The following is a 72,089-nucleotide window of genomic DNA, read 5'->3' on the forward strand; positions in this document are numbered from 1 at the left end:
AATTTGGGATATGCACGGAATGTAAATGTGATCCCATGCAGCACTCCTGCGGAAATGCAACGAAGGGGGAATATTTCTGGATGTATTCGGCTTCACGCTCTGAGTCAGTGAAATGTTACCTCCAACTCCCCGCCCCGCGCCCCCCAACGTCTTATTTTCTTCTTTTTTGTGCTGCTCACCTTTGAAAGCATCTAGCTGGCTGCTTGTCAGCCTGAACATGTCGCATAATGAGGGTCAAGTGCATGTTAGATGTGCAATCAGTGGCAGAACTGATTGATTCCAACAGTGTTAATGCAGTTATCGGGTTGCACATATGATGAGCTCCTCGCGTGCCTTCTGCCTTGTACAAGATGACTGTTGACAAATGAAACAATAGCATTTCGTGCACACTAAAAACTGCTGGGTTTTTTTTTTTGTTTGTTTGTTTGTTTTTTTTTAAACTGGTGCTCCGTAAATTATGGGCTTGATTTAACACTTTAACCCCATAACTCAATAGGTTTGAGTTATGGGTTTGACTTCATATTCTGGGTTTTTACCCAGTGTTTTTCTTAACACTACCAATGATTTTTCCTGATGGCATAAACACAAAAAATAGAAAAAAAAAAATAAAATCTATAAACGCATTTCAAAGTTAAAACAGAATCTCATGAAAATTTAAAGCAGATTCTATGAATATGGCAAATTATTTTGGTCAAAGCATCAAATTTCAACACAGCTAGAAGAAGCATTGAGAAAATAATATATTGTTTTATTATAACTATAGTTATAGATTCAGTGGTGAGGTAACACAGCATCAACCCAGAATTTTGGTCACAACTCCAAAACATAGCAAACTATAAAAATGAATTTAAACAAAACAATTATTGCTAACACATTGCAAAAAAAAAAAAAAAAGCAAACATAAATACATACAGATTTTAGGCCTATCTACATAAACTTCATGGCCAGTTCTTTGATTAAAATGTGAAGGTTGAACAGAGTTAGCACTAGCCAGTGAGCAAAACATTTTTTTTTTTTTTTTTTTTTTGTGAACTGCTTATTAATTCAACACATTGACATTGTTATACATTCTATTTTTATAGTCTTAAATTGATTAACTTCTGTGGTGGAGATTCAGTGAATTCTGATTCGTTATTCGAAATGTTCGGCCGTGAAAACATGGCGAGTCTCTTCCTGGCGTCTACTGAAACCCGACAGAGTCGCAAATTTTAACCTGACGTCGATATGACCCGACTTCTGTCCCAGCAGAATAAACCCATAAAAGAGGGAAAAATAACCCAGCAGTTTTTTTTGTTGTCTCTTTTTTGTTGTTTTTTTTTCCTTTTATGTGTAATCGATTTGTTTTTCCCAGGTTACAGTATCTTGAGCTGCTTGTTGGATAGGCACCTTTAGACTCAGAACAGTGGTTCTGTTACGAACCAATAGACGCATTAATTGTAAATTAAACTGCTTTATACTTTGTGTTTTTATACAACATACCTTTTTGATATCTTCTGTATTCACTGTGATCGAATGGCACAGGGGATGCTTGTGCTCAGTGTAGTAGGCTGTAAGTGAGTTAATTGTCTTTTTCTTTGTTTTCTGTTTTGTTTTTCCTAGCAGCTACTTTGCCGTTCATGCTGTACAGTAAGCTTCAAGAGTTGTGCCAAACGCTCTCCGGTTTCATCCCGCTTCGCCAATCAGAGACAGTATGAGTGAGAATGGGCTTTCTTTTCTTTCATGTCTCGTTAATTGACCGGTTTTGATGTTGCTTATTGGGTTTTAATGTAACGCCTGATTATGCTAGTTTGAATAAAGATTTTTAATCCATCTCTCCGTTGTGTCTGTGATAGAAATGTATTGCACAAGTCATCAAAAGTGACTTCTTAAAATGCGCCGCCCTCCACTGCCCCCCCACCCCCCTCCTTCTCTCCCTTGCCATTCCTCTGAAATTCCCTCACACATGGAGTTTGACCCACTTTCTCTTTATAAAGCTCTGTACTAATTCTTCGAAATTAAAAACTATATAAAGGAGATGTAATTTCAGAAGCAGACAAATAGCTTTTTCATAATAATAGGACTCTTCCAGTCTGTTTGTTGTGAGCCACACAGGGCTTTCAGACTGCAGTCCTGCAGGCTCCCATGTCTGATAGACAGTTTATAGCACAGGCTGATGCCTTGAGTAGATTATTTATGCCATCTGACTTTTAAGCAGTAACAGTATTTGTCTAAGTATCAGTAATATTAAGATATATAACAGTGTCTTGTAAAAGTAGTCGTGTGACCCAATGATACATGAAAATGCTTTCATCCAGACATTGATGTTTCAGCTGCACTTCATTTTATGTGGGGGTGTCAGAGCAAGGGTCGCTAAATACGTATGAATGTCTCAGTTTTCAAATTCGCATTACTATAAAATGTTACGGAAAAGGTGTAATTTAAAGTTATATTCCATTTCGTGTTGGTCCAGCTTATAAAATCCCACGACAATGCATTGATATTTGATGTAATGCGACTATCTGAGCATTTTCACAAGCTTTGGAAACGGTCTGTAATATGAAGACTTTGAATGGATTCAAATGTTGTGAAAATATGACAGCGCTTGTGCTACGATCCAAAAATTTGAGATCAAATAAGAGTGTAATCCACTAAATTTCAAAATTATTAAGCAAACGTTTCGCAACCAATCTCACTACTCGGTTTCCTAAAAACTGCCACATTATTAGACCTGGAGCTCCAGAACTTGCTTGTGCGAATCCGAAGTAGGTCAGCAGAACTAAGCAGTGCACCATGGGCTACAGACGTGTGCTGAGTGTTGCTGCCATCAGTTCCTCTCCCCTGTGGGCTCCGTTTTTGTTTTGTTTTTTCTTTGGAGTGGGCAATGTCCCTGGCAGTGTTTCTCAACCAAACTGTGGAAGTGTAGAATTGTGCTTTTAATAACCTGAAGGAAGAGATGGATTGTACTTTTCTCAAAAACCTTTATGTGCTGCAAAAGATTTCTAGATATATCTCCTCACAAGCACTTTCTGCATACACTGACTGGCTGGAGGAACACAGCAGTCAGCGTCTCATTCATAACCCTTCCAGGCTTATTGGCACCTCTGGTAAAGATGCACAAAAAGGCTTGAAATAAATTTCTTTTCTTTTTTTTTTGCAAAAGCATAATATCTCACTCAAATTCGATTACAAATATATATTTAGGTCATATTTGTTTTGGTGTTCACATTAAGAAATGATTGTTTCAGGCAAAACCACGCTGAGACTTTTATTAGCCGGGACTTTTCCTTCTACTTTTAACAAAGTGGGAGCATCTGAGAGAAATCATTCATCCGCTGTCATTACTGTTGTCCCGCTTTGTAAATCTTGTCATATGTTTTCAAAGATTATCCAGTGGCCAAATCTACAAATATAAGGCTTCCTAGCAACCAAAAATAACCCTTTTTTCGTTGTGTTCCCAGATCTAAATCCCGTATTTAAACTGCGATGAGCTGAAAAGAAGAACGGATGGGAAAAGATCCATAATTTTGAAAAGCTCGATTTTCTCCTCATTTGGCAAAAGTGCAGGGTTCCAGTTGAAATCCCAAAAGGAGACAGAAGCTTTTGTTTCCTGAAATGTGTCCCAAACAACTACTTGCGGTACATAGATAACATCTAATTGTTGCTATGGAGACCAAGTTAGACCTTGACATCACACGTTGATGCAGTTGTCCAACATTTGAGAATCTCGGTCTACATCCAGCCCTCTTGGTCGGAGTTCCAGATTTTTAGACCCTTTTAATTGATGCTGTGCCTGTAGAAATGGGTCACTTTTTTGGTAAATTCATACTTTCAGCCTTTTCCTGACTTATGAGGGTCAGCACATGTCTTTTAAAGGATGCCTATGAGAAATGAGCCGCAGTCTTGTCATTATTACTGCCAAGAAATGAAAAAGGAAGTCATGGTGACTTAAAACTTTATATACACTCTGATAAATCTAAAAAAACAAATGTTTCAAAAATACTATTATAAATATTTCTTAACTTTGTATATTATTCCCAATAGATAAATGGGTTAGGGTAGGGTAATACACATTAAAACATTGTGGTATTTTAGCAATGGGATATAGTGCTAATGCAGTAGAAGATTGAATTATGTCAAAGCTTTTAATAACTTTTAACAACACCTCTACATAGTTTGCCCATTTCCTCTTCTTCTATCATAACCCAAATGCCCTGTGCATAATTTAAATACTTGCCTGAACAATAGGAGTCTAAAAGGTCAGACTTAGTGAACACTGACCATCTGCAGGAAGCTGCAGATGCAAAACCACTAAAATGCCATGTTAGTACAAAACACAATTTTCATCACGACAAGATGAGGTGGAAAGATGAGTGAGCCATTAAATTCTTAAAAGCAACACTGTTATGTGTAGTCTTCAGTCTTCATCATAAATAATTTTGCATTCTTTCTCCATCACAGAGAAAACTGCTCCTGTTTGCATGGAGATATAGACCTGCAGATCCCAGTGTATTGATCCAGTAAGTGTTTTTTTCACTACAGACTGCTGTTCTATATTGAGTACAGCGTTGCAAGTAAAAAAAAAAAACACTTCAAATGTGTAGGTGCCTAAGCATATTTTCAACCAATAGCAGTATTGTGCACAAGCATGCACGCACGTCACTTTATTTGCATCCGCAGAATTCAATGTATTTCGTCTGACGCCTTTGTGACAGAACAACGCAAAGTAGTGAGTGATAGTGAAGCGAAAGCAAAAGAATTGTTTACAACATCTTTTGACATCTGAAGATTTTGCACCCCAATTTACGCTGGTACCCTTGGATAAAATTCTGTCTGTCTGTTGCAGTTGCTTACTGGGTAAGAAGACTGACAACATAAACTGACAGAGAGGGAGGAATTAATATAGAGCAGCAGCCAAAAGCCCTATTGTAGCTGTGGAGATCAACAACTCAGGTGTGAAAGTTAGCATAACAACTAATGGTCATTTACTGCAAAATTTGGTCTTTATTGCAATGGCATGAAGAGATCGATAAGAAGCCTGGTTTACAGTGTGTCATAAACAATGTTGGAAGCGTAGCAAATATGTGGAAGAAGGTGTTTTTTTTTTTGTTTGTTTTTTTTGTCCAAATACCAAATGCTATGCGTGGTGTTGGTCATCATGAACATACCATGCACTAAGAGAAACATGGTGGCGGGTGTATCATGCAGTGGGAATTCTTTTCTTCACCAGAAACAATTATGAAGTCCCGATGCAAAAATCGAACGCGCAAAATTCAGGGTATTCCTGGAATAATTAGAGATTTTTAAAAAGACTTAAGACTGATACTTTGGTTCAATTTCCAACAGGATGATCACACCGTCATACAGCCAGAGCTACAAAAGAATAATTTCAGTTTACGACCACGGTGATTTAGTTGAAAGACTTGAAAACTGATCTTCACTGGCTGTTTTCAATCAATCTGAGAAAGCCACAGGTGCTTTGTAAAGAAGAATGAGTACTTTTTTTCTTTTTTCCAGCCGCTAATTAGCAAAGCTGATAGAGACAAACAGCAAAAACATTTGCAGCTTCAGTTTCAAGCAAGACTCGCTTCAACACATAAAAAGAATATCCCACTTTTCAAACTAAACATTACTTTTTGTTGGTCTTTTGTGAAAAATTGCAAAAAGATACAAGAGGTACAAATGTAGAATCTTATTTTTTTTAATAACTATTTTTAATCATTCGTCGTACATCATTAATATTTGAATGTAAAACCTTGCTTTATCTCTTGAATTTCATTATTACCCGGTTGAATGTGTCCGCCGATGAAAGCAGTCAGTTTTTCTTTTGGGTTCAGGAGAAAAGACAGAAAATGACAGGTTGAAGTTAAACTGATTAAAAATGATTGGGTTACTTTATAATTATGGACATATCTACACTGATTCACGGTGATGCGATTTTTCACTTCTTTGAAAATCATGATTGCATTAGGTCATGTCATGTCAGCTGGTACGCCTGCTCTGTCACTCTTGAAAGCCACGCTTGATTTAAAAAAGAAAAAAAAAATCCATGTTTGCTTTTGGAACTGCAACATCATCACTCAAAGTGTCAGAGACGCTGTGAGCGCTTGACCCATTTTCCGCGATCCTCTGGCCGAAGCCCATGCACAATGGGGTCAGGAGTCTTTTTCACCTAGAGCTTCGGTTTGCGTAACAGTCGGACGGATGAACCGAGGAGATCTCCGGCAAGTGTCTAGTGATGTGTGGCTCCAACGGCAAGTCGGAGGGGAAAAAATTGATGCTTCGCTCGTTTGAGTCTGAGATGGGGCTTTGTTAGAAAGATGAAACAGTCATAGCAATGCTGAGGGAATTGATATGAGCAGCTTGTCACTCTGATTTAGGGAGGCACGCTGGACAAGACAGGAGTACAAATCTGTTACAGCATCTGTAAAAATCTGCCATAGGAAACCGCAGATCTCCACAGACAACATCTGTCCGGTTGCCTTTATTTTACATCGGTTTGCGTTTTGATACAGATACCGATAATGACCTGTGCTTAGATAACGCGCAGCCTGCACACTTATAGGTGTCGTGGAGAAAAACAGGGGATGTCATTTCAAGTCTGACAGAGTGAGGCATGTGGCAGGGCATTTATGTGCGTGGGCTGAACCGGTTTATGTTTGCTGATTGACTTAGAGTGTTCATCACCTTCAAAGTTATGGCGCAACATGACAATGCTTGACAGGTACCAAAATTCCTAGTACATCCATCTCGTATGTGGTGGCAGTCTGAGTTGCACTTGGTGTCTAGATGGATGAAAATATACCTGGTAGCTTTGTTTCTTCATGTGTGTGTGTGTGTCTTCCAAAGAAGAAGGTAACCCCAAAAACAACATGGCATGATTTGCATAGCTCTCCAAACTCCCACATACGTGTCGCTAAGTGGGCCTATAAATAAGCAGTGTGAGAGCGTATGTAGGGGGTAGTGGAGGGGGCAGCATGTCCGATTTAGAATGTTGGTCACAGCTCACGCATTCATCAAGTTGCTGTTGCCATGGGAACACGATTCTTATGCAACAAAAGAAGAAGAAAAAGCGGTTTCCAGAAGCAGGCAGGCAAGGTGAACGAGAAACGGCACATTGGAAATGCAGCCGTGTCTGAGCAAGCACTGCTCAGTCCGTCGTCTGAAAACCGGAAGAACACGGCGCAACCTCAAACCTAGCAACGCACCTGAACTGACAGCGTATAGGGATGTGGAATATTAATTAGAGAAACAGTTGAGAGAGGCGTACTGTAGCTGTGGAGGGACAACAGCAATGGGTGCGTTCACACTGCAGCCTGAAGTGACCCAATTCCGATTTTTTGACGTAATGCGACCTGTATCCGATCTTTTCATGGGAGTGTGAACAGCACAGGTCAGATTCTATTTCGAATGTGACCCATATCTGACACGTATCCGATTCAAATTCGACCTAATGTTCAGGTCGCATTCATCCGAACTGAACGTCACTGTTTCTCAACAAATCTCACTATTCTGCGTCCTGATATGCACAAGTGGTAAAAAAAACAACAACCATGATAGATTATATGAGGATTAAGTTGTTAATATGCTGCTCCGGCCGGACAACAACTTCAAATATGTAAGCTAAGCTCCACCGCTAGCCTCCATGTTTACTTCCGCAAACACTGAGCACTTCTTCTTTTTATGGCGTTTGGCAGAACACTGAGAACGCTGACGCTATTGCGCCCTCTACTGTGCATGCGGGACACTTTCAGATCGTTTGCCCGTTTACAATGCAGAACGCATACAGGTCGCATTTACTGGCAGTGTGAACGGCCCCGGCAAAAAAAATCGGAATTGCCAAAAAATCGGAATTGGGTCACTTCAGGCTGCAGTGTGAATGCACACAATATGGCAGCTCAGGTTGGCCGGTCTATCTACAGGCGAACGATTAGCAGCACCTCGCTTTGTACATTTGACCTTTACGGAAGAGAACTAAGAAGTTTAACGTTTGCCATAAATCCGCGAAGGAGACGAAGCAAACGTGTGTCAAGGTGACGTGGTCAGATCAGACCAAAATTGAACTAACATGGAAAAACACTCACACATCCTCCTCCATGGTTTACAGCGGGTATGAGATTCTTTTTGAACATATTTTTCTCTGTTTCACACCAAACCAACACCATCAGTTTGTTGCTGAACCTATCATATTTAACACGTTCCAATAATGAAGTGTTTCAACCATGTCATAGTAATGAATTAATATAGATCAATGGTTTTCAATCCTCGGAAATCTAAACACTGTCACTTACTTTTTAGACTGAAATTGCTAAAAAAATAAATAAATAAATAAAGTACTTCCAAATTTAAAACAGTTGCCTTTTCTGTCATCTGTTTTATTTAATTTTGTATTATATTCTGATATATTCTTTACCGCATGACTCCAGTTCTATCCCGTGGTCTGATCTCTCCTCGTTCCATGTCCCAGTTGTGCAGCCGCAGCTGGCAGGCGCACTGTGCCTTCATCGCTGACAAAAGCTGCTTAAATTTGCAAGTCTGAATAAAGTGTTTGCAAACAACAAATAGTGTTCCTGCCATCCAACCGGAAGTTAGCACATTTTGAAGCTATGGAGCTTTTGTGACGGTTGTAGAGGAGAGTTTGTTGCTTTCCAGCTGCTGTCTGAAGGAGTAAATGTGTCAAAGTGATACATGTCAGAGTAGATTTAGGTAATAACCCTCTACTTCACAGCACAGAGGCAGATCAAGAACTAAAATAACGATTGAAAATCATCCAATATAAGCTCCTGGAGAAACACAGATTAAGTTGTGAAGACTGAGAGTGTAACTTGTTCTTTGTTATGTTTTGCAGAAAGAAAAGGATTGTTGTTTGCGCGAGAACTGTCACGGCTAAACGTTTCGAGCTTATTGACGGGGAGAACCACGGCTGTCTCTCATGAAATGAGCTCATCCGGTGATCTGTCCTGCTTAAGGCTATGGGGACAGCTTCGCAGTGCCAGCTGTTGTGACCGACTTTGCTTCTGAGTTCTGGATGGATTTCCCGGACCCTGGCCTCACTGTGACCTGATGCACCATCCCCTCTTAGCGAGAAATGTTCCTAATTTCAGCTGGTTTAAGCGCTTAGAGCAGACTTCGCAGCCACCGTTCCCTCATCTTGAACTGAAAGCTTGCATTTTTATGGAGCGTGGCGACACTTGGTGTGATCATTAAAATTAGAGAACATAATGAAATTGAAGTATCTTCAGTGTCTAAGTACAGAAAACAATATGTGTTTAGTATTTATCCACTAACCCACGCTGTCCATCCAGCTCTCCATCTGGACTTCTGAGGCTTGGATAGGCTCCATATTTAAATATTAACTAAAGGAATTAGTATGTGTCCCAATCTTTAACGTATTTTCTAAGATACGTGTATATTAACCAAAGACTCAGAATTCTGAATAACTGACTCTAGAGAAGTCTGCAGTTTGGATGTAAAGATTATGTAGACAATCTGATTTTTGTCAGTATTAGCTCTCTTAGTGTGGCATGTATTTAGTTCCAGCCAACACGCAAAATGATGTGTTTGGAGTCAACGCTATTAGGCCACCTTATTCTGTCCAGATCTAAATTCAATTGGGAATCTGAGGCAAGAAGAAAAATTAGGCTCACAGATGTTTTCCTTTCACTCTAACTGAGGTGGAAAAAAAATGGGCAAAATGCTTGAGGTTGAGTACAATGCTACACTATCAAGACACAAGTACTAAACTGAACGGAAGTTTTTGTTGTTGTTGTTGTTGTTGTTGTTTTATTTTTTATTTTTGACGACATCTGGAAAACTTTAAGGGGGTGTGAATACTTTCGCGATTTGCCCAACGTGAGTTCATCGCCGGGTTTCTAAATGAGGAAATTAGGACTTCATGAGATCAACCCCCCACGCCTCGTTTCCAAAAGCGGTTACGCGACCTGACAGCGTGAGGTCCGCCGCTGACAGTGATCCATGAGGAGGGAAGGTTGCGATTGTCAGGGCGATGCTGTCTTCCCCAAACGCTCGCCATGCGGTACGCCGCCTTCGCCGCAGAATAGCTGCCGGCGGAATAAACCGTCCTTACGACTCAAGCGAAGGAAGACAAAGGGACGACAAAAGGATGAGCTCAGTCCCCAAACATGTGTCTGCGTCTGCAGACGCTTCTTCTCTCGTTTCTGTAAGGAGGAAAAATAGTAATAATAATATGGGGTGGGTAGGATGCAACTATAAAAACGAATTCTAGCTGAATTTTTGAGGTTATTAACGTCACGTTTTTAATCCGGTTATTAGTGTTAATTTATAACCCAACTGGTGTCACTGGGAGCATGTGTGTGAAAGCGATTGGTGCAATCCTTCCAGTTCTTTCTCTTTCCTTCCCCCTGCCTCATTCACTCTGTTTCTCTCTTTTTCCCCTTTCATTCTATTTTTTTTTTTTGACTGGAGGTGTTGTTGGTTGTAGCTCTCAGAACCAGCAATGGAGGGATGAGAGAGGAGGGAAATGGGTGTGGATGGAAGACGAGAGCTGCACCACCGCGGAGAGGAGGAGAGAGCCGGGGTCTGAGCGCGCGCGCCAGGGTGGGCTGCGCTCCTTCCAACGTCAAGTCGGCGTCAGTTAACCAAGCCACTTCCGCCTCTGTGCTGCGTCGGACTTTATCCTCTGTACAACAGTCTGCGGTTGCACAAATTGTTAGAAATCTGTCTCTTGTTTTATCAGCGTAACCCTATTACATTTTTTTAAGTTTGAAAATAATTGTTCGCCTTTATCTCATATCACTACCCTACGATAAACAGAGTCCAAATCAAAAGTGCATCTCAGTTCATGCATCGCACATATCACCTTAGATGTTTAAACAGACTTCTCCATCTCCACTCTTCCCTCCAGCAAAATAATAATACAAAAATAAAAATAAATAAAATGAATAAATTCTAAGCCTTTTCTCTGTTTTGGGTGACTTTTTTGCATGAAAGAAGAAGCATACATCTCTAACTAATGCTGTGGTATGAAGAACCTTTTAGGAAGAATTCATTTTGGGTGAACTATGTGCAGAAAACTGCTTAACTGCGTTGTTAAGACGTGTTAGTAAACATGAATGGATATGACACTTAAGAACAGGTGGCCTTGTTTCTCTAAATTTGGGCCTGGAAACTGCCTGTATATTTTTTCAGCTGCAAAAATATATATTTTTATAACTTTAAAACAAACTGAATCATATTATTTTTCCCCCTTAGAAAAAAGTAGAAATGGGGTTTCTTGGAATATTTAACAGACGATCATGTTAAATCTCAAACTGAATAATAATAATAATAATAATAATAATAATAATAATAATAATAATAATAATAATTTTACTTTGAAATCTAACGCTTTCGTTTCCGGTTGTGCGCTTGCATGTTTCATCAATCTTGATGGTCTCACAGCTCCAGCGGCTGGGAAACACACCCGTCAGCAACGCGCATTGGAGAGAGGAGAAGGGAAAAAAAACGCATCACGGACAAAGGAAAAATATGGGTGCTCCGTGGAGCATTGATTTCAGCTGGGCAACGCGATGGATGAGCCGCTCCTGTTTCATTCACCGGGAGACCAATTAGCCCACCTTCATGAGGTGCTGGGATGCGAGATACTGCAAGCAAAAAAGGCGGAAGGGTGCGTTTAATCCGTCTGCGGATCCTGTGAGCTTACCATGGCTGTGACGGGGACATGCAACTGGACAGGGAGGAATGTGCCTTTTTATTATTTCGTGCTGTTTTCCTTATTTTGTGGCCTTGGGTTTGGACAGCTGCGGTATTCGATCACAGAAGAACTGGAAAACGGAGCTCTGGTAGGTGATCTGGCGCACGATTTGGGGCTGGATATTCGAAGGCTCTCCACCCGAAAAATCAAGTTAACCTCCAACAGCGGGAAGCGCTACGTGATTGTCAATCCCAAAAATGGGAAACTGCTCGTCAATGACAGGATCGACAGAGAGGCGCTGTGTGATTTGTCTAGCACCTGCCTCATTAATCTGGAGGTGATGGTAGAAAACCCCACAGAGGTGCACCACGTCGAGGTGGAGATTGTGGATGCAAATGACAATGCACCGCAGTTCCCCAGAGACGAGTATCAACTGGAAATAACAGAGTCTGCTATGCCAGGTTCCCGTTACCCAATTGAAAACGCTCAAGATCCAGATATTGGGTCCAATTCTGTCCGCATGTATCAGCTCAGCACAAACGAGAATTTCGCGCTGGTGTCAAACAAACCTTCAATCAACACAAAGCACATAGAGCTAGTGCTCAAAAAGCCCCTTGATCGCGAGCAGACGCCTTACCACCAGTTAATTCTAAGTGCTGTAGATGGTGGAATACCTGAAAAAACAGGGATGGCCAAAATCAACATCCGGGTCCTGGACTCAAACGACAACGTTCCGGTGTTCGACAACTCGGTGTACAAGGTGAAACTGTTAGAAAACTCCCCCAAAGATACCCTCGTGATAAAACTGAATGCGACTGACTTGGATGAAGGCACAAATGGAGAGGTTTATTACTCTTTCAGCAGCTACACTCCAGAGAGAGTCAGACAGATGTTCAGCATGGACACCAATACAGGTGAAATAAGAGTGAGGAGCAACGTCGACTATGAGGAGACCAACTCTTATGAGATGTACATCCAGGCAATGGATAAGGGCCCAGGTGCAGTTGCAGCCCACTGTAAGGTGGTTGTAGAGGTTGTGGATGTGAATGACAATGTCCCTCAGATAGTCCTGTCATCTCTCTCGAGCCCCGTGAGGGAGGACGCCCGTGCAGACACAGTAGTGGCCCTCATTAGTGTCACTGATCGAGACTCCGGCACTAACAAGCAGGTGACCTTAGAGATCCCAGCAGGCCTTCCATTCAAGATCAAGTCATTCAGAAACTACTACACCCTGGTTACCTCAGCCTTCCTGGACCGCGAGACCACTGATGCCTACAATGTCACTCTGAGTGCCACGGACGGAGGAAACCCTCCCTTATCTTCCCAGAAGACCATACAGGTGGATGTGGCAGACGTTAATGACAACCCGCCACGCTTTGAGCAGACTTCGTACACAGTATATGTGACTGAGAACAATGCCCACGGGGCCTCTTTGTGTACTGTGAAAGCTCAAGATGCAGACATCAAGGAGAACGCACGCATCACCTACACAGTGCTCAATGACAACAACCACGGCATTCCTGTCACCTCATATGTGTCTGTGAAGGCCGATACAGGGGAGGCTTATGCCCTGCGAGCCTTCGACTATGAGTCACTGAGAGAGTTTCATTTCCAGGTCAAAGCCCAGGATGGGGGCATTCCTCCGCTCAGCAGAGTTGCTACCGTCTACATCTATATAATGGATCAGAATGACCATGCTCCACTGATAGTCAGTCCTGCTGGCAATGGGACACGCTCCCTAGAGACGGTACAAAAGAATGCAGAGCCTGGTGCCTTAGTGACAAAAGTGGTGGCATATGATGCAGATGCTGGTCCGAACGCTTGGCTGGTCTACGTGCTGGAGACTGCCACTGACCTGGACCTTTTCAAAGTGCACGAGCACACCGGAGAGATCCGGACCACTCGAAGGATCCTGGAGGACAACTCCACTTCTTTTGCTCTAACAGTTGTGGTGAAAGACCACGGTGAGCCGATTCTCTCCTCTACGGCCACCATCAATGTGGCAGTCATGGAGGTGGCACCGAAAGTGGCACCTGATACCAAGAAAGTCATGCGACCTCATACCACATGGTTTCTGTCAAATGTGACTCTGTACCTTATTGTGGCTTTGAGTGCCACAACGTTTGTATTCCTGGTCACTGTGGTGGTGCTCGCCATTGTCCGCTGCCATGCCTACTGCTCACAGCCAGGTTCATGCTCCCCTTGCTGTGGGTCACAGAAGCCTCCTCCAGATGGCGGGAGCAGCAGTGTCAGTGCAGGTGGGGGAGGAGGTGCAGGGGCCCCGGGACAGCCTAATAACAACGTTGTGCTTCGAAGAGACCTCAAAGTGGAACCTCATTACATCGAGGTGCGTGGGAATGGTTCCCTGACAAAAACGTACTGCTACAAGACCTGCTTGACCGCCACCTCTGGCAGCGACACCTTCATGTTCTACAACACGGGCCGGCCTATCAGCGGCACCTGGGGTAGTGGCGCTGACCGTTTCTTCACTAGTGGAAGTGGATTTGTAAGGAGACTGAGTATGCCTGACGCCTCACTTCAGATATGCCCAGAGGTGGGTCAGTTTATATTATACTAAATGTAATTGTACATATTAGGTTTGTGTTCTGCATTTCCATGTCGCTGCTCAATGAAAACAGGAAATGTTTTGTGAGGGCAGTATGACTACATTCAATGGGTCTGTGTTCTTCACCAGTAAGATGTCATTCCTTTATGTCAAATTTGATCCTTCCCCGTAGACTTCACTGCTTTCATTCACCTCCCACTTTGTAATGTGCAGTCACACAGCCATGCCGAGCTCAGCACTCATTCTGAATTAGTGTCACTCCTGATGCTTTGCAAGGGACCAGTGTTTTTCCTGATGATTCAGAGATTTGTGCTTCAGACTTTGAGGTTGACATAAAATCTACACCTTCAGAAAAAAAACAACAATGTTTTGCCTTTTATTAGTGTCTCAACCATTTCTGAGTGTGACCGCTTGCCAGAGGGTAAAATACACAGTTATGGTGTAGTAGAGTTAAACACCCTGATCACGCTTCATAGAGTTTTACCTGATTTGTACAGACGTGGGATGTTAGAATCCATTATATTTAAAAGATTTAGCAGAGCCCTGAACAAGAGACTCCATCTGAATTGAGCTGAGTCACATCCATTCACCAGATTTCTAATAAAACTGGCTTTAGCATTTTAATTTTACCAAAATATCTGGTCCGACTGATTGTAAGATAGACATTTGTTGAAATTGCCCCAAATTTCCACTTAGCCCTTTTTCACTTCTGTAATTCTCATGTAATAAAACCAGTTAGTTGTTTATTAGATCTAAATGGGCAAGATGAACCAATAAATTCCCTTCATTGACCAACACGTAAACTACATGCCACCTATGCCAAGCATAGCAAACCAGTATTGGAATATTACCCAATAATGTCGCTGAATTGAACTGTTTTGGCAATAAAGTTTCTTCCATTCTTGGTCTCAACTGCACGGGACATCTTCTGGGATCTTCCAGCTTTCAGAACAGTTTCATCACATATTAACTCGAGTTACACATAAACCCACACACACATCAGTCTAATAAAACACATGAGCACTCAGGGACACGGCCAAACCCTTCCAGCTTTCACGTTTGAGCAAGATTAAGTAACGGTCTGTCAAAAAAGCTTGTCATTTTGGCTTTGAGTGGCAAACATGTTTAAAATATGCGTGTATGTATGCTAATGCGTGTGCATGTGTGTGGACACAAGTGCAGCCTCCTACCACATCCTGACCTGGGATGTGCATCGTAAATAATTGATGAAGCCATGGCCCAGCCTGCCTGTGCGCAGTATGAGATCAAATTAAACTCACTCTCTACCCTCCCTGTCTCTCTCTCTATCTCTCTCTTTTTCTGTGTTCTTTCCATTTTTTGCTTCTCTTCTCTTCCCCTCTTTCTCTCGATCTCTCAGCCAAAGGCCCCGAATGCTGACTGGCGATACTCTGCGTCTTTGAGAGCAGGGGTGCAGAGGTAAGCATTTTTTTTTACCCCCTCCAACTTTTTATGTTCTCTTCAGCTGTTATGTCTTTTTTGAGATTTTTATCATAGTCCCATTATTATGCAAGTGCATAGTTTGTGCAAGTGAACTTATGAATGCATTCTGAACATTGTCTCAAAAGAAGTTCAGCGATAGTGACAAGGATTCTAGTTTGTAAATGTAAAAGCAAGAAATGTATGCAGGATACAATGTTTGGTACTGAAGAACAATTGGTCTTTAGATACCAGATTGATGCATTAAAGATGATTATTACATTCCTTTATTAGGAATAAGAAGGCAGGAACCTATCTCAGAACTGGCAATTTTGAGGTAAAGTGCAAAAAATAAATGCAACAACATTTGCAGTCCTTTTAGCTTCAGGTTCTACTTCAGTGAAGGCTCACAAAGAGTAATTTGCTAAGGTACCCCTTGAACATTTTCACATGTCTCAAGGACATAGCAGACAGGTCAAGGATAAAGTTTAAAGCTTGGTTATGTTATAAAATAACATCCAAAGCTTTATCATGACATGGTTTCAAACCAAACAAAGTGGTTGCCATCAAGGCCAGGCCAGGTGAGCATACGGAAAACAACCAGCAGGAGCATGGTTACTTTTGAGGAACTTCAGTGATCCAGAGCTCAAGTGAAAGAACCGGTTAACACGGCAAGTAATTATACTTCCGCACTTTATATAAAAAGTAGCTTATTATAAAAAGCTTTATAGAAAATCTGTTTAATGTGAAACTAACAAACATGAAAGAAGAGCTGTTTCCAGTCTGCCACCAGCCAATTAGGGGACGAGGCAAACATGTCAAGGAAGAAGCTCTGGTCAGATGAAAAAAAAAAAAAAAACTTTTTGATCAACACGCAAAGTGTTGTGTGTGACAGAAAAAAGTGTGCAAACTGAAGGCACCATTGCAAAAATGTGCAAGTGGCGGCACCATAACATGGGATATTTGTTGATGAAGCGCAACAACCCAGTAGAGTTCAATACTGACATTGATCTATATGAAATACTCACTTTACTGAGCACACTTAATGGCAAAAGATAGTATCAACAATATCACTATATTATTACCACAAGCTACTTTTGAAAAAGCAACACGCAGCGTTGCATCCACAGAAGAAGTCAAAGCAGAGCCGAATGGAGAGGTAATGCAGCGAAGCCAGTAAGGAACAGAACATCAGACACATTATTAAATGATAGAGGCCCCTTGTACTTAAAACACTGACTGAATAAATCAAGTTATGAACTCAGAAATGACCTATGCGGAGCAGAGCGTGTTTGGCTCTGCTGAAGAGTACTAAATTTGGGGATAAGCTGTTGGGAATTGAAGTAGGAAATTACTCAAAGTATTTGTACAAAAGCACGGAAAATTAACTACATAGTCAAAAGCAATTCATTATCGCCAGGAGAATGTTTTTTGCCCACTTTTGTAGCCAATAGATGGAAGTAATCTTTCAGAATGTGCTTATAGTTTATTGTAAAAAAAAATAAAATAAAAATGTGGCTGTGTGTAAATAATTTCTGCAGCAGAAGGCCGCTTAGAGCTGAAGGGTCGGATCAGAGGGCTTAACCTCTCATAATTTATGAGTCAACTGGCCTAAATAATGAATAAATAAATAATAACATTGTAAAGGGAACAAAAACTATTCAGAAAGATAAAATGCATAGTTAAATCAAGCTATACATAATTTTTAAAATTTTCTATCTATCCCTGTAATTTATGGCAGTACTAAGCTGCAAAGAAAAATGAACTGAGCAAAATGCTCTGCATGGAGGTACAAAATGGAAGTCGAAAGGAACAAATTAACATTACGTAGGTAGAGGTATGAAATTGAGATATGAAAAGGTGCGAGGCCGTTGACAGCTGAAAGTTTTTTTTGTTTTTTTTTTTAGAAGAAAACATCCAAAAGGAGTTTCCTGTCTTGTCATCTCAGTCCTAAATGAGATAATAAAAGACTATCCAGGCCTGTCACATCACATTGTTTTTAATTCGCTTCCGTTCTGAACGGTGCCTCAGTATTGGGATCAGGAGTGTGGAATTCACAGTGTTCCTTTGCATCAAAACAGGCACATTTATTACATTTTAAAACCAATCGATCTTCTGAGAATGGAACGAGTTCCCCGAAATGGTCCTGTATTTATTACTTGATTGCAACCAACTAATCAGAAAGTAGGTCATGCTGTCTGTCTGAAGGAATCTCCATCAATGCAGCCAACTAACCATGATATTAAATAATATTATTATCGGGCTATTGCTGTGATATTTGGGTTACAGTTGCATGGTTTCTGTAGGAATGACACAGAGTTGAACTTCTGCAGCAAAGTTCACGTAGTTGAACTTTGCTGCAGAGTGTCTTATCTGATGATTGAGTTCCATGTTACAGTGTCACATGCATAGTAAGACAATGTCAGAGCATTATTTTCATATTGTGTTGTGTTGTGCATATTGTGTTTTCCCACAAAATTTAACTAGAAGTCAGATAAGCCTTAGTGTCTCAGTGGTATAAGTAACTGCATGGTGCCACAGCAATCTATCAATAATAGTTTATTGCTTTTGCTGATTCACCTGGTTTAACCAACCAATATGGGTTTTCTACTGTTGAAGCTAGATTCTTTTTGGACACGTTCCTGCTCAAATTGAAACAAAGGCACAGCAGCATCATTTTGCTGCTCAGCCCCCCCACCCCCCGCCCCTCCTCACTTTCAGTAACCGTTTCTGGGTACGCCTCAGAGTTTGTTTGAACCTCTGTCCTCGTCCGATGGAGAGAAAAAAGTCTGAGCAGCTCCGACTGTGGATCCAGTAACCATCTTCCTCTGCAGTGTAGCACTATATAGGTCATCAACATTCAGAGTGTCGCTCCCCCTCCCACCGCCCCTTTCAGCCTTTACGCAGGAAGCATGAAGGACAAAATGCGCTGATGATGACCTTTCTCAGATTATGAGATGCACACATGCATCAATTTCTGCTTTAAAGCCTCCCCTCCATGCATATGTGTGCATCTCTCAGGGGGCAGTTTGAACTTAGGTGAACTATGTCTTCTATTAAGTTCTCATAAGTCCTAATTACTAAATTAAATACATATTCCACACACAATAACAAGCGGAATATTAAAATTGCATTAAAACAGGACTGGATAAAGACTCCTGACTCAATTTTTTTACTCAAACTAGTTCAGCCTTAAAAAAAAAAAAAAAACATTAAAACAACCGGAGTCGAATTTTAAAATGGTTAAAGTTCCATAGCAACATGAAATTAAGAGCTTCTTCATTTGGAAATGAGGACAGCTGGAACATCAGGAACTAATGAGTCTCCCTTCCACCATCCCCACGCTTTGTGCAAAATTCTCCTAATTTCATGCTATCTGTGCTTACCGCTCGCTTGTCCCATCATCTGCTCCATCTAAGGTCGACTTAATTGGCTATTAGTGTTAATTTTTTATGGCGAGCAGGAGATCAGAACGCGGACGCTGCCATCGAGCCGCAGAAACACGACATGGATTAACATAAATCATCTCTGCAATTTGCCGCTGCCATCTCTTCAAATGACAACGCTTGTAACGTATGCAGGCGCAGACATTGGCTCGCATTAACCTTTGAACCCGACACGGGCGCGGACGTGCCACTCTGCACTCTGCATGGTTGCTCCAACGTTACTGACCAACAGTCACACCTGTCAGTATGCATCCATTCAACACTTTCATACGGTTAATTACTTTATTTGTGCATACATAGCAATGTATATACACACAATGGGTTTAGGTTTGACGTAGTAGTAGTAGCTGGAGCTACATAACTCGCTGTACTGATTGTCCATTTTAGATAAATTAATAAACACATGTACTCAACAAGAAACTCTAAGAAAAAAATTTGATTTGCACCGTTACCTGGGCGGCTTTCTGCATGGAATTCATAATCATCAACATGACGAGGAAATATTGAAATATTTCACTGTACGTGTCATAAATCTGAGAGACAAAACCCCCCCACACATTTTCATTTCTGCTTTGGGTGATGTGCCTGTAGGTACGTTGTTTTAATTTTAACATAAAGTTATTGTTGGAGTTTTACCTATGAGAACCCATTCACTTTATCAGGTTCTAAAATTATTCATCTCATGCATGCAGAAAACACCAAATAGATGGTGTTATTTATCAAACAGTAGCAAAGTCTAACAAATAGATAATCGGGGAGTTAAAAAAAAAAACAAGAAACTCTTTGCCTTTTTCCGTAAGTTATAAAAAAATCAATAGTGGCTGAGGATGCTAGCAAGTGTGACCAGTTCTGTACAAGCAGGACTTACAATAATTAACTAGTCTGAAGCACTTTACTGTACATTAACACAATGCCACGTAGAAAAGACATCACTACTGACTGAAGAGAAGTCGTTGCCCATCAACTTAGGAAGCTATTTAAGACATTTCCACCCACTGAAAGTCTGTTGTTAAACAGTGAAATTGATTCTTCAGAAGTGCAAAATGCTTTTCTATTTTTACAGCGGTAGAATTGTTAGTGCTTTGAGCCCCAAAGTCAGCCCTGATAGTAATACGATAAATTGGGGGCGGGTGGAGGACAAAACAAAACCCAAAAACACAGAATTATACAAGAATTATATTGACCAGTCACTTTGCAGGCCTCACTCAGTTGGTACATAGACTGGCCGCATATACGATAATCAATAAATGCACTTTTTATTTGATGCTGTCAAAAGAAAATGTTCAACTTCTATATTGGACAGTCTCAGTGAAAAACAAATGTTCCGAGAACAGAGTTAAAAGTTTAAGTGCTTTCGCTGGAGCTTTCGCAAACTCCCTAGCAAATCTGTTTTAGCAAGCATCAACAGCGGTTTGACTTTTATCTGCTTCTTTCCATTAGTGCACCCCGCTGTTCTTATGGAAATGTGTGGAACTGGGTGCTAATATAAGCATTAAATACTCAGAGGAAAAGCTTTCTGTAACGCAGAGCCAGAAGGGAAGAAAACCCTAAGCTGACAAAAATACAATTTCCCAGTAAATTAAAATATCATTAAAGAGCTGATTTATGTAATTCATTTGACTCAAAGACAAGTCGTGTATTATATAGTTTATTCAAACACAGCGTGAAATATTTTAAAGATTGTTTGCTGCCGAGTGATGAAAACCAGTAACTCAGTTTCTCATAAAATTTGAATATCCCAGTGAGTCCTGTTTTTCAGATTAAAAGTATCTTTTGAAAATAACAATCTTTCAGCAGGCTTAAGCATGCTTTTCGTTATGCCCAGATTTATAGATTGCTCTTTTATTCATCTTTATGTAATATTCTAATCAGAATCGTTGCGTAGAGAAAATAATCATGCTTAGAAGACGGCCTTAAAAAATCAATTTGTGGTTAATTAAGTTAGCTAATTTGTTTCACTTTGTGAGTTACTGAAACAAACAAACTGTTCAAAGTGAATCCCTGCAGTCCAGCCGCCAGGACACTGACTACAACTTGCATTCCTTGAATGAGTCGCTCCCTAGCCAGACATTTTGGAGGTGATAGTATAAATTAGGTGGGGGAAAAAAAGCTAAGGTACCAGAGTCTGGAGGAAGACTGCACAGGCATAAAATAAGAGTTTACTTCAGCTTATTACGAACTTTCCACAGTCATTGATGATTTGGGGGCGAGACATCATCTAATTGTTATGGTTCACTGTGTTTTATCAGGTTTTATCATGTCTGGAGTCTAGCATGCCGTTCTTCTTTCTGGTAAAAACCAGACCCTTGTCCTACTATTTGCTTCACATGGCGTCTGGGTTCTCGGCTGTTGCGAGAAACGATTGTTTCCTGGAGGCGTGGACTTTGGTCGAGGTTTTAAATTTTACCCTGTTGCTAACGTTTGCCTATGCTGTAAACAACCGTCCCTCACTGCGGAGGGAGAAGTGCCGATTAGAAGGACGTGGCTGTTGATGTCAATTCAATATTTGGAAGCGTGGCGAACACCAACTGAACGACTTTCTTCGCTTCCTCCGCTCCCGTTGCTTAAACTGCTGGCTGACAGAAAATCAACGTCATTAGTTCGCAGCTTCTCTTTGCGTTCGCCGATTGGCTCGGTCAAAGATCGACCAGAGACGATCCGAGTGAAACCAAGAAAGCAGATAATGCTGGAAGTGAAATTAGTTTCAAGCGGCATTACACAGGAAGGCAACGGCCAACCTAACTTGTTGCTATTGACTGGCTTTTTGGAAATGCTGATTCGGTTTCCCAGCACCCCGACTTGGCACCTGTCCACAGTGCTGAAATGACCAATATCTAGTATAATGTTCATGATGTCACTGTGCCTGACTAGACAGCATTGACCTCAACCTAAACACCATAGAGAGTATATGGCTCACACTAAAGAGGGCGATAATAGACACCAGCCTAATAAACAACCTGGACTTCCTGAACGCCACAAGCTGAGCTCTTCCATTCTGCCTTGATGCAGTAACTCATGCAAAAATGATTCCTGACCAAGAACCGAGTGGACATACTGTGCAGTGCTGCACATGAATCTTACTTTTCCCCTAGCCACACATTTATATATTTAAAGTCCTTTTTTAACCATATCATGGGATGTTCTTATTACTATTGAGTTTTCTCAATTACCTTTTGGAATACATCGTTCTGTATGTAATCTGTCTGTATAGAAAATTAATTTCATTGTCTGAATTCATTTCTGAAATAAATGTAACGCTTTTACAATATGTTCACTTACTTTAGACCCATGTAGATCAAAATCAGTGTGTTACAGAAACACACACACACACAAAAGAAAAAAAAATCAAATTTGCCAAATGATTGTTTGGATGTTTGATCTGTCTTCTAGTTCTGTCCACATGGAGGAGTCTTCGGTGATGCAGGGTGCCCAAGGGATGCTGGTGCAGAACTGGCCGACTGTATCCAGTGCTGCAGGTGAGTGGCAGCACTGCGGTAATCAGAAGGCGATGTAAAACAGGACCTGACTTGAGGTAATCTCTGCTGCAAATATGGGAGAAAAGAAAAGAACAAATATATATATATATATATTCAACATATTTCAGCAACCTGAATCCTAGATTCTAAGAGGTGTTTAGGTAAACGCATCTTTAATTTAAAATATTGCAATGCTTCATTTAGAAAAAAAAAAAAAACGAAAAACAAAAAAAAAAAAATCTTGCAGATTTAGCAGACAAATATCCAAGAAAAAAAAAATCACTAATTTGATTCAAGTAAGTAAAGAAAGCGTGAAACTTTACAAATTGGGTTTTATTAATTTCTTGGATTAATGGCCAGAGTTGCCGCGATAAGTTTTCGATCTCGAAGCCAAGCTATCAGCCTAATCAAGCATTACACACACACACGAAGGAGCGGTTCTTTTTATCTAACTCTCAGCATTTATATGGATGAGTGAACGCTCCAAAATGTCAGTCTTCTTCTTTAATAACCTTTATCTGGGGCAACACTGCAGGGAAAAACAGTAGCTCCATGAAACTTGCAACAGAAAACAATACCACGTCCTTAAACAGGAATATGTTCAGCTGTGAATTGGCTCTAATGTGGAAGATGAAACTTTGCTTTGATTTTACGGGTTATTCGACAGAATTATTGATTGGATGTCTGCATCAGCTTGAGCTCCAAGCTGATGTTGATGCATATCTTAGGTGAGATGCCAAATGCCCAAGGTGCTCATGGAGAGACGCAGATAAACAACCGCATCCTCCCTTAAAAGCAGCCGGCGGCACTGTGAGCCGCTGCTTAACAAATGCACTTATTTTCAGCTGGAAATCACTTGTTCTGAGTCGGTTGCAACATTGAAGATACATTTCGACTTTTAAGGAGCGGTGGAGGATTTTTGGAGTGAGGTTCTGCATCTTACAGTCCAGTGGAAAAAAGTATTTGGCTCCATTTTTAATTTTTTTATTTTTTTGTAAGCTCTATGATTCATATGATCAAACAAATGTTAATATCAGACAAACTGTGAAGAAAGATGAAGTGTTCAGACAAAAAAAAAAAAGCTATCCAAACCAATGTTGGAAGCCTCTTTTCCCATTTTGTTCTCTGGCCACACCCAGACCTGGTTACAGTCTGACTTGTAGAATCGTGGATTCATTCATGTTGAACCTGTCTGACAACATGAAGTATGCTAAACAAATAAATAAAATAATAATAATAATAACAACGCATCCTGTTCCAAGCTCACCATTCACCCGACTTGGTTTTATAGGAGTTATTTAGTGGAGGAAAGTACAAATGCACGTCAGTCTTCATCAGTCGGAAAGTGGAAGCGGACCGGTTGAAACGAAATATCAACGTCGTCGTCCAACAAACTTCTGACCAATCAGACGACACTTTGCACAGAGTGCTGTACCGATTTCAGCGCTTTGCATGAAATGCGCTGCGGCCTTAAGTCCGGTGGCAGCAGCTTCGCCTGTGGGATCCTTGGGAAAATAGACCGTCTGGATGCATGCGCTAACAAGCTCCCAATCTTGGTCAATAAAGTGAACTGCCGAGCTTAAGTACAACTCCGAGGTTCTGCTCGACTGCTACAAAAAAAATCACTAACTACGGTGCGCTGTGTGGCACGCTGGAGAAAGCAGGAGCCTCACGTGAGGAGACCGAACAGTTCTAGATGAATCCGCCCTGCATTCGATTGCCAGCCTGGTTTCTTTGCTGCCCGTCTTCCCTCTTTTATCTCTGCCTCTGGTGCAACAACAAGGCCAAACTGCTTTTTTTTCCCTTTTTGCAGGGAAAGACATTTGGCCCCAGAATCGACCTGCAGAGTGTTGCATCATTTGCAGAACCGTATGCCTTTGAGCTAATGACTAAGACCATCTGCTACTACTACAAGATGTTGAAAGTGGCAAAAAAAATAAAATAAATAAATGACTGGAATATGTTTTGTGAATTGTTGCGACGCTGCGCAGTGCTCCCTTCCCTTCAGCTGAGCTTCCATTCATTGATTTTCTGTCCGGCTGCAGGAACTTGAACAGGCTTGGAGATTTCAAGGTGAAGGGTAGCAAGACAGTCGGTGACAGATGACAGATATATATATATATATATATATATATATATATATATATATATATATATATATATATATATATATATATATATATATATATATATATATATATATATATATATGTTCGTTTTTTCTAAGAATAGGTGCTTTTAAGAATATGGAATATTGTGTTTAGTAGATAATATTTCAGCTTGCTTTGTTGAATTTGGCGATATTTTTAGAGCTCAGGCAATGACATACTTTTAGCAGAGGATCAGACTTTTTTTGTGTGTGTGACATTTTCGTCTTCTGTAGCGGCTACAATATCATATCTACAGTTAATCTTCTGCAATGATGAACTTGTCCAGCGTGCCGCTGTGCGCCGAAGTGCAGCGTCCCTTAAATTCATATTTTACATAAGCGATCCGTGGCTCGGATGAGGGAGACATTTGTTTCATGCCAGAGGGAGAGGCGAGCTCTTAAAAAATATCGGGGGTGAAAGAGACAGAGATCCATTAAAAGCAGTTTCGAAAGAGAAAGAGCAAAGGAGGCGTATGAGGGGGAAAAAAGAAAAAAGCGAGGTGCGGGGGGATGGAGGAAGAGAAAGGTTAAGAGGATTGTCAGGTTCCTGCAGTGGTGTTGTTGCTAGGTAACGGCATGTGACTTGTTGCCTGGCAACGCAATGTCTAACTGAGAGATTGCTGCAGCAGCCGCACCCACCATCAGTGGGGAGAGGGTGAAGGCAGTTTCCATCGCAACCGGGTGTATTTCTGGATGGAATTTTTTCGCAGACAGGAGTGGGAACAGAACGAGGAAGGAAACTCAGCCGGTGTGATATTAGGCGGAAAGAATGGGAACTTGAGACGATTCTCTGTGGAGAACCGGGGCTTATTTAGGTCTGTCTCGCCTCGGATACGTACGAAGCGCGTTCCCGTTCATGCGTGACCTCTTGAGGGGATTCACTTGAAAACGGAGCTGTGTCAAGACTGAAATTAAAGTAGCCTAATTTTTTTTTTCTTAATATGTAGGACATCAGGTTAGGCGAAATGAGGCTTCTTACATCCTCCTCCGGTGTCATGGCAACAACCCTCACAAGGAGGTGTGCTTGACCTGCTTACCAGCAGTTACACAATAATCTATTTCAGCTCATCATATGCTGAAATAGGCTTATCTCTGGAAATTTTTCGAGATGTGTCAGAGAAGCGACAGCAGCACGGATAATTGTACCAATGTGGACCATGACCTGCTCACACACACGCACGGACACAGAGGAATAGCTCTGATTATTATCAGTATCCTAATTAACAATGTCCGGGATGAGGATTTGTCATGGCAACCCGAGAAGCTCTGGGGTCCCCCAAGGTACTGCAACAATACTTGATTAGATCTGCAGTGCTGTGTAAGAATTTCGAACCACCCCTCTGTTTCTGATAGCGCACACTTCCAAGGAGCCGGACTTTCTTGGAATCTTTAGGAAGTGGTCCTATGCGAAAGTTAAGCTGGCTTTCTGAATGTCTTTGAAGGATTCTCTTAAAAATTAGATCTTCAAGAGATTTGATTTGACTTATTTAAGAAAATAAGCAATCAGTAGGACAGAGAAAACACGTGCACACATAACCAAGAGCAACAAAATTTGTTTTACCACTACGTTTCTGTTTGGAAAGGAGTAGGAAAGAGTGAAAACTTATTTACCTCAATTTAATGAAATATGTTGCTTACCGACTCAATTTTCAAAAATGTGTAATTAAAACCATATTATAATATTCATGTACCGATTGAATATACTGTGCTCAATGTACTGAGCCAACAAATAAATTATATTACAAAGACAAAATGGTCACAAACGAATTCATATCAAGACAAGAAAATCTACAGAAAACATCCAGTCTTATATATGACCTTCTTAACTTGACTATTATTATTTATTTAATTTTTTTTTATCCTGACTATTTACGTGTTGAAGCGTAGAAAAGGGCAAAAACATCAATAGGTTATCCAGTGTTGTTCCAGCACAAAGCAGCTAACTTAGCTGAACCCATTTTAAATTTCATTTCTGGCGTCTGTGTCGATGGATCAAAATTCAGCACAGAAAAGTGCCATCTGGTTATAATCTATCATGAAATATGCTCTTGATAGAGCGTCTTTGGTGACAACCTTATTTTCCAGCTTAATGGTTATCCCTTCCACCCTGGCAATCCAGCAAAATCCTACCTGGCTGATGACAAACGTTCCCCAAAGGATCGGTTTAAGGATTAATATCTTGCCTGTGCCAAGACCCACATGTGGGGGGGAAATGTCAGAATCCTGCACATAAAATGGAGTTTGCCAAACCGAAGCTTGTTTCTATATTTTATTTTTTATTTTTTTTGCCTTGAATTTTTTGTTTTTTTCCTTTTTGCTTTCCCATGTCTTATTAAATCACAGCTGCTCATGTGGCTCTGCTCACATTTACTGTCAAACCTGATCAAGACGTCTACTAATCCTTACAATAAACGAATTCATTATGGCAGGAGCATGATCTGTTTAAAAGCCAAAATTTTACTCGGGTATATTTAGAAATAAAGTGGTTTTCGTTTTCAGAATAACTTGAAATTGGTTTCAGAATAACTTGACATATTGAAGAGGAACATGCATATCGAAACCTTCATGGTACGTGGAGTTCATAAGTTCTTTTCGTGTAGTGAGACGAAGGGTTTTCGAGATAAAGAGGCGTTCGTTCTATCTTTGGGGTTTTTTGCAGAAACAGAAAACCATCCTTCGCATGTGTTATGAGGAATTTTATATAAAATAAGTACTTTTCTTTGTTAGAGAGTGCTTTTGACCTGCCACCTGTCCACTCACTGCATTTGCAAGTTTAGATAAATGTCTAAAAGAGACCCTTTGATCCTTGTGATTTCTGTGTTTTGTTTTTCACTGGTGACTCAATTATTGGAGCTGTTGAGATAAATGTGAGGGAGGCTTACTTTTAAGTTGATTACAACTCTTTGAAACCTCTACAAATAAGAATAAGATCTACAAATTAGTACCAATGAGTAGCAAAATACCGTGCCGCCAACCTTCTTTTTTGGTCTACATTTTTTAGTGTGCTACTATAATAAAAGACAAATGTGCTTGAACAGTGTTTACACATTTTCACCAAGTGTACTTTGTGGGTGACAACCTATGTATAATTGTCCACCCAAATGCACTACTCTCATTTTTATCTATTGTAAATTATATCCTCGTGTTAATGAATAATCCCCATGACACCAGAAAAGATTTAAGCCAAGAAAATCTACTCTAGTGTAACCAAAAGCTAACTGTAAATTGCATAAAACATTTATATGTTTCATCAATATTAGTAGTTTCAGAGAGGAAAATTGTTTAGTTAATTGACTATTGGGCTCCAACGTGTAAGCTTAACTATAAAAAGCATACTGCAGCTCCAGTGACAGACTTTTCACAGGTCGTAATATTTGGCACTATTACAGAGAAGTAAACGCTAATACGATACCTTCGTTCACTTGAGAGTGGGAGCTGCCAGTTGTTTTCAACTGCTTATCCTGCAGAATTATAATTTTTTTTTTTCTTTTTCTGCTCTGCATATTGTAATTCAAGATTAAGTATAACAAGCTGACTTTAGCTCATTAGTTAGTCAAGCTATCTGCTCACATAGCAAACCTGCAGTGGCCTACTATACCTTATGAACTGTAAAGTGGGAAATGTTAGCAGTTTTCAAAACCTAGCTTGCACTAACTTCAGTATTGCTTCATTATTATATGTAAGCAGCCCAACTCTACACATATCTTTTTCTTTTTAAATTCCAATTGCCTTCTGGTATTTTGCAGATCGTAATCTGATGTTTATTTTAATAATGTTTGTGGTCAGCCACAGATGTAATCTGTTCCCGCTCACCATGGATGCCATTTAAATAGGACTTCCAAACGCCGCTGTGTTTTGCTGGGTTTAATGCCCAGATTAAGTGCAGACGAACAGACCATGCTCTCAAATTTCATAATCCTCAGAAACAGACGTCATTAAGGCATTACGGCGATGAGTCTGCTTATAATGACATGAGACATGAAATGGTTGATCCATCAAATTACCTCAATCACACTGGCCAGTTAACATGCTTATTTTTACTTGTAAGTAACGGGAATTGCAAAAACACAAGACAAATGTGATTTAAAAATTAACCGGTACATATAAATTAATGTTTTTTATGTCTTCTCATTTTCTTGCAATTAATTTAATGCCTTGAAATATAAATTTGTTGTCTCTTTTTCGTCCTTGCGGTGCAGCCACAATGCTACGTCGCTGCATCAAACAATAACTCTTCCCTCTCTTAATCTGGAAACATCAATTGCTTCCATCATTGCATTTTAGGGGGCGATATAATCAATTTGCAGTGAGTTGTGGCTCAATATCTTGCCACAGGTCTCGCTGTGACGCGCCCAGCTCTTCATTGAATGGCTAAACGTGGCAGTTACGCAGGGCAATCTATTGACTTGTGCAATCGTGTCCGTATCGTCCGCTCTTTTTGTAGCCAGCGCGTGATATTCCTCCTGTTGCTGAGGCGATTTAATGCGAGGACATGCACACGGACGTAGCAGATTTTCTTTTTTTAAATAGTGTTTGTCCTGGAGGGACGGTGGCTAAAAACAATTTCAGCACTCCAGCAATGTCATAAATAGCCTACAAAGGAACAAAAAAAAAAAAAAAAAAAAAAAAAAAAGAAGCTTTTTGCAATGGCTCATGTTTGATCTAAATAAAAATCCAGACTGAAAGTAGGTCAGCGCTGAGGGAACTGGTGTGGGCCTGAGAGCACCATGTCTGCAAAACCCTCCCACCCCCATCCCTCCTGACTGCCTCGCTCTCATGAGTTCTCTCTCTTTTCATCTTATCTAATAACCCCTTTGCATTTCACTCTGACCTTTTGACTCCAACAGGTATATTTTATTATTATTATTTGTTTCCTTCAAAATAGGATTTTTTTTTTTTCTGGGCTTGCCAGCTGGGTTCGTTTCTTTTTTTGCATTAGAGGCTGTGAATCCCTGTCACTGGCCTCCTACGTGGTGGGATTATGTAGCTGGCATCATCTAAACACAAAAACCAATCATGCTGGCACATTAAAAAGCTCTCTTGGTTATTACCTTGCCTTACCTTGCTTTTGGTCATCTGGGCCAAATTGCAGTTCTAAAAATAATCACTCACTGCTGTGACTTCTAATAACAAACTGTAGTTCAAGTAGTAAAACTTAGTAAATAAATTAAACAGAGCCGATTCCAAGGCCGTCATAAACCCCCCCCCCCAAAAAAAGTGTTTTAAAATGTGTCTTTGATGTTTCATATATCACAAAATGTATCTTACAAAACTGTATTCTGGTTAACAATATTCTATTCATGCATGGTTAGTCTAAGTATCTTAAGGACAAAATGCAGTTACCAAATATAAGGCAGTATAGAGCTTTTTTTATTCATTTAAAGTAGACCTCTCAAACATAGAAACAACTAGTTGTCAGATTTAAGAAACTCAAATAGTGCAGCCCTATTTCACCAGACGAAGTTGTGTGCTGATAGCCACCACAGAGCACTTTGTTTTTAGATAGACTCGACCTAAATATGATGAGTTATTAATATTGTAAGACTGTGTGCCGTGTGATTTTGCTTCAAGCTTATAAATGGATAAAGTGTTGTTTCTATTGAGGTGAGAGGGCGCCGTGAACTCGATGAACTCTTCCAAAGAGCTGAAGTTCCAGTAAAATCTTCACACCTGGTCCAGCTTCATGAACACGATCTCAAAATACATGAACTCGTCCACTTAGGGCAAAGACTGACCGCCAGGAGGGAGCATGTACATGTGTCCGTTTTAATTTATTACTATTAGTATTTTGTTTTTAAGTACAACTTTAACTCTCAACTCTGCACCTGCTTTATTTCCTGTGATTGTGACAAAAGCACTAAGTTGTTAAAAGAAACTATGTGGTTAATTTGGGTATTTTTTTTAAGAAGCTAAAAGAATGGAATGTGGGAGGTGAGACATTTCTGCTTCTTGAGTCTGAAAGTTGAAAATGCTTCAAAATATCACACTGACAAATCAAACAGTTTTCAAGCTGGATGATTATTTGTTTTAGTTAGTTATTTTTATTTTTTTTTTTTTTTTTCTTGTTTCTTCAAGGACAAAAATCTGGTTAAAATCAGACAAATCTTAAAGAATAACTTGAATATGATGAAGATACGTCATCAGATCTTAGCTTACATTGATTTTCAACCAGCTGCCTCTGTTTTAACAATGATTATCTTGAAGTATGATTATACGTCCCAGCACAAGAAAATAGACAATATTTCATTCATGAGATTGAGAAAAAAAATTTCTACAGTATTTTGGGGGTAAACTATTAGTCCATTTTTTTTCTAGAAAATACAGGTTTCAAAAGATACCAAGTTTTAAATAATCTATTAAATAATAACTAATCAGCTATAGGTATGCAGCCATACAAACAAAAATGACGTAAGTAGCCAAGTGGTGTTAACCAGTTTGTGCAGCCTTTATTATCTGACTCGGTAATAAATCCAGACAAAAACTCAAAAACTACTTCTTGTTTCTAAAATATTGATAAAGGGTGCCAAGCTTAAAGCACTCACCTTCACATGCAGGAGCCATAAATATTACCTTTGACCATAACAGTAACTTGAAAGTGTTTTTCCCACTTTCACAAGAAATATTGTGCTGCCAGAATTTAATAAGATTATTATCTGCCCTTCCTACTAACCAAAACAGAACAGCCTCTAAGGCCTCTAAAAATAATAGCCCTAGCTCACAAGACACAGACGGAGTAAAGCAAGGATTCAGAATATACTGTAGGTGGAAGCTAACTCAGCGCACATTTCAGCTACTTCTGGGCAAACCACATTTCTCTTAATTCAGCACTCGCTAACAGTTGCTAACACAGTGTCACTGTTCAAAACACTTAGTCTTAAATCACTGGAATTTGTAGCTTGTCAAAAAGAACTTGAAAATCATAAAATATTAACTAATTACTCAGAAGGTCATTCTTTGAGACAGTTGTCACAACAACTCTCTCAAGGCTAGCTTAAAGTGTGTGTGTGTGTGGGGGGAAACAAGTTTGGTTTTCTAATTGTAGTTTATTATATGACAAATGGGATTTTATCGTTTAATTTTAGGATATGGTTTGCGTTTTTTCTGAATTTTCTGCCCATTAGCTGGACACTAAGGCATCGTATTTATTGTGGTGACATGTTTCATGAACTTTCACACACAGATGTCCAGCAGATTTCATTGATAAAACAGGCAATTCAAATGCTTACTCACATTTAACATCTTTCATTTTTATTACGTTTTTTTGTTTTGTTTGTTTGTTTGTTTGTTGTTTTTTTTTAGATGGAGAGGGCGGTGGGGAGCTCTCTCCTCCGGTGGGGGCTGGAGTCAACAGCAACAGCTGGCACTTCCGATACGGCGCTGGACAAGGCTACATCCCTCCTCAGCCTCTGAAACCTGGAGAGATTCCACCAGAGGCCTTCATCATCCCCGGATCTCCAGCCATCATCTCCATCCGCCATGACCCGGGCCCTGTGGACGACAAGGGCGACTTCATAAGCTTCGGCAAGAAGGACGAGGCCAAGAAGAAGAAGAAGAAGAAGAAAGACAAGAAGGACAAGAAGGATAAGGGGAAGGATGACAGCGGGGATGATTAGAGGAGAAGGAGGTGACCAAAAAGCAGAGCTACCCAGTTAATCTACCGTACCAGTTTCAGAGCCAGAAAAATAAACCAAATGCACAATATAACCAAGGGGTCTCCCTTGTGCCATGTTTGCATAGACCTTGTACAGTGGCCAAAGGCTCGTTTGATCGGCCTTGGCTCTCGCGTTAACCGAACAACAAATACTCCTAATCCAAAAGGCTGGACCAAATTGAAACGAAAACCAATTTATTCGTTAGCGTAGCCTTCCTGTGATTTACCATCCACTCCCCCCAAGCCGCTATCTGCTTTGTACATTTGACAACAGAAATGCGCCGTAGATGGCGCTCCATTTGTATCCGACCACTGTCAGCTGAAGCAGCTGATGTCAACGTCTCCGGCGCTCTTATTTCTTGCCAAGCCAACGTGAAGCAAAAGCCAAACGGAAACTAACAAAACGATTGAAGTTGAAGCTTTTGCCTTCAGTATTACAGAGGGCTTATAGGAATTCAGAACATGAAGTCTTTTGTAAAAAAAAAAAAGGAAAGAATAAAAAGCAAAAAGTTCTACTATTTCCTATGTATCTTTCATGAGATAAGCACCTTTGAGAGAACGAGGTGGATGAGAGTAGCTGGAGCACGCTTTGACAGAGCTGTGTCTTAATGGAACAGCACATTGGACGGGCTGAAGACCTGCATCGGGTCGCAGTAGCTGTCCCGCGAGTTTGTCCCCAGGTTAGTTTATAAGCAAGGGGCTTCATAACTCCTAGTTCATTTGGAATTAGTAAGTTATTGAAATTGATTGTACAGAGTTAGTTTTATGAGTATTTTGTCAGCAATAGCAATATGTTGCTATGGTAATTGTTGAAACAGATATATGCGACTAGACTGATGGGGAAATAGTATAATGGTTAAAAGATAACAGAACTGTTTTTGTCCATTCTCTGCCAATTATTCTTTGCTAACAATTTCCCAAAGCTGCTGTGATTTTTATCCTATTTGCTTTATTTATGTCTTTTCTTCTTTGGACTGTTAGACGTGCTTAGTCTCAAAACTCCCAGAAGTGAGCAGAGCTTGTGGGTTTACTGCCTTAAATTTATTTACAGTTAATAAAAATATTTTTTTCCCCTTTCAAGCTTATGCTAAATGAACTATAGTCTGAAAATGAATAACATCAGGGATTAATGAGTATACCTCCAACCCCTAGGTGGCAGCACAGTGCTCCCAATACATTATGGAATGAGTGGGATAGGCATCGATTGTCACTAATAAGAACCATATGCCACCCTGGTGGCATTAAGACTGAAATTTATTTCAGGTGAATTTTTTGCTAAAGGAGTTGAGCGTTTTTCACGTTTTGTTACATAAACATTTTGCCCCTGTTGTATTTTTAACAAATTTAAAAAATAGACGAGATACTTCAGAGCCAGCATTTCAAACTAATTATTTTTTTATTATTATTATTTTTGGCTTAAACACAGCATCTTAAGCTAATTGTCAAAACAATAATATTTTGGAAAAATAAACAAAATGCTGACCTTCAGCTGGTCGACGGTGAAAGATAATCTGTAGAAAATGGACAGAAACATAGAAACGCACACCTAAGGGTTTTTGCTAAATTGCTAATGCGAAAATGTGCTGTTTGCAAACAAAAAAGGGAAAAAATGCTACTTTACTGTTCGTGAGTGCAGTTGTGTGATTATGTATCATTTGCACTTGCTTTATTGCTTGCCTAATTATATAGTTGTTCCATAGGGTAACGCTGAATCAGATTGTTGTGGTATTATTGCTTGTCAAGCGGGAATTGGAAATAACTAGGGAACCTACATGCAGTCGATGTGGACGGCCTCCAAACTTTCCTCTTAAAACATGGCAAGGCTCAATATGGTCTTAATAATACACCCACTCAAACTAAAATTCAGACTCATCTTGCCTCACACATAGAAAAAAAAAACAACAAACACTGTCTACCAAACAGGACACATAAAAGAAAAACCAAGCTCAAACCAAGAACCCACACTACTTCCCGGAAGCTAAAGAACTGAAGGCCAGTGCTTAATAAAAGAGTGTATTATACGGCTCAGAAGCAGAAAGGTTGCTTGTCGCTTCATTTCCGTTCAAGCCCCGATCCCTCCGCTTCTGTCTTTGAATGTTAAGTAGTTGTTCTTCAAGTTCTGCACCACTGCCTCGACTGCTTCAGTGCTTGTAGGATTTGCTTGCCCCCGCTGCCTGTTTCCTCCCGCGACTCCTCAGATCTACACGGTTTGGCCTCTTTCGAGTCGTCCTCCTTCAGTGAACTGTGCAGTTGTAACAGCGTATAACATTTGTGTATATTCATATAGCCACACATAGCGACGCAGGAATACAACGCAACACACTCGCATTTACCGCCCCTTCCCTTCCCTTGGGTTCGGCGTCAGCTCAAAGCGAGCTTGGGCGGTCTGCTGGCGACTCTCACCTTCTGACTGTTCGTTGTTGGCAGCTCTGTTGCCTCTTGCACGGGTTCCTGAGCTTGGCATAGTGAAGACGCCTGACGGGTTAGCAGGACCTCAGATTATGCTCTTCTGGATGTGATGGAGAGGCCAAAAAGAGGAGACGGAGGGGAGCAAAACGCCTCGGTCCAGTAGCAACGGAAAGCAAAATCACTGGGCTACTTTTGTGCGAGCAAAGACGTTGGAGTTCCTCGGTAAGAGCCGATCAACTTGGGTCGACTCAAATCACTTACAAAGAGGGTGAAGCACAGTTCGTCGCTAATGGAAACGGACTAAGGTTTTGATTCAATTAGAGATGGGGCTGGGAGTTGGGGGAGGGGGTTCAAACTAACTGGGGGTGAAACTGTTTTGTTGTGCAGTCATTGGTGGTCATGTTAAAAAAAAAAAAAAAAAAAAGAAAGAAATTCTGCTATTATTCCTACTGTTGTTATTATTGCTTTATTGCTTTTTGCTGAAACAAGGTTGCCCGGAAGTGCCATGTCAAGTACCAAACTTGAACGGTGAAATGTGAACCACTGTTGGCAAGACTGTTCGAAGCAGTAGGCATCAGGACAAAAAATGATTAAAAAGCGCCGGAAAATTTCACCTCAGTGTTCCTTTCTTTAGACCATCGTATTGCCAATCACCATTGGGGTATGTACGTAGGTGCTGCTATACGGCCCGATCCCTCCCATTCTCCCCGATTCCTGCCCCCTCTGCGACTTTCTGCAGACGTACTTCTGTGCTGTCAGATCACCAAGTGGCTGTTTGCATGTTGTAAGCAAAGGAAACAGATTCTATATAGATACTATATATACATAGATATGTTTTTTTTTCTTTTCTTCTCCAATGTGTATTGGAATACATATAGATCCGATACTAGAAAATACACCCATGTTGAAAGTCTCGCATCCATCCATCCATCCATCCGAGTAAACATACATCCAATTCATAAAGTCACTCTATTGCAAACAGTAAATTGTGGAAAAACCTAAAAGAATCACATTTTTATCCCGCTGAAAACAACTTCAATCTACTAGATATACATGATGCTGTTTTGTTATATTATGAAAGGCCTTTTTTTTTTTCTTTTTTTTTGTTTTTTATGTTTTTACCCGTACGATTTTCATAGCTAAGAAAATCTATCCTTAAACTTGTGTTGAGCTTTGTAACGATCAAACAAACACCGATGTGAAATAGGACCATTTACTCATCCTGCATATCTGTCTGTTGCTCAGTAAAAAAAATAAAAAAAGTGAAAAAAGTTTTTCAAAAAAATGTATATAAAAACATAAAATGTTGCAAAAAATAACGATAAAATTGATGTATTCTCTGCTTGTGTATAGTGAATGTTCCTCAGTCGCTGGGTGCGGGAGCTGTGACTGGCTCAAACCGGTCAACTGTGTCCGTACAGATCTGTTCATGACTTTTTTGTACACCTGCTAATCATTGTTAAGGTGATAATAGTGGTTCTTATGATTTCATCAATATGGTAATGTGTTTTGTTAAGAAGTCACAAATAAAGTTTTTTTCTTACATATCTTACAAATTGTCAAGCGTTGATTTCGGTGCTGTGTTTCGACTAACACTTACAGATCATTCAAGATTCCATCTGAAGCCATAAATTCAGCACTCCAGCAAGGTTGGGCTTAGGATGGTGTAAGCCTCTGGGGTTCAGCCGGGGGGGGTTTGTTTGTACCATACCCATAGGAGTTTCGGTAACACTTTATTTGAAAGGGGGTGAATAAGACTGTCATGACACTGTCATAAACATGACATAACACCTGTCATAAACATGAATAAGCCTTCATGAATATTTATGACTGTTGTCATAAAGCGTCATTCGGTAAATTATGACACCTTTAATACAAAGTTGACATTATTCAAAATGTCTTTGTTATGACAACTTGACATTAACCAGGAAATCATTACTGTTTAAACTTTACCTTTAATAACATAAAGTTACCTAATTTTTAAAGTGCAATCAGTAATACTTTTATAACAAATTTATACCAGTAATGATTTCTTGGTTAATGTCAAGTTGTCCTAACAAAGACATTTTGAATAATGTCAACTTTGTATTAAAGGTGTCATAATTTACCGAATGACGCTTTATGACAACAGTCATAAATATTCATGAAGGCTTATTCATGTTCATGACAGGTGTTATGTCATGTTTATGACAGTGTCATGACAGTCTTATTCAACCCCCTTCAAATAAAGTGTTACTGGAGTTTCTTTGTTTTCCATATTGTCACCTTCCTAAAAAATGGCCTATGTCATTTATTATTTTTTTTTTTTTTTGCCAAAAGTGGATTTGGCAAATATCTCAACCTCTTTCTGCCCAGGCAAAATATATATATATATTTTAGGAAGGTGGCAATCTAACTACAGTTCTGTAATTATTTACACACAAAAAAAAACAATGCAAAAAATAAATTAGGCCCTTGCTAAAGTCCAGCCAAGAACACTAGAAATAGTATTTCTTCAAACATTCAACTTTAACTTTGTGTTTTGAGTAGCTAGTTCTGCTTTTATGCACAAGTGTTACTGCTGGAAAATGTAATGTACCAGAAAACTTTATCAGTAAGCCTTGGATTACCAAAGATGCAGCACTCTGAACTCAGTAGATCAGGTGACATGACAGGGGCTCAGATCATAAGGGCCACATTCTAATAAATTATCACATTGGCTGACAAATTATTTCCAGATGTCCTTAATTAATTTAAATGGGAAATAAACATACAAATAACTAATTACATACAAATTAGGTGTATCATTCATTAAGATATTAATTGCCTTACCTCAAGCAATTAATTATCTAAATTCTTAATTATTTTATGGTTCCAAGCTGCAAAGGCAGTAAATCATTAATTTGGTCAGGCTTAGCAATCAAACACACAATGTGGAGCTAATGCTGGTCTAATCAAGACCACCATTTATACTGAAGGGGAATCTTTTAACACGTTTCCAGTTTCATGTATGAATATGTTTAGGAAATAGGGATGTGAATTATATTGTGTAGATCTGATTATGTGTTTTTTTCTGTCTTAAAGAAAGTCATGAACAATACATTCAGGAAGACTAAGAGGATGATGCTGTTTCCACGATGGTTTATATATATATATATATATATATATATATATATATATATATATATATATATATATATATATATATATACCCTCCGCGGGTGGTCTCTTTCATCCTCTGAGCTCGGGTCCTCTACCAGAGGCCTGGGAGCTTGAGGGTTCTGCGCAGTATCTTGGCTGTGCCTAGAACTGCACATTTCTGGACTGAGATGTCTGATGTTGTTCCTGGGATCTGTTTGAGCCACTGCTCCAGTTTGGGGTTGACTGCCCCGAGGGCCCCGATGACCACAGGCACCACTGTGGTCTTCACCTTCCAGGCCTTCTCCAGTTCCTCTCTGAGGCCCTGGTATTTCTCCAGTTTCTCATGCTCCTTTTTCCTGATGTTGTGGTCACTTGGTATTGCTACATCCACCACAACGGCTTTCCTCTGTTCTTTATCCACCACCACAATGTCCGGTTGGTTCGCCATTACCATCTTGTCTGTCTGGATCTGGAAGTCCCACAGGATCTTAGCTCGGTCATTCTCCACCACCTTTGGGGGTGTTCCCCACTTTGACCTCGGGGCTTCCAGTCCATATTCGGCACAGATGTTCCTGTACACTATGCCCGCCACTTGGTTATGTCGTTCCATGTATACTTTCCCTGCCAGCATCTTGCACCCTGCTGTTATGTGCTGGACTGTCTCAGAGGCCTCCTTGCACAACCTACACCTTGGGTCTTGTCTGGTGTGGTAGATCTGAGCCTCTATTGCTCTGGTGTTTAGGGCCTGTTCCTGGGCGGCCAGGATGAGGGCCTCTGTGCTGTCCTTGAGTCCAGCTTTCTCCAGCCATTGGTAGGATTTCCTGATATCAGCCACTTCAGTTATTTGTCGGTGGTACATCCCATGTAGGGGCTTGTCTTCCCATGATGGTTCCTCCAGCACCTCGTCCTCTGTTCCCCATTGTCTGAGACATTTGCTGAGCACATCGTCCATTGAGGCTTTGTCCTTGATGTATTTATGGATCTTGGATGTTTCATCCTGGACAGTGGCTCTCACACTCACTAGTCCTCTGCCTCCTTCCTTACGGCTTGTGTACAGTCTCAGGGTGCTGGATTTGGGGTGGAACCCTCCATGAATGGTTAGTAGCTTCCGAGTCTTAACGTCCGTGGCCTTTATCTCTTCCATTGGCCAGCTAATTATTCCGGCAGGGTATTTGATTACTGGTAAGGCATAGCTGTTTATTGCACGGATCTTGTTCTTGCCATTGAGCTGGCTTCTCAGGACTTGCCTTATTCGTTGGAGGTATTTGGCTGTGGCTCCTTTCCTTGTGACCTCATCGAGGTTGCCATTTGCTTGTGGTATTCCCAGGTACTTGTAGCTGTGCTCTATGTCTGCTATTGTTCCTTCTGGGAGTGAGACCCCTTCTGTGCGGACGACCTTCCCTCTCTTTGTAACCATCCGGCCACACTTCTCTAGTCCGAATGACATCCCAATGTCAGTGCTGTAGATCCTGGTGGTGTGGATCAGTGAGTCGATGTCTCGCTCGCTCTTGGCGTACAGCTTGATGTCATCCATGTAGAGGAGGTGACTGATTGTGGCCCCATTCTTGAGTCGGTATCCGTAGCCAGTCTTGTTGATGATTTGGCTGAGGGGGTTCAGACCTATGCAGAACAGCAGTGGGGACAGAGCATCTCCTTGGTATATGCCACATTTGATGGACACTTGTGCAAGCGGTTTGCAGTTGGCTTCAAGGGTGGTTTTCCACAGCCCCATCGAGTTTGCAATGAAGGCTCTTAGAGTCCTGTTGATGTTGTACATCTCTAAGCATTCAATGATCCAGGTATGTGGCATTGAGTCATAGGCTTTCTTGTAATCAATCCAAGCGGTGCACAGGTTGGTGTGTCGGGTTTTGCAGTCTCGGGCGACTGTGTGGTCTACAAGGAGTTGGTGTTTGGCTCCTCTGCTATTTATGCCGATGCCCTTCTGTGCCGTGCTCATGTATTTATCCATGTGCCCGCTTATCTTAGCTGCTATGATGCCTGACATGAGCTTCCATGTTGTAGAGAGACAGGTTATCGGCCGATAGTTGGATGGGACTGAACCCTTTGAGGGATCCTTCTGGATCAGGATTGTGCGCCTTTCAGTTAGCCATTCAGGGTGAGTCCCATTCTGTAGCAGCTGGTTCAGTTGAGCTGCCAGTCGCTCATGGAGGGCAGTGAGTTTCTTTAGCCAGTAGGCATGGATCATGTCAGGTCCTGGTGCTGTCCAGTTTTTCATACCCGAGACTCTTTCTTGGACATCTGCCACAGTGATGGTTACCGGGGCTTGTTCAGGGAGGTTGCTGTGGTCCTCTCGTAGAGAGGTTCACAGCATATATATATATATATATATATATATATATATATATATATACAGCAGTTTTAATTGTGCTGTCCACAATTAAAACATGTTTGACAGCAGAAACCTAAAGAGGAAGAATCATTTTGCTTCCAATTCATTTTAAAAATGAACAGTTATAAGCTTTTACATATAATCTGGAATATCTAAAAGTATTTTTACTGACAAGATTACATTAGGATAACGCAACAACTGTGGTTGAAAAGTAGCTTTAAATGTCATAATTTGATTAATAATAAAAGTTTAGGTCTGATTTAAATAAAAATGAATAAATAAACAATTAAGAGGTCTGTATTTTGTGTCTCCAGTTACACAGCAGTTATGTCAGTTTTAGAATAATCAAGTTTATTTTAATGATTTTTTATTTATTTATTTAAAAACAGCTACTTGGATAAAGACAATATCGTCCCAATCAATATCGTCCTAATCAAATACCCTGTATAATTTCATCTCTTGTTATTTTTTTAAATAATTTTAAAGAAGAGCCAAACATATGTAAAAATAATAATAATAATTAAAAAGTAGTAAACAAGACAGAGCTTTCTGGAAAGATCCTTTGCATCTACTTTTGAAAAACGAAACTTACCATTATTGCCTAACCAGCCCCCTTCCTGAGGAATTTGGGGGAAAACAGAGCAAAAGCTCCAAGAAGTACTTTGTCTGGAGTCCAAACAAGCTCTTTACGTAACTGAAAAGAAAAAACAAAAATCCGATTTTTCTCTTCAACTCAATGCAAATCAGGATCTGCATGTAGACTACATGTTCCTCCTCCGTCTACATGTTTACTGTGTTTCTAACACGGCTTTTTATTTCAACTATATATTTCCTATTGCCTCGCTGTCATGAAAGGCCAGATTTTCACTCATACACTATAAAGTTTATGGTTGCAACGTGAACAACTGGTAAATGATTCAAGGGGTTATGCATTTTTTTTCCACAAGACATTGTATTTATTTTGTGGACATGATGGACAACAACGTATTAATAGATATCATTACATAACATTTTGCAGTAAAGATCCTGGTCACAGAATATGGAAGCACCTGAATGAAACAAAAGGAAGTGATGATAAGACCTTGCTGATGCTGCCCCTCAGTGGCTGCTTTGTTAAATTGCAGGCTTTCTATTATTATTGTAAAAACAGTTGCAGGAGAAGCTCTTGATACTTACAAATCTCATGATTTGTTCGAATTATGACTAGTCAGTTGAGGAATGTGGGCAATAATATATCATTCAATTGAAAATAATGTCAAATACCCTTTTTTCTTGTGCCATGACTGCCAAACCATTAAAGTTTCAGAGTAATGAAACTTACTCTGAAACTTTGGAGTTTCAGAGTAAGGCTATGTTCTATGTTTTGATAGAACATAGCCTCTATTAAAACATAGAGGCTAAAACCCTCTATGTTTTAGCCACTGGTAAAACATATTAAAACATTATGTCACTTTTCATACATTTGATGAACCGACTCTCAAAAGTGGAAAATTTTTCCACCAATGTGACACATGAACGATTCAACTGAAAAACTAATTTAAAAAACACTTTTCTTCATTTGTGCTTCTTTTTTTTCCACAGTCTATGACCAGCCAACATCTTGACGAAGCACAATTTTTCTAATCTACCAGACTGGTGAGGTGGTTTCCTCTCTCAGGTCCCAGCAAGGATTTCTAATAACACTTTGCACTAGACTCTGCCTGGACCTTTCTAAAACTTTCTCTTTTTTTCCCACTGTTTTTAAACCCATTCTGTTGTTCTTACAAACTCATCATGATGCTGAAAAAAAAACCAAACTAAATCCTTCTTCGTCTTCAGTTTAACCTTCAGTCTAATCAACACCTGTAGGTTTTGGATATTAAGAACTCATAATAATTCCAGCCTCCTGGATTAATAAAACAGGAATGCTGTCACAAACTGTGAAACAAAAGTTCTGTTTTGGTTCACAAAAACTCGTCACGTCGGAAAAAGTGTTGCAGCTCTTTTATGTGTTGCTTAACAAGTCACATCCCTTGTTAAGAAACATTAACAATTAAAGCCGATTCTGAATCTGGGAAACGACGGACCATGTACCGTGTCCGCTGGTGTTGGTGTGTGCAGGTGTGAACTGTTTCCAGTAACATTCCATAATTAACCTGAAAAAAAAAAATCTGCTGCTCTCAGCTCCACCTGGACCCCTCATTTGCAGCCTGTGCTGCCACTACTGCTGCAGCCACAACGCATCACTCTTCACAAGGAGCCACATGCTCTAAAAGCCAACTGAACGGAAAAGAGACAGAGTGCTGATGCCGAGGAAGAATGCTCAAGAAACACATGAATGAATAATGAACACGTGCCAGACATGGGAAACTTTTGCAGCGACAATAAAGCGGCCGTTCAAGGTGTTTTTCCGCTGATGTCATATAAATGCAACCCGCATCCCCAGCAGCTTTGGGGTTGTATTCTTCCCAGAAAGTCGGCCTCGCGATCCCCGGGGATCCGGAAATGGAATTTAAGATCAGCCTACTAAACGCGGCTCCATCAGTAAAGCTCACAGACCTATTTAACAGCACTATGAGTAAAGTGATGCGTGTGCAGTGCTGTAAACCCCCCTGCTATTTGAGTGCATTATATAAACGCTGCAGTTTCACTTGTCATAATAGCAGGTCCAGAGAACGCGGGATGAGTTTATCGCTGGCTTTCAGGTGTAAGTTCCTTTTCTCTATACAGTGAGAGCAGGCTGCTTAGCTCAAGGAAATGATTTCACACAATTTCAGGTTTAGGTTATTTATACAGCTACAAATAAAAAGTTTATTTTTTTTTCTTTATTTGTGGGATTTACAAAACGACTTACAGCTAAAGCTAACAAAATTGTTAAACCAACATATTCAGGAAGAATTCAGTTTTTGCAGGTCATTTTGATACTGGTTGCAGTGCAAACTGAAAGTGCTACATTGAGGTCCATGTTGCTGCCGTGAAAATGGAATTTATTTCTAAATATTTAATGTAGGCATTGGTTTTGATGCGTGTTAGGGACATTTCATTTTGGAATTTGCATTTTTCCCTCAAGTTTCTGAGAGAAAATTTAACATTTTTGTGTAGAGAATTCTACCATTTTCTTCTAGAATTTGTTCTTGTTTTCAAAATCAGAAAATGTTTTGACTTTTTTGGGCTCATTTTTCAGTATTGTTTACTAATGATCTAAATTTGTGTTTAATTGCTTAGATTTATTTTATTATTAGATTTATGTATACATTGCTTGCAAAAGTGTTCCTGTTGAATTTTGTAACTTTTTGTCATGCTACTACTGGCTGTATGTGATAGAACCCAGTGATTGTCTGGCAACCTGTCCAGAGTGTATTTCACCTTTTATCTAAGTTTTAACCTCCAGTCATGATCCTGCTGTTTGAGTGTGTTTTTGTGTGTGAGTCTTACTTTACTCCAAAACTGGAGGTTTGACAAGTATAGTTTTATGAAAAAATAAAAAATAAAATAAAATAATATAGGTTACATGATAAACATCCATCCATCTTCTTACGCCCTTATCCCATTGGAGTCGGGAGGGGTATCAGTGCTTGTCTCCCACAGCCAGCAAGCAAGAGGTGGCAGGCTGGACAGGTCACCAGTCTGTCACAGGGCAACACAGACAGGACAAACAACCATGCACACACACACTGGCAGAATTTGGAGAGACCAAATTAACCTGACAGCTATGTTTTTGGACTGTGGGAGGAAACCGGAGCACCTGGAGAAAACATGCAAACTCCATGCAGAAAGACCCCAGGCCGGGAATTTAACCAAGGACCTTCTTGCTGCAAGGCAACAGCTCTGTGCCACTGTGGCACTCTGCAGCCAATCCAAAGAAACAAATGGTTTTTTTTAAATAAATAAATAAAAATATGTTTAGATATGGTGCTGCAGTTGAGATAAATATTCAGAACATGTTCACATATGGAAAGTACTTAAAGATACCTCAGCAACAAACGTAACAATGTTTTATGGTGAAATCACTTTATTCTCACACATGTTGTTTCTCTCATTCTGATGGAGTGGCACAAAAAATTACACTTGTTCAGAGAAAATGTAATAAATCGACCTGTGGTTGCAGCCAAATGATGAGACTGACGTGAGAAACCGAAGACTGTTCACACCGGCGATAATGGGAAAGTGAGCCTTATCTGTATGCATGATGGAAACAAATTACCGCTGCCACACGGTGTCCAACCAATGTAACTTTTTTCCACTCCATATCTTTCAAGGTGCTACGTGTTGTTTTCCATTTATTTATTTTTTCTATTGCCACTTCCATTTTATGCTTCATTTAAATTGCATGGTAATTTACAGACGCTCCCTACTCTGCTGATGCAAGTCACTGCCTCCCTCTCCTGTCTGTTTTTCATTCTCTCTCTTTGCTCTCTCTTCGCCCAGCTGTAGACCAGGACGCACGCGTGCTGGGAAGGAGGATAGTGGCAGAAAAAAAGGGGCGAAAGAAGGAGAGAGTGAAGGAGAGGGGGGTGACAAAGGACAAGACAGAGAGTAGGACAGAGAAGGGGGCTGCAGCCCAGTGTAGCAGATTGCCATGTTCTGACAATGGGGGTTTGCATGGAGCAGCAGAATCAAAACAGGACACAGCTCAGCTGTATGTTGGATCAATAAACGGTAGATGAGTTCAGACTTCAGGCGATGGAGTGGAAACCTTATTATTAAGGAGCACTGCTCGGTCAAACCGACTGCATACTGAGTCCCGAGTTTGGAATTTCTAAGAACTGACGTTACAAGGATAAAGTCTCTCCAATCCTTGGGAACCTACAGAAACTTGGAGGAATGCAAACTTGAAGCTGGACTGCATTAACATTCAGGTAAGAGTGGGAATCAGAGTAACCATAAATTTGCAGTAAACAGTTCTTATAAAATGTCCCGTGGCTTTTTTCTTCGTCTCCTTGTTTTTTGTTGTTGTTGTTTCCTGTTTTATTTAGCTCTGCAAAGGGGGATTTAATGAAGTATTAACAGAACATGACAGTTGTCACTTATCATTAGACTGTGCAGGAAGACATAGGTCACTTGACTGAGCTCAAGCAACATTAAACACAACAATCCAAAATAATAGTCCCTCCTGGTATAGCTGACTAAATGCACTTCTTGCAGTTTTAAACATGTGTGTGTGTGTGTGTGTGTGTGTGTGTGTGTGTGTGTGTGTGTGCGCGTGTGTGTGTGTGTGCGTGTGTGTGTGTGTGTGTGTGTGTGTGTGTGTGTGCAGGAAAGTCGTCAAAGGAGAAGAAGAGGAGGGAAGGGATGTCAGAATGTGTTTGCATAAAGAATTTGTCATAAATCAACACTTGAAAGCAAAAACGCGCATACACACACTTTTAGACTGGGTGCTTTTTCATGGATAAATAAAAAGGCTGCTTTGCTGCCAAAATCCACACATTGCTTTCTTGTTGCTAAACTGTGGTACAGATAAAAAAAATGACATGAGAATACTGGCACATGGATATGATAAAAAAAAAAAAAAAAAAAAAAAAAAAAACAGTGACAAAAGACGTGAAGGGAACTGCATCCCAGAAGTCACAGTTTGAATTCTGGTCTGCATTAAATTTGTGGTGTGTGTTCATACTAATACATAATAATAGAAGTGCTGTGCCAAGAAAGTCACCGCTGACCTGGAATTGGACACTTTAGTTTGATTGACCGGCTCTGATCCATTAATCAGATACAGGAAAGGACTTAAAATGTCATCACCATAATTTGTAGTTTTCATTCCAGTAACTGTTCGTTTTCTTATGAAACTTGCTCTTGTTTTTACGTCTCATTTTATTAGCTTATTTAATTTATTTAATTTCTTAACTAACTGTCTTGTTGCTGTTTGAAAATTGTTTTTGTTTTATTAAAACAGGTCTCTTCTCTTGTAAATGATAGACCTGGATCCTTAGATCTCAACGAGACCACTTGTATAAATAAAGGTTTTTAAAAAAATAATAATAATAATCACAAAAAAAAAACTATATTTGTATGTTTTAAAAAAATATGGACATTTACTGACGCTCTCATGGTCGAAACTGTGAGACACAAGCCTGGTAATACCACTCAAAGTTTGTGAATAAAAAGCTCTCAACCGTTTTTCCGATCTGTGATAAAACCGTACATTACACAAGTGCAGCCAGGCTGCAGTGATAATATCACCATATGGTTTTATTCACTCTGAAAACCATTGTAAGAGAAAAGATAACCTCGGTAAATTCACTTATCCAGGTAAATATTCATAAAAGGTCTGAAGATTATCTAACCTATTAAAATCCATCCTCCACAATCACGTTTGTTATTTTAACATAATAGTGAATTTGTTTAAATCACAGAGCTGTGTAACAGCAACTGCTCACTCACTCTCTCTCTCTCTGTTTTAATATTTCAAGATAGGACATTGGTTTTTCTCCTAAATGTTAACTCAGTCACAGCTGCCATTTATTTTTTGAACAGTTTTCACAACTATTTTGAATTGTGAAAGAAAAATATTTTCCTACATAAAGTACGTCTACATTAGTTTGCAAAAAAAAAAAAAAAAAAAAAAAGGCTAAGAAAGATGCTGATTGATTATCTGTCTTGGTAACAGGTGAAGGATAAATGCTGTTGTTTTTAGTTTTGCTTCCTTTATTATTACCTCCTTCCCATCACCTAGATGATTTTGCTGTTCATGTAGATTTTCAGTGATGCAGGAAAAGATGGTCCCTTTGAGGATTTTCAAGAATACCATCTAATAAACATGACATTTTTTCAGTTATTTGGGATCAAGTAAGGAAACAGTAGAAACTGGTATCAGCAGTTCAAAACTTTACAAAAATCGATGACCAAATAAAAGCTAAATAAATCTCATCGGTTCATCTGGACATGAATTGTTTTCACAGCAGTCACCCCTTTTCTTTTTGATCATCATTTAAGTTATTTCCTTCCTTCCTTATTTTCTGCTATTAATGAAAAATGTTGAAAACTGGGTGCACAGTTCTTCCTGTCTTATCTCGAGTCTGCAATTGATTTCTTGACAGCTCAATCTTTTCATCGCTTCTGCTGTACTGAAGCGGGTTGTTTTTGCCTCTGCTTCAACTCTTGCGTTGTGCTAGATAATCCTGCTTGCTTGTGGATTTTCTTTGCACCACCATTTTGAGCGCCTCTCACTGTAACGCGTGTTCCTCTTTTTCTTACAGATGGACAAAATGATGCGAAAAGCGCTGTCCCTTCCTTGACTTCTCAGACCTTTTAAGTGAGCCAAATAAGGGATGGGGAGGCGAGCGGCTGACCTGACGACGCCGGTTCCGGTGTTGGGTGTCCCCGCCTCTGTAGGGGTGCGGAGCTGGAAGACAAAAGGAGGAGACAGAAGCGGAGGAGTGCTGCTGCAGACTTGGGGACAGTGCAGCATCGGCATTCAGACGTCTCCGGGGATTAGCAGACCACTTGTTCAGCTACCTGATAGCGTCTCAAACAATGTTACTCAAACATCTAACATATATACCGCCAAAGAAACCAGGGCCATATCGCTTCACGTGAAGAGTGACAACGAGAAAAGGGCTATTTTAAGGCAGAAAACTGAGGAAACCAAGATCAAAAAGGAAGTGACTTTCAAAGCACTCGGAGGTGTCGGTTCAAAGGATGTCGCCGGCTGTCAGAAGAGAAGTGGTGGGACGTACTGCTATGCCAGGGCAATTAAAACCAATCCCCTCATTGCAGGCGCCGCCAACAGCGGCAGAACCAGACTGAAGTCTTCCACCCGTTACATCAACGGGAGCGTGGTGGATTCCGAGGCAATCGGCGGGATCATCGAAGTCAAAGACGACGCGGAGCCCTCGAAGGCCGCGGCTTCTCACGGAACGGTCTCGCGCCATCTTTGCGCAGACCAGTTGAAAAAGGCGTGCAACCAGTGTGGCGGGAAGCAGTCTGTAATATCCAGAGGCGCCATCCCGGGGGAGACCGCTTCCGAGGCTCTCTTCGGGGAGAAGGCATCAAAGCCAGCCCTCGCATCTCTGTTTACAGCCACACATTTAAAACTTCCTCATACACTGAAACAAAACCAGCTAAACTCTCAGAGCAGCGGAGTAAAGAACACACAGATTGCAAGCAACCCAAACTTGTATTATATTAATGAAGAGATAACATATCGACGAACACCTCACCCTGCATGTCCGGTGCATTCCAGAGTTGGTCCAGGAACTCTGTATCGCACACACGCTTCAAGCGACGTGACATCCATCCAACCGGAAGCCATTCTCCACACTAAAACTGTTACAGTTGCTAAAGCCAGAATTGAAAGCAGGCAGGCGAGTTCCGCAACAAACTGTTTCGCAAAACCCAACCAGGACAATAAAATCTCCCTCCTTTCAAGTTTTTACTCGACGCCTCAAATGGCCACGGCAACCAAAACCTTTCAAGCTTCCCCTCAGCGCCTCAAGACATCGCCTCACCACTACCTACAAGATAATATTACTCAAAATGTATGTGTCTCTGTGCACGCCGTGCCCGAGTGTCCACCTTTATCTTTGTACACTGTAGCCATGGGAAGTCAAAGAACATCCAGTCCAGTTGCACAGGCAACTTTTAATCTGGAGAGGATGTGTCCGCATAATAATGCCAGTCAGGCGCCAGAAGCCTTGCACTCAACACACAAAGCACAAATTCTTGAATCAGACCTTTCTTCATATCTCACAATGGTAAGCTCCCCATCTGATTTAGATACATGCCAGGAAAAGCCCCCGTCAAGAGCTGCCGACGTATCGCCAGCTAAAATATCTCTTATGGACAACCCAGCTCAATTCCCTGCTTCTGCTAATCCGCCTCAGAAACCTACGCCCCATTCGCTCCTAAGTGCCGCCGTCTCTTTGAATTATAAAGTCAATCCAGATCAAATTTCATGTAGAGGCACCACAGACAACGCCGTGGCTCCGCAAATCCACTCGGTTCAGCCTAACTCCTCAGACTCTGAAACTGCGCCGCATATTTCCGCGTCCTCTGCACGCACAATATCTGGCGCGTCCAAGTCCCCGGAAGCAAAAAGTGAGTCACGCGCAGTTCTCCCGAGCTCCGCTGCTGGTCGTTGCACGTTATACAAAAATACGACCGTCAAAACTGAGGTGAGACAAGTCACATCCCTGAACGGTTCTCTGGCGTCTCTGGGCGGAGAAAGACGAGATGACCTTGCCTCATCCGGTGCGCGTTTGCTTCAGTTGACAGACGCAACCGAGGTGCTAAGGAACGGCGACGCACACGACAAAAACCAAGCTCACCACACACAAGCACCAGACATCAGCAGTCAAAACAGTAATAAACCTCGCGTTTGGGGCGTCGTTACCAACCAGCAGAGCGACTCCGCAGCAACTCCTCTCGTCAAGTCACCAAATATGTTGGGAACCGCCGAGGGAGGAAGTGAAACTAAAAGCCATCACACTAATCCAACTATCGGCCCCGCTGTGGAATTACAATGTAATAAAAACAAGTGTATCGACCGTGCTGTCAATGAATTAGTGGTGCACAAGTCTGAAGAGCATAAAAATTCACGGGTCACTAACCCTCAGAATTGCTTTTCCCCAATTAAGTCAAGCACCTTTCTTCCGCAGGGTTGTCTGGACAGAGAAAAACAAAGACTTAAAAATTATAAAGGATGCGTTCGAGCAGACCATGAGGGACACAGCGCAACAAACCCACTGGGTCAGGCAGCCAGGCGCCCCGATTTGAATGCACAACAGTTTGCCTTGGGTGCAGCAGCCAGCCGTGCAAATAGTGCGTTTGAATCCAATTCGGATGGGCAGAAGCATCTCGGTTATTCATCGCCCCCGGTCGAGACGCAAACTAACTGTGAGCGCAATATCTCGCAAACAAACACAGAGGTGAAACACATCACCCAGTCTGCCGCCGACTGCCAAAATTCCAATTTCGATATTACATTACGGAGGCAAACACACACAAGCCCAGAACGTTCTGTCAGCGTGCCAGCATCGTTCACCGGCAAAGGAGGGCTCTCGGCACACACAGGCCCTGACCGGGAGTTCGACCTACAGCCGCCTGCAATGCTCGCTAAATCAAGTTTCACCCTCCCGTCCAGAGAGGTGGAGGGAATAAGCAGAGCAGATTTAAAGTTTAGCCCCGCTGCTCCTCAGTCGGGCCCCGAGGGCACTGGGCTGTCTCACTCCCACCCGTCCGACGCGGCGCTGCTGTTGCCACCTTCCCCGCAGTGCTGCAGGTCTGCAGGCCTGGAGCAGAGGCTCAAGACTGTGGAGGCCAGCCTGGCGGCCAACAAGGACAGGATCACCACCCTGCTTAACATCATTCAGGACCTGGAGACATGCAACGCTCCCAACAGCCTGTAAGTCTGTGTGGCAGCTGGGTAAATAACTTGTCCAACATGTATATAGCACAACAGAATCACTCTGTGACTCATGTTAAGTTCCCAATCAATGAGGAATAGTTAATAAATATTCAGGTAATGTTGTCTCTTATATTTAGATTAGTTGGTTCAGAAGGCTAAAACTAACAGCTAGACCAGGCTTACCTTGACAACTTCAAGTTCAAAAGTGTTATATTCATTTACATCAGTTATTTTAAGAAACTTAAAGAAGCTGTTGATTATTCACACAGAAAATTAACGGTTGGAGGCAGTCTCATCGTCTTCCTCTGTGAAACTGACCAGGCTAAGTTTTTTAATTCGCCTTGTTATTTTTTTCCACTTTTAAGTTTTGCTGTAGGTATTTTGTTCATTTTCATAAAAATCTTTTCACATTGATCCTGGGAATTATTGCCTTTTTTTTTTTTCTTTTTTTTTTTTTTTTACAATGCATTGGAATAACAGCTGTGGGCTTGAGTTGAACTGGACAAACCCAATTGAATTCATTTATTCCAAAGAAAGGTTATTGGTGAAGCATCACCTTCTGCATCTATTCCCTGTGTGATTTCGAATAAATTACTATAAATTGTTACCAAAACTGTAATCTGTGCTTTGTCATTGCAAAAAAAAAAAAAAAAAAAAAAATGACATAAGAGATCACATAAATGTGTTTCAGAGGTGACAATTGCATAATAATAAGTCATGGTTATTAGTGCAATGATGTGGGGCTGCAACATCATTAAAAGCCTGCAAACAGGTCAGCGACTGTGTGTGTGTGTGTGTGTGTGGGGGTGTGTGTGTGTGTGTGTGTGTGTGGGGGTGTGTGTGTGTGTGTGTGTGTGTGTGTGTGTGTGCGTGTGTGTGTGCGTGTGTGTGCATGTGTGTGTGTGTGTGTGTGCATGTGTGACAGAAACCTATTTGGGCAATTCAAGGGGCCACGTCTCACAGAGATTTATTTTAGCCACCCGGCTCTTCTGGGAAGAATAAGGGGAATTAAAACGCCCTTCTGGCACAGTGTCTCTGTCAGTCACTCTCACTGGCTGCCGTGCGTTAATAAGTTGTGACTGCCTCTAAGGTCATCTTTCAGAATAACAGACTCCTAATAAGAGACGGGCGTCTAACAAAACACACGCCAGGCAGCAGCCCGAACGGATTCAGAAGGAGAGGATATAAGCGCAAAGATGATTGAGCTGTTTATCCGAGAAGATGAGCGCCGTGGAAGTAATTTGCTTTTGTTTCGTTTCAGTCGGCGATGTCATAAAACTGGACTGGACCTGAGAAACTGCTCGACCTGCCAGAAGACTGCTTGTATTGTGTACAGGTGAGCCAATAGCGAAATCTTTGATCTGACATGTTTATTTATTTGTTGTTGTTTGTTTTTTTTACTTACAGGTGACACAGACTCCTCTGGTGTGTGATGAATTTTGTGAATTTGTGCCGCTTCTTGGTGTTTCGTTTGCTCAAGTAGAGACGACGTCGAAAAGGAAGACATGGGCTTTGACCATCTATCCAAACACTTTGGATAGATCTTTTTCTTTTTTTGTACTTCCCATATCTGTGCCTTGTCTTGGTTTGCACTCATTTACAGAACTGTTGCGTCATGCGTAGGCAGCAGAAAAGGTAAAACTTCAACAATTTGCCCCAGTGATATTGGGAAGCAGGAAGGAGGTTAAGTGAGGTTCTTAAATCTAAAAGTATTCTCCTCCTCGTTCCGACAGTAACAGCTGTCTTCAAATATTCAAAACCTGTCCCTTGATCTACTTACTTTCAAAACTGCTTGTGTTTTAGAGAGATAGAGATGTTGAAGTGCTAAATGCTGCATGTTGGCGTCTGGCCCTAAGAGGCCGAGGCAGACATGAGCATATTCACATAAGACGTGTCTTTAGAAGAATATGGGTGCCAGGCTGGAAAATGTGCTCATGTCCAAAGTAATTCTGAAATCTGATAAGGAAAGGCGTTGCACATACAGACTACCGTCACACAATGCAACTTGTCCGTAGAAGCTCTTAAGTAACAAATGGCATGAAGAAGTTTTAACCTCCATACAAGTGATCTGGAAATCCTTAACTCAAGTTTGAGTTTGTCCAAACGAAACCTTTAATATGTTTAATTAACAACTTCTTTATTTTTGCCATGTCTCCATCCAGTGTTGAGTACGACTTCAGGCAGCAGGAGCGACACTTCTTGGAGGTTCTGAATCACTCACCGGGTGACAGCAGCAGTTTCCCTGCACATCTGGCGGATCCTTTAAACCTCGGCCTCCTCCGAAACGCCATCTTTAGGAACCTCACAAAGACAAAGTTGAAGAGCAAAAAGCTGTGCAGGACTCTGCTCAAGTGGATTCCAAGAAAAAAATCGTCAGCCGTAGATCTCTGCGCTGCCAGCATGTGACCAGCATGCAAGATTCCACCCTGAACTAAAGTTTGGAATAATCGTAATAAAAACTAACCACAAAACTGGCAGCTACCCATTACTAAGAGACAGTAGGTGATTGGGTTATCCTTCAATCAACCAGTACTATGGTACCTCTGGCTATTAGATATGGTAACATAGCTTTTTTTTTTTCTAGAAGTTTTCTTAACAAGACAAGTTTAAAGGTAAAACAGAAAAAAAAAACAAAAAAAACAAAGTGGAATTTAGCAGAATTCTAAAAATATTTGTTCTAAAAGCTGCTGCACTGGACTATTCAGAGCATTTATACAAGTTTTCATATTACCTTAATATGTTCAAATTCAAATTCTGTTATATTGCAGCAACAAACGTCAGAGCGTAATATTTGGATTTTATGTGACAAAGCAACGTAAAGGTCAGAGTTATATAAAAAGAAACTTAAAAGAAAAATTGAACCCAAAAAAGTGCATTTGTGTCCAAGCCATTACTCTCATAACCCACAATAAAATCTCCAGCAGCAAAACTTCAGAAATCAGACTTAAAATGCATGTAATTTAATCTCAGTAGGAATTAACTGTTACGAGACAAAACGGCTTACGAATAACGTTGAAAACATGTTGAAAGCTTGGCTGCGTAAATGAGGTCATCACTCTAAATAATGTTTCCACTCATTTCACCAAACCCTTTCAATTGTCACTGCAGTAAAACGGCGGTTCAAAAAGTCTTGACTTGGACGCACCAAACAGAAATGGGTATTGCACTTCCCAGATTTTTTTATAATTTTTTATTTCATTTCCGTCTATCACATAAAAAGCAAATAAAAACAAAACATATTAACATTTCCTTCTAGTTGTACCTTTGCAACATGGAAAGTAAACTTGATGGGTATTATACCCAGCATGAGTGGTCCACAGCCTGACAACTTTTATATGTCAGAGCAGGAGGCGGCCTGTCCTCGAAGATGTGTGGTTGGGTATTTTTTTTTTCTCAATGTATCCCTGGTTGATGCATGCTGTCAGCACATACAACTGAAACCAGAAGCTCAGATAAACAAAATTTAAAAAAAAAAAAAGAATAGAAAACACCATTTCTCACCATCTGAAGTTAAGTCAGAAAAAATATTATCTTTCTTTTGCTCAGTTAGAATTACAAAAATTATTCAGATTTGTTTATTGACACATTGAGACAAGGAGAGGAACAATATGTCAGAGATGTAAGTTTTAATGTATGCAAAAGAAATCAGAAATTCAGAGAGATTTCCTAAGTACTTGGTAGTGTTGCCTTTGAATTGTATGACTTTGGTCAAGTGTTTTGGGGATGCTTCCCACGAGCTTCTCGTAAAAGTTTGCTGGAAGTCTGACCGATTCCTCCTGACGGAACTGGTGGAACTGGGATAGTAGACTGGTTTTCTCACGCAGCGAAAACAGTCCCACGGGGTGATGCTTGAAACTGCATCTGTAAATTATACTGAAGACATTAATAAATAAATCTCTGAGATATTCTCTCATTCTTGTGGTATATAACAAGTATAAATCATTTTTGTAATTCTATCTGATCTTTACCAAGAGAAGTTTGGTCTGATTTAACTTTAGACAGTGGGGAAGGGGGAATGGCGCGGGGGGGGGGGAGTTATATCTGTTTTTATTCAGTGTTTTGGTTTCAACTGTAAAATTAGTGTTTTGCGATTCATTTTGAGCCTAATTTTAGCTACTTTTCAAAAATGGTATAAGGATTTCTTTGTTTTGCTTTTCATTGTTAATATTTAAAAAAGCCTGGTTGTATTTGAAGACTAACCCCAATCCCAAATTTCTATATCTAATTTTCTATATAAGACTGTTTGTTCTCTTTGCACTGTTGAGATTAATACATCTGACTGAAAGTTGACCTATTATCTCGTTCCCCTTAGAATAAACGTCAGGAACACAAGCTTCGTTTCACTGACTGCTGATTTCTCCCCGGTGTTGTGCGATTCCTAATAAAGATTCAGCACGTTTGACCATTTTCGCGGATGCAAAATGGCCACACGGGGCCCAGAAAGATAGAGAGATCTCCATTATGTCTCTGTCAATCGTGCAACGGTCTCAAAATCCCCAAACAATCTGAAGTTCATAAAGGGTTTCGGAGGAAAACAACGACGCGACAAAGGCTGCAGTGAAGCATGAGCCACAGACTGGTTGGTGATGAGCGCGGGAACATGCTCCTGAAGAGCAGCATGGACAAAGACTCGCTGACATTATATTCCAGCTAAAGCGGCAGGACGAGTGAAATTAGTGTGAAACCTTGGAAGAAACAAAGGAGAGCAACAATGCTGGTATTAGCTCCTGAAGTCAGAAAGCAGGCGTTGCCCCTGTCCTTTAATAAAAAGATGCCAGAGAAGAATTATAACAGTGAAAATTAGTCCCTAAATCAATGGAACAAGAGGGAGATATGGGCTCACAGCGATCGTACAAAATCTTCAGCAGGCATTTTGTTTGCTACAAGGCACAATAAAAGAAAACGTAAGAGATTGATAACCTCCACTAAAGTATCTCAAAGACTAAGAAATGAATCAGTCTCACGCAAAACGATTCGCTCTTATCTACTGAAAACACACATTCTACTCGCTAATTCAAAGTTCAGAGGGAATCTGAGTAAGAAATTAAATTCTAAGCATTTAAGCTAAAAGAAAAGGGTTAAGTTTTTACAGTTTGAGGTATAATTTTGGGTTAATCCAGCTCGATACTCAGGTAAAGGAAAAAAAACAACTTTGCATGATAAAAACAGATGAATACTGGGGCACATGCGTTCCCACATCCAGAACCCTAGAAGAGAGGATCTTAATCAGATTAAATCTGAATGAGATCAGCGGCGCGACCTTAAAACAGGCTGCTGGTGTTCCCTCCAGCGCGGCTGAATTCAAACAAATTCTGCAAAGACGAGTGGGCCAGAATCCCTCCGGAGTGTTTTAAAAAGCCCGTCGCCACTTATCACAAATACTTTATGGCAGTTGTTGCTGCTATCAAGTAATCAAGTTGCTGACAAGTTCAATGGAGGAGCTGACTTCATTTTGCAGCAGGACTTGGCATCTGCTCACACAGCCAGAAGTGCCAATACCCGATGCAATGGAAATGGTGTCACCTAATTGGTCGGCCAGCAAGCTACACCCAGCTGAGAGTGCGTGGAGTGAATCGGAAGACTAATTTTATGAAATATGTTCAGTTTTGAGAACTGAAAACTGAAAAACTGGGCAGGCTTGATACTCAAACAAAAACCGTGCCGAAAAAAAAAAAATCTAACTTCTGTAAATCAAAGGATAATAAAGCCAATATATTGTATTTCATTACTTTAAAAAAAATCACAGAAGACAAAAACATTAAGAAAATGATTAAGAAAATATCCCTGTAAACAACAATGTATTTAGTTAATTATTAGAGATTAGTGGGTAACACTTTATTTGAAGGGGTGTGCATAAGACTGACATGACGCTGTCATAAACATGGCATAACATCCTGTCATGAACATGAAGAAGTCTTTATGAATGTTTATGGCAGTTGTCATGAACTGTCATTCAGTAAATAATGACACTTTTAATGCAAAGTTGCTCTAAAAGTTGCATTGAAAGTCCGTTAAAAATGCCAACTTTGCATTAAGTTATCATAATTAAATAAGTTGTTGTTGTGGTTTTTTGCGCTGTGGTTAATAATTATCTAACCCTAACCCTACTTACTGAATGACACTTCATGACAACTGTCATAAACATTCATAAGGACTTCTTTATGTTTATGACAGGTGTTATGTCATGTTTATGACAGTGTCATGTCAGTCCTATGCACACCCCTTCAAATAAAGTGTTACCGATTAGTGAGATAAGCTCTTCACCTATAAGTTACATATATATAAGAGAGAGAGAGAGATATTTTGGTTACAATCACTACAAAAGTGAGATGGTGGAGACGTTTTTCCCTTAAGGTGAATCTGCCGGCCAGAGCTGCAGACAGATACTGGAAAGAATGATCTGATCAATAACAGCATGTGCTGTACTGCGGGGAATAATTAGGAAGCAATGAGACATAAGAAAATCAGTGTGCTTGGAGGTGCATATAAGCAGCCTAGTCAGAGCTCCACAAATAAATTATCACTAAGAGAGCTGCATCTTTCATGGCGTTGGGACTGTTAGCTGCATTTAATAGTAATTTCTCCATTTGTTTTTCTGTTCTTGTTAGCATTGCATCATGTTACTGTCTTCGTAATTCCCCTGCAAACGTTGTTTTCTCTATTTGTGTGTGTGCGTGTGTGTGTGTGTGTGTGGGTGTGTGTGTGTGTGTGTGTGTGTGTGTGTGTGTGTGTGTGTGTGTGTAGGTATGTGTCTGTGTGTGTGTGTGTGTGCAATCCTCTTCAATCCTTTATTTTTACTTATTTGCTGCTTGTAGCTAAAATTATTTATCTCACAACCAGATGTAGTTTGCTCATTAAAAAAAGTCAGCAAACGGTTTTGATTCTGGTCACAATATCTGTGAACCTAATTTTGAAATAACCTGCATCTGCAATACTGCTGCAGCTCTCCACTTAAAAAGATTAGATTTTTCCCATCTCCAAAAAGAAAGTGCTACATTAAAGTCAACCATTTTTTATTTTAAAAATTGTGAAAATGACACCTTTTTAATAATGTTTTGTTAATTAATTCACTTTTTTTTAATGAAGCTTGAGATAAGGTCAACAATTATACCCTTAATTTTAAGTTTCGATTTCATAAAACCTTGGAAGAACAGGCCCAACATGGTGGCTGCAGCATCTGGTCTGAGTTGATGAAATATGAATGGAGCAAAAATACTTTGGAAGAACAAAAATATGTTGACCGTCGCAAGAGACAAAGATGAAAAAGTTACACGTGCATCATCTTCTAGGACTGCAAACCCGAACATAGAGTTGTGCCAAAATGGTTTACATCAAAGCATATTCATGTGTTAAAAAAAAAAAAGAAAAGAAAAAAGGATACAGTCAAAGTCCAGACCGAGATCAAATCGGGAATCTGTGATAAGACTTGAAAATTAAGTTTCACAGATGCTATCCATCTAATCATCAGGCTCCGGAAACCATCAGGGCCCTCCTGAGCGCAAGTCGTTTTCAAAGGATGAATGGGTGTAAATTTCCTGACCCAGATGTGCAAACCACTTAGAGACGTAACCCATAATGCTCGCAGCTAAATGTGGCTTTACTAATGGAAAGTATTGACTCGGGGTGCTGACGCGTGACAGAGTCTTCAGATTCATATTTATGAAAATTAACATTTTGCCTCATCTTCAGAATGTACGACTTTGCATTGGTCTATCGTGAAAAAGCACAACACTTTATACTTGTGAAACGAGTCTGAAAAAGTGAAAAAGTGAAGGGAGACAAAAGACAACAGGTTGCTGGAGTGAGCTCAGACTGGCCCCCTGCCAGGGACAAAAGAAACTAAGGAGACTTTCATATCCACCATGCAAACCACTGCGGATGTTTGAAGAGGATTCTACAACAAGCAGTGGATGACATAACAAATAAAGATCACCATTAGGAAAAAGGCAAAAAGCCTTTGGGAGTTAAAGCAGGGTGCTGAAATGGAGTTGGATAAGAGAAAAAAACTGAAAGAACTCAATAGGAAAACTAAATCATCTTAAGAAATGGAGGAAAAAATTGTACTACTTTAATAAAGTCTTGGTACTCTACACTCCTTTACTGTGTAGAGTACACAGTAAAGGAGTGTACTCCTTTACTGTTCACCAATGAACACTGGTGAAATTATAGTCGTTCAGATATCTTTTTGTGGCAAATCTATCAGTGTTCATTGATAAAGCGCTACACAAATACAGGCCACTTAACATTTCACGTCAAGTTTGACAACCATCTATTTCAGGTAGTTTTTATAATCTACTAATGCTCTACTGAAGGGAAATCTGAGTGAGGTTCACATTTCATTCTGCTGGATTGTAGCCAGATTGTAAATAGAACAATAGAGCAAAATGCAAAACGAAGAAACAGAAATAGGGGATAAAAGGATACAGTTGTTTTTTTTTTTTTTAAGATGACATTAAAATGAAAACAAGGCAGCCGATCAAACGTTTAAGACCATAACCCTGCCCCCAAAAAAATCCCAATAGATAAAAATATGTTGTCAAAGAAAGGCCTCATGGGTAACCCCACTGCTCAAGGCGTGCTTGGTGCCACTGGTTCCAGTTGGAAGGTGGCTCCATGTGGAGAACATGGAATCACAAAATCCTTGGTGTTGGACCTCAAACCAGTTTTGCCATCCATCCATCCATCCATCCATACATGTTTTCAATGGGACTTGGTAAGGACGGACTTCACAGGACGGTCGTGAGAAGAAGTCTCTTGGCAGATGGGAACTGTGAACTGCTTCGGCATGTCATTGCCGCTTAAAAAAAAGCAGCAGCCAGATGCAGTTTGACACCTCAGCACAACCTGGAGCTCCATCATTCAAATGAGGTGGAACCAAGCGTCCTAAATCAGGATGGGCCACATCGACTATGCAGCAATGAAAACATCTCCGCTGGGATCGACTCGTCGAGCTCCAGCTCTCCTTTTTTCTCGTCAGAAAATAAACATCTCCTCCGTCCGTCAGTGTTGCTTGTGTAACGCTGCTTTGCGAAGTCCAAACGGGTACATTTGTATCATAGCAGAAGGTGCAGCCCTTGTAGAGACCTTCTAGTCTGCTATTATACTGAAAAGTCTTCGTCAGTATAGGGCCACAGCTTGGGTCAAGGATCTGCCTTTGTGTTTAAAGACAGCCAGCTGAAAACCTGAGCTAAAAGCAAAGAGAAAATGTTTTGAGCCTCGAAATGTTCCGATATTTAAAATGACTTTCACTCTGCCCCACCTCGGCAGTGATGACTCATTGTGAGAGGCCTTGAATGTGCAGCTCATTAATCCTGCCTCGTAAAAAGACAGATAGTCTTCCCGTCTTTGGCATCATGGTGAAGCGAGAGTTATAAATTTAAGCTATTGATCAGCAGATGAAGAGCTTGTTTGAGTTTGAATGCATTTTTTAAAATAATTTGCTCACTCATTTTGGTCTCTTGGGGCTGCACAGTGGCACAGTTGGTTCTTGCAGCAAGAAGGTTCTGGGTTCGATTCCCGGCCCCGGTCTTTCTGCATGGAGTTTGCATGTTCTCCCTGTGCATGTGTGGGTTTTCTCCGGGTACTCCGGTTTCCTCCCACAGTCCAAAAACATGTCAGGTTAATTGGCCTCTCCAAATTGCCCCTAGGTGTGAGTGTGTGTATGCATGGTTTGTCTCTGTGTTGCCCTGCGACAGACTGGCGACCTGTCCAGGGTGAACCCCGCCTCTCGCCCGGAACGATAGCTGGAGATGGGCACCAGCACCCCTCCCGACCCCACTAAGGGACAAGGGTGTAAAGAAAATGGATGTATTTTGGTCTCTTGTTCTTGTTTTTGTTTTTTTTTTTTGTTGCATTTAAAGCTCAACTCGAGATTTCGATCCACTTAAAGGTCGTATTTCAAAGGAGTCAACTGGCTCAAACAGAGAAAATAATGAAGTGCAAAGTCTTCAGAAAATGAAATATTTTCAACAAATTAACTGCTAGATTTGAGCATCTTAATGATTATCTTCACAGTTCATGAAAATGACTTCACTTCCAAGAGAAATTGAAGCGGAAAGGCACAAATTGGCACTAATGTGTACAAAATTGCAAAGGGGGATAAATTAATATGAGTATATTCACCCAAGTCAGAAGTAACACCCTGGTCTGCAACCTCTTAGTGGTTTTCAGCTCATTATTTTGGTTCACTGGTCCATCAGGTTGAGCTTTAGTGCTCTGAGCAGCCTCTGCATGAGGAAGCCACAGGCAGCGACTCGATCCCAGTCTGAAAACTCCATAATAAAGAAGCTCACACACAAATAACAAGAGTTTGTTGTAGAATGCTTAATCTAAATCAGTCCGATAACTCCCAGGTATTCTCTAACATTAAAAAATAAAAAATAAATGTCCCACACTAGTGAATAAATTTACTTAGGTATTGAAAGTTTTCATGTATTTGTTGACTTTAAATTTTAACCTTTTAATGCCACGGCATCAAAAATTTTCTGCGATTCTTGAGATTTTGACTAAACATAAGGTGTATCACATATGTATTTATGTCAAGTCTCACAAGCGATGGTCTGTCAGAGCTTAAGAATAAATCATGTTTGAGAGAGTATTCCTAAAGCAGCACCGAGACAAGGGACAGGTCTGCAGAATGACGCAATGAAATGTTAACTGCACTTACGAGATAAAAAAAAAAAGTTTAGACCTCCAAAAAATAAAAAAATAAAATGATCCCAAACGAACCGGTCCCTCTAAGCTGACAGACGTGAAAGCACATCATAAAAACATCCGCAGTCCTTTTAAACACAATTGGTGTTGATTTGCAGGGTTTTTTTTTTCTTTCTGCATCACCACAAGCTTTATGTGACAGCAGTGATTCATAGTTATGTTTAATCCTGCAGGATAACATATGCAAATTACGCGACAGAGCCGTAGAGCAGATTATTTGGGAGCCATAAACAAGGTCTTCTCCTAGTTGGACGTTTCTCAACAAAAATTCAAAAAGAAAAATATGTCGTTTGCACGAGCGTCAAGAAAAGGATTGTTTCAGCTGTTGCCACTCTCTTGTGAGAGTGACCCTCCCATGAGATGCTTCTCTCCAGGGACAGTTTGATGTGAAATGACAAAAACATGGCGAGCTGAAGCCTCATGCAGATGGGACAGTTATAATGTTTTTTTATGCATATACTATTTAAAAGTTCCTCATTAAATTAATTCTTTGTGCAATGTTATTGTCAAACGAAATGTTCTTTTGCCGTTTTGCACAGACGCAGCTTGCTGCAGTGTGTGCTTCAGTGAGAGTTTGCAATGTCAGAGCTTGCAAATGAATTTTGACAACGTCGGCACGACGACGGCAAATAAACGCCAAATTCAGTGCAACGTGGAAAACGGAGTTCTACCCACATCTCTCCTTCGTGTAATATTTCAGGAGGAAATCTAAATCGTGTACAAGTGTGTATATTTTATTATTTTATTAAATCACACTGTGTGTCAATGGCGAAAGGAAAAGTTCATTGCACCGTATGTTCTAATCTATTTCCTCTGCTGTTGAACGAATCAACGTTATCCGTTTTTGGGGCATTTCAAAAACAGGTGAGAAACGGTTTCAAACCTCAGTGGGATTTATTGGGTAAGGTGCAACAGAGGATCGGAGTGCAAGTAAATGCATCGGGAGGGCAGTTTTCAGTTGCAGCAGTGGTCATAATGCACTGAGGCATGGAGTACTACTGTTTCTCATTAAGCATGCTTCAGCTGGTACGTTCTAACTCTGACCTTATTAAAGAAAGACAAACAACAGTGGCTGATGCAAGTCCCCAGGCTTTCCATGTGCGTTTACAGAGTCTGTTCTGGTGGTCTGGTCCTCACCCTGTTAATACTTTTCTTTTTCTTTATGTTTACCAAATAATAGCATTCATCACTCCTCTCTTGTACTGCTCTCTATATATGGAAACGCCGCTGCCGGTTTGAATCACAGACAGGAACCCGTGACTCATTTTGACGTGGAGGCTCAGTGGCAACGTTCCTTGGGGTCCACGGATGGGCCAAAAGCGACCAGAGCGGGATTTAGCTTTTACTCCTGCTCTCGTGGCTGAGCATCTTCCAGAGGGGCTTTAGAGGAGCGATAATCCACTGAAATATAGGAGACGGACTTCCTCTGGGACAGAAATGCAATATGACAGCAGAACAGTCAATGGTAGAGGGGGGAGAGAGCTGGGTGTTTACACAGGGGAGCAAATATGTTTTGTTCTAAATAGTGTCACTTTGCAAACTCTTACTATGATGCACTGGGTTCAACGTTTAAGGGGTTACATAGCAACAATCAATAAAGGGATATATTGACATTACCATCAGTATTGGCTGACGGCAGCCATTTTTTTAAGATTTTGATTTTGGTCCGACAAGTAAAAATGGGTCAAAATTACCAACTGATGTTTATTTCCATTTTATTGCTGTTTGTGCGTTTCAGTGGGGGGGAGAAGAGAGGTTGACACTGATTGAGCTATTTTGGATTGGCCTTCAGTGTTTCCTGCTAGAAAGCAGAAATCGTGGTTCTATCAAGTCATCATAGTACGTCACACTGTCACTGTCATATTTGATAGTTCGTTTTCTAAAATGCGTATTAGTTTAAGACCATATGTGACACATTTCATACCTTACAAAGTGCTCAATTTTTGTCTTGTCAATCTGCCAATTTTTTGCCAAAAATCTCGGAAATAAGCAAATAAGCTTGTACCATGCTCTTAAGGATTTTTTTATTATTATTATTATTATTATTATTATTATTCTATAGCTCTGGCAGCCCTCGGTCTGAAAACTCCATCTTGAGTTTACTCCGTTTCTCTTTGACTTTTCAATTAGTTGCTGATCTAACATAGAAAAAAAAAAAAAAAACTTAAACATCGTACACTTTCGGTGAATTGCTTTTCTGTGGCTAGAGCTGTTTATTAAAATTGGAACAATTGTGGGATGGGCTTTCATGACCGAGACTGTAGCATTTCTAATATATGATTTTGGTAGGTTAAGTTAATTAAATGTGCCTATAAAGTCTTATGTGAGCTTAACACGTAGAGCACATCTCAGAATTAGGGATATTGAATCTGTAGGTTGGTATTTAAATGAGTTTACAACAGCACATCGCTCTATGCATCCGTATGAAGCTACAAGTGTCCCCCCCCCCAATTTAATTAAAGAAAAATCACTCGTGTCTCAAATACTTTAAATCCTCTGATATTTAGAAGCAACTAAGAAAAAATAAAATCAGCTCCACCCAGAGTAATATTCACTTCAGCAAATCATTAGCTATATGATGTCTGAAAAAGTTAGACCTTGGAGCGACGTGCAGCGACGCTTTTGATGGGATTTACTTTGATGACAGAAGAAAGCCTGAGATTAGAAGGGAATCAACACAAAGCAGGTCAAGCCTAAGAACAGTGAGGGGGGAAAAAAAGCTTGTTAGAATCGTCACTTCAGGCTCATCTCATTAGCAGAGCGCCGTGATTGATGTTGACTGACAGCCGAGCTGGAGAACTATTTTTTAACGCCTAACATTCAAGGATGTAAAATATATGAAAGGTGAGGAGAGCGTCTGTGACTGGGAAGCTTTGCAGAATGCTACCATCTCTGCCACTTTGAAGCTTCAGTTGAAGCTTTTAAATGTAAAGGCCACGCATGTAAGGATGGACTTGCAATGCTATATTACAGGGCAAAGATTGTTTTTATTTGACTGCTCTCATAAAAATAATGTGATTTAAATGAAAAAGTGACTGAAAACTCTTATGTCACATTGACGCAGACTACAGTAAATATTAGTTGTTGCACAAAATGAATAATTATTCGCTCTTATTTTTGTTACAGCATAGCAAGTCTACGGCACGTGTTGACTGTACAGTTGGCAGTTCTGCTTTTCCTGTGTATTTTCATATTCACCTGAGTTCCCACCAGTGTCCAGCAGATGGGAGAAAAGACTCGCAAAAGAGAAGCGACATGCTGAGGTAGTCCTCACCGCATCGCCCCGTAATGAGCTCCAGACCTTTTGAGGTTTCAAGTCAGGACTAGGTGCGCCATTCCAAAGCGTCTTCAGAGGAAACATGGTAGTATAATTACTTTAAATCTGAATCTGCATGAATATCTTTGATAGAGTCTACATCTCAGCTTGACCTGATTAGGGTTTATTAAAAAAAAAAAAAAAGAAAGGCACACTGCCATTTTCATTTACAACAAACCCAGGCTTTCTTTTCCAACTCTAAAACGACTGATGGGTTGAGGAGTTTAAGTAGCTCACTGACGCTCTCTTACTCTTTCCAACTTCTCCATCGCTGCTAATTCAATTCAGTAAATGTTGATGATTCATTTGGTAGTTAATGTGCTCCTCACCTTAACTTTCTCACTCACATAAGCAAGCAGCAGGCCAGACCTTGAAGAATGAAGAAGACGGTGTTGCAGCAGTCAAGCACTGTGACCCATTCTTCATAATTCATGTTACTGTTCAATCTTTAGACAAGCAGGATTCTGCAGCCTGACTTAAATTGTTAACTTGTTGTTTCAGGGGCGGGGAAGGCTGGCGTGGGGGTAAAGAAAGATGAGCTCCGGTTAAATCTGTTTCAATTTGTCGTACTTCAGAGACACAAATCAAGCAGAAGGGAAACTAGTGTTTTTGTCTTTTCTTTGCTCTGTCATTTTGTTTGTGATTTTTTTGTGGAGGGTAGTACAGATCTCTTAGTAGTAATATTTGTCTGTGGTCTTATTTGTCTAATTTCAACCTTTCATCTTGTGCAACAATTCAGTCATCTTTTGTATCTTTTTTTAAAATATTTTTCAAGCTTCTGTTTGTATTCAGTTTTGATTATTTGTCGTCTGAAAATAAGATGTCACCGGCGAATAACGGCGCCATTCTTTTGTGTACGGTTGAACGCCGCCTACTCCTGATTCGGTATTTGCAGATATATTTATTTGTGGTTCAAAATTCTCTGATTTACATCAAATTATTTTACTCCATCTCTGTATTGTGTGACAACATAGCCTAGTTTGTGTTAATTATATATTTTTTTTGATAATCGACACACGGGTGGCAACAATTTTGTCCACATGCATAATTCATAATTTGCCAAGTAGCGCATTACGTTTTTCATGTAGAGGAAGGTAGATTTGGAAACTTCTCTCTTTCCTCATCAATAAAATACTAATTTAAAAACTGCCTTTACTGTTTTATCGAAAAGTAACTCGAAACATTTAAGTGTGGCAAATCACAAGAAAGTAAGGGGATAAATACTAATAAATAGGTTCGACATGTGCATGAGTTGAGCATCATGTTCTTACTTCTGCAGTTAATGTTACAGAATGATTATGGTAACTGAAAGAAGCTGAACTGCAGGAGTTCAAAGGGTATTTGTTCATGGCACTTTCATGTTAATGGGAGGAAACGTGAGTGGGGGTGGAGACAGGAAGAGAGGGAGTGGGTAATAAATATGCTCATGCAGGATCGCGGAACTTGAGAACATTCGTGATCTAGGAGAAGAAAAAGAGGAGCGAATATGGTAAGTCAATAAGATTTTTATTGGTTTTTCTTTATGACACATTTAAAACTAAGGCAAATACATGCATTTTTTCCCCTCATGTTTAAAAATGTCCCTTATGAAATTCTAGTGTCTTCCAAAAATGATAATAAAACTGTTATGATTTCTTAGATGGACTGACCATATGTAGTTTGAACCGATGTGAGAGTTGCTTAGTTATACATAAATGTCACTTTTTGTGGTTAAACATTGACCGCATATAGGTACATCTTAAGGGGATCGTAAAGCATGGAAAAAATAAAAATGTGATGGTAGGACAAGAAAAGTGGTCAGCTGCCACCAAAAGTTAATTAACACATAAGGGACATGAAGGAACACTTTGTACATTTAAGCATTTTTTTTTTTGCCTCATTGAAATTCTTAGCAATAAACTCCTGCTTATCTACTTTATTTCAAGTTAACAGTTCAAATGTTGTGTTTGCTTACTTCCATGTATTCTGGGTGTTTTCTAAAGGGAACTTGAACATATGTCAGATGTGATTGTGAGGCTACTTTAAATAAAACAAAAACTCTTCTGGCGTATTTAACTTTAAATAAACAAAAACTGCCGATTTCACAAAGTGAACATGGAAGCGTGGATTAATAAATAACGGCAAAAAAAAACAAAACAAAAAAAACAAAAAAAAACAAATCAACTCAATAAAAGCCGCATAACTTCCTGTAGTGTCTTTTATGGCTCTGTGCCGCTGCTGATTTCCCACTTCACATGTTAATTTAGCGATTTATGATGTGAAGCTCGCTCCTGTTGTCAAATCATATACCCTTTTTCATTACGCAGTGTGTCTTCAAACTCCTGTGTGTGCTGTTGAAACATTGCGCTATTTAATTACAGGGAATAAGAGCCTTTGTTCTTGTGTGCTGTACAGATCAGCATGTGACTGTGCCGCTCATTTGGAACATGATATCAAGCTGTAAAGTAATCGTGCACTATTAGCCAAATAACGAGACAGTATTAGCCCTCAGAGGTGCAATACAGCAAGTCATACATAAAGTGTTAACACAGGCTGAGGCTCAGCCATCTATGCGGTCTGTGTGATTATGCGTTAAGTGCATTCACATGCGGCCTTCCACATTTCAGGCATGATAGTGTTCCAGAGACCTATAAGCACTTCATGTTTTCCTTTCTCCTACTCAGACGTTGCCAGAAATAGGAAACTAAATTATGCAGTGACCTGTTAAATGAGCTCAGATCATTCACAATATGATCGCGTCGCATTTCGTTGCCAATCTCTTCTGGCACCTCACCAGCGCAGGACGTGGCGAAATGATAGAAAAAGTGATTTACTTTATTCTTAGCTCTGGAAATAATTCTGGCAGTTTGCTTTTAGAGTCGTCTCACTGTTTTACCATGCAACGCCCTGATTCTTAAAGCGCAGAAAGGAGCCGACTGGTTACACAGCTCGGGTCAGACGTCGTCAGTTCAGAACAAACATGGTTGCGATGGAAACGATGGGAAAAGTGTTCGTGCGTGATTAAATTGTCTGGCATTTTTGTGAGGCGTGAATGCTCCTTCAGACTGGATGCGAGGAATACTGTATGATCCACATTTAAAGTCGTGAGCTAATATTTGGACTAGAATAAAATACAAATTAATAAATTTCTTTTGAACTTTTTTATTTTATTTTATCACTTTGCAACTACGTGTGATACACCAACTTAAAGTTGTGCATAATTGTGAAAAGTAAGGAAAATAAACATTTGATTGTATATTTTAAAAACACAAATGTTAAAACTGTGTAGTGAATTTGAGTTATAGGAAGAATCCCTCACAACACTGCCACATGTTTACTGCCATGTCAATTACTCATGTCATATGAGGTAATCTTCCTCGGTGCAAACTGAGTGTCTGCATAGCATGGCATGATAGTAGAAAAATTGTATTATTACGTAATTGCAGGGGCATTTTCACAGTTCTTATATATATTTTGTTGCAGGTATGGTTATATGTATATTGTGTCTCTAATTTTCAGTGCTTAAGCCACTGAATGTTCTGTATGTCCAAAAGACGTTTTAACCCAGGATCATAAAATATTAGATGATTAGATGCATATAGTAAAGATGAAAGAATTTTTCATACTTAAAACTGTTTGTCTTCGTATCATAGAAAAGCAAAGACAACAGTATGAAGGTGGTATCAGTAACTGTTATTTTAGAAAAAACGAAACCTGTGGTTCAAATTAACTTAAAGTATGTTTGTATATTTTCCATATCTTTTGTTATTTTAGATGCTATCATCCATTTATCATTCATTTACGAACCATGCAATAATAATAAAAAAATCCTGATCAGTCTTCTACTAGGAAAACTGACAGGAACTTCCATGAAGCAAAACAAAGTGAAGTCCAGGTAAAATGGTGCTTCCTTTTTCAGTTTTGGTAGCTACTGAAAAGTCCCTGTACAAACACCACATGAATGAGACTGTCCAGATAAACATGCACCATAAAGCCAGAGGTGCAAACGTCTTACCTCTCTGCTTTATGAATTACACTTAATATCGCTTCGGCCACTGTGTTATAATTTTACAGACAGATTAGTAACGACGCTGTGTAAATTGGTGGGAAGTTTCTACCTGGACTCATGACCAGCAACAAAAACAGAGTTTCCATGCTTAGTACACATGTCTTTTTTGTCTTTTTTACAAGTTTAGACTTTGAAGGGATATGAAATTCGTCATTTTGTGTTGTGCAAGGTAAAGAGGACGATTAATCTACATTAATGTCAACAGTTGTCTAAAATGCTTTAGGATGCAGTTGAATTTATTGCATTATATAAATATTAGACATAATGTAATTACACTGGCTGGACATTTTACTTGTTAGTTCATCATCAGTGGCACCTTTATGAATCATTATGGCTTCAGAAACATTAAATCTTATTTTCTGCTACTTAGCCGCTGATGAATGTTAGTATTGAATGAAGTATTTTGTTTCTGTTTCTTCTCTCAGAGATTAAAGACTTGCATGTGTGTGTGTGTGTGTGTGTGTGTGCATGTTGCCAAAGAAAGCACTGCCTGACATCATCCAATTAAATTAGATGTTGCTGTAAAATTAGTTTAGCTTCTTGATTATCAAATAATTTGTGTGTGTCATAAATTTCATTTATGCACGCTGTCTTAGCCTCACCAGTTGGGGCAGCTGGGGCCTTGACAGAAGATACAAAAACAATCGCGAGCGCATTCGGCACGTTTTGTTCGTTTGATTTCCCACCAAGTATTGTGCTTTGAGACAAGGTGCACATGAACAACATAGATCTATAAACTCAGGCAGTGTGTATTAACTAATAGGACATGACTTTACCATGTAAAAATGGGAAAAAGACGAAAATAAAACGGCTCTATAGTGTATTTTCAAACTACGTGAGGGGACACAATAAATTGTTCGTCTAATGTCAAGTTATTTCAAAAGAGTTTACATTTATACAACCACTACACTGAATGTTTTATGATTGTTTATAAAAGACTGCTGTGTGACCTCGCTACTGGTGAGTAATTACTGCTCTGCCTACGCATTCTCCAATAAATCTCCAGAGACCAACTCTTTGACCTCAGCATCTATGAGTTTTTTTTTTTAATCTATTTATATTGTTTGTGCTGGGGATCTTTTAAAATCCGCCCCCTTTTTCTATTCATGAATGCATATTTGCTTTACGAATTGTTCTATCTAGTAAAATAAAATCTGGTGTGGCTTGTGGTGCTGCAAGAGAATCTGCAAGATGTGCTAATGATGGCAGATGATCATTAGTTAGCTTACTCTGCAGCCAGATGACAGGACTATATATTTCAAACTATATGAGAAAAATAAACAGCCTATGGGATAAACAAATCGTTAGAAAGTAACACAGTAACCATGCTGAGGAAGTAACTTGTTGGAAACCTGGAACTTTGTGGAGGATAGAGGAACTTACTGCATGCCTACAAAACTATTCAACCTGAATTGATGATAAGTTTTTGATTTTGTAAAGGAAGCCATGGTCAATATAATTTGACTCTTTCAATGATACAAGATATTGAAAGAGAAGTCTAATGATAAAGGCAAAATCAGATTTTTACAAACTACGGTGAAACCCGGCATCCATGGGGGTGTTAAGGACCGCAACTGTTAGTGAATTTCTAACCTCAGCAAATATATGAGACCCCTTCAGAAAACTTGCATAAATTTCTGTTTTAAGAGTTCAAACACCAAACATACCTTACTATTCATTAGCATTCACAGTAGAAGCCACCCTTGTACTACCACAGAACTTAATATCTAAAGTCTTCCATCTTAGCGGGTACAGCCAATCAGCACCAAGGAAAATTAAACGCACTCCTGGATTGGCTGCTTTGAAAACACCAGCCAATAGCATGGCAGCACTACGGGCCTGTTTTAGTCAGATTCTCAAGCTGCACTTTCTTTCTAATATTTTAGATGTGCTCTACTAAGAAAGAAATTAGCAAATTGCCAAATTTTCCACAATTAATTTGTAGTTATACCCAACAGAAAAAGTCACAAGTAAGAGAATCTGTCAATAATGAAACCCACAATTAGGTCACCTGAAGGACCAATTGTAACAGACCAATAAATTCAAAATATATGACAAAAGATAAAAAGAATGTATCCCTTTTGAAGTGACTGACCTGATTCAAAGAGTTTGTGAAAATGAGATTACTTGACAGCAACTGATGTGTTTTAAGTGATTATTTTATTTTTTAAAAAAAAACATTTATCTGAGTGGTCCTGTCACTGGTCCATCGGTACTCCTGCTACATCAAGACAGAAGAAATTTAATAAATTAACATTTATTAGTGTAGGTCAGGAGCCTAAGAAAGATTTACCAATACACATCTCATGAAATATAATAGCAGACATTCAGATTTTTTCAGGGTCAGAGAAACATTTATACATTGGTAAAAATTTGGGACACCATATTTGATCAATCTAACGTGTCCATAAAGGACCTAGGTGAAAAAAAAAAGGTGGTTGTGCTTTCAATGAATGTGAATCCATGAAATGTTTAACCTACAAGTAATACATTCTTGTTCTGTCTTTCCCAGGGGCCTGTTTACTTCAGCAACACTGTCAGAGTTTGAAAAGACATGGCGACAAAGGCCTCTCCATGCAGTGACGTGCTTCTGAAGACGACAGCCGTTCCTCAAAGATACACCAAGAGGAGAATCATATTTTGAAAAACTGAACTGGCCAAGTGGATGATTCATTTTAATTTAGCTAAAAGTGACAGTGAAGCGGTGGAAATGACAGTCGCCACAGTTCTCCGTTGGCTGTTCCTCATGTCCGTTATACTTCTGACCATCGGCGGCAACGTGCTGGTGTGCTTGGCGGTGGGGCTCAGCCGACGTCTGTGGCGAACAGCGAACTGCTTTGTGGTGTCGCTGGCAGTTGCGGATCTCCTGCTCGGCGTGTTGGTGCTGCCCTTGTCTGCCACGCTGGAGCTCCGCGATAGTAAATGGCCTTTCGGAGGAACACTGTGTAATATTTACATCTCAATGGATGTCATGCTGTGCACATGCTCCATCCTGACGCTGTTGGCAATCAGCGTGAACAGGTACCTGGCCATTTCGTCTCCCCTCAGCCACTCTCAGAGAGTCACCCCGCGAAGGGTGTCACTTGCCATCAGCTTCATCTGGCTGCTGTCACTGGCCGTGGCTTTTTTCCCCGTCCACCTGGGCTGGAATACAGCAGACTACAGGGTGCAAAACCTGGACTGGGAATTTGGGGATGAGGGCACTGATAAAGGACGCTACTGCCAGTTCGAGTGGAACAACAACTACGTTCTTATTTATGCCTTTGGAACCTTTTACTTACCACTGATGGTCATGTGCGGAATGTATCTTTGCATTTTCAGAGTGGCACGTGAACAGGTCAGTGTCAATTACTGATTTATCTTAAATCGTCCATAAACAGAAACCATTTGAAACCAGACAGATAGTTCTAACACCACATATCCCCTGAGTGATT

General features: G+C 40.2%; 3 protein-coding genes across 3 annotated transcripts in view; all 3 read left to right on the forward strand.

Annotated features, from left to right (window-relative positions):
- The first annotated feature begins 11,367 nt into the window (after window positions 1-11,367).
- LOC106904199 (protocadherin alpha-C2-like) lies at window positions 11,368-36,340 on the forward strand. Its single transcript, XM_014968403.2, has 4 exons — window positions 11,368-14,204; window positions 15,595-15,653; window positions 22,490-22,575; window positions 32,024-36,340. The coding sequence occupies exons 1-4, from the start codon at window positions 11,661-11,663 to the stop codon at window positions 32,335-32,337; spliced, it is 3,003 nt and encodes a 1,000-aa protein (XP_014823889.1). The 5' UTR covers window positions 11,368-11,660; the 3' UTR covers window positions 32,338-36,340.
- Window positions 36,341-47,409: 11,069 nt separating this feature from the next.
- Window positions 47,410-54,239, forward strand: LOC106909601 (uncharacterized). The gene is made up of 3 exons (XM_014976008.2): window positions 47,410-50,575; window positions 51,840-51,914; window positions 52,741-54,239. The coding sequence occupies exons 1-3, from the start codon at window positions 47,502-47,504 to the stop codon at window positions 52,982-52,984; spliced, it is 3,393 nt and encodes a 1,130-aa protein (XP_014831494.2). The 5' UTR covers window positions 47,410-47,501; the 3' UTR covers window positions 52,985-54,239.
- Window positions 54,240-71,100: 16,861 nt separating this feature from the next.
- Window positions 71,101-72,089, forward strand: part of hrh2b (histamine receptor H2b) — a 2,090-nt gene continuing 1,101 nt past the window's right edge. The window contains exon 1 of the mRNA XM_014976007.2: window positions 71,101-71,992. Within this exon, the coding sequence (XP_014831493.2) occupies window positions 71,321-71,992 (672 nt within the window). The 5' untranslated portion in view covers window positions 71,101-71,320. The remainder of the gene's footprint in view (window positions 71,993-72,089) is intronic.

The sequence above is a fragment of the Poecilia mexicana genome, unplaced genomic scaffold (assembly GCF_051168715.1).
Source record: "Poecilia mexicana isolate PSO_F unplaced genomic scaffold, ASM5116871v1 scaffold_14, whole genome shotgun sequence".
NCBI classification, from domain to species: domain Eukaryota; kingdom Metazoa; phylum Chordata; class Actinopteri; order Cyprinodontiformes; family Poeciliidae; genus Poecilia; species Poecilia mexicana.

Bases quoted from the DNA above. Each gene is read 5' to 3' on its own strand.
- LOC106904199 (XM_014968403.2), top strand. From the start codon at position 11,661: ATGGCTGTGACGGGGACATGCAACTGGACAGGGAGGAATGTGCCTTTT. The intron at 15,654-22,489 runs GTAAGCATTTTT...TCTGTCTTCTAG, and splicing joins TTGAGAGCAGGGGTGCAGAG to TTCTGTCCACATGGAGGAGT. The intron at 22,576-32,023 runs GTGAGTGGCAGC...GTTTTTTTTTAG, and splicing joins GACTGTATCCAGTGCTGCAG to ATGGAGAGGGCGGTGGGGAG.
- LOC106909601 (XM_014976008.2), top strand. From the start codon at position 47,502: ATGGGGAGGCGAGCGGCTGACCTGACGACGCCGGTTCCGGTGTTGGGT. The intron at 50,576-51,839 runs GTAAGTCTGTGT...GTTTCGTTTCAG, and splicing joins TGCAACGCTCCCAACAGCCT to TCGGCGATGTCATAAAACTG. The intron at 51,915-52,740 runs GTGAGCCAATAG...GTCTCCATCCAG, and splicing joins ACTGCTTGTATTGTGTACAG to TGTTGAGTACGACTTCAGGC.